General features: G+C 48.1%; 2 protein-coding genes across 2 annotated transcripts in view; both read left to right on the forward strand.

Moving 5' to 3' along the window:
- The window catches only part of DPM1 (dolichyl-phosphate mannosyltransferase subunit 1, catalytic), a gene marked incomplete at both ends in the record, with an annotated part of 16,413 nt that extends 5,347 nt beyond the window's left edge, over window positions 1-11,066 (forward strand). The window contains 6 exons of the mRNA XM_084248223.1: window positions 991-1,067; window positions 1,151-1,176; window positions 3,268-3,363; window positions 6,792-6,860; window positions 9,692-9,806; window positions 10,962-11,066. Of these exons, the coding sequence (XP_084104349.1) occupies window positions 991-1,067; window positions 1,151-1,176; window positions 3,268-3,363; window positions 6,792-6,860; window positions 9,692-9,806; window positions 10,962-11,066 (488 nt within the window). The remainder of the gene's footprint in view (window positions 1-990; window positions 1,068-1,150; window positions 1,177-3,267; window positions 3,364-6,791; window positions 6,861-9,691; window positions 9,807-10,961) is intronic.
- Window positions 11,067-16,661: 5,595 nt separating this feature from the next.
- Window positions 16,662-42,471, forward strand: ADNP (activity dependent neuroprotector homeobox; the record flags this gene model as incomplete). Its single annotated transcript, XM_084247132.1, has 5 exons — window positions 16,662-16,828; window positions 17,719-17,801; window positions 35,083-35,195; window positions 36,923-37,015; window positions 39,364-42,471. 5 exons carry the CDS (start codon window positions 16,662-16,664, stop codon window positions 42,469-42,471), a joined length of 3,564 nt encoding a protein of 1,187 aa, XP_084103258.1.
- Window positions 42,472-71,181: the final 28,710 nt, after the last annotated feature.

Consider the following 71,181-nt stretch of genomic DNA (forward strand, 5'->3'; position numbering starts at 1 on the left):
TGGAAGGCAGAGCGAAGACACTTAGACTTTCCCCTTCTTATAATCTTCCCATGCCTCCCAAAGCTGTTCAGAAGCCAGTTGAGAACTTAAGAAATGCAGTTCCCTGCAACTGAGAACAGAGGAGAGAAAGGTCAGAGAAAGGATCTGAGGTCACATGTCTTGGAAAGCTTTTCCAGTTTAAACATAGGGCGTTATAGAAAACCTCAGATGAGTATAGTTGTTCTGAGACGAAAGTCTGAGTCCCTTTATTTCTGTCATTGGTCACGGTTGCTCATGTTGAGAAGTGGTATAATTGGGGGGCATGGAATAAGCAATTTCAAAAAATTGACTGTTGTCCTGAAAGACCATTAGTTCCCTGGCAACAAATGTTCTGATTACCTGAATCCAGAAGTTTCGTAGGCATTGAAATAATCTCGAAATAGCTGTGAAAGCATCCCTGAATATTGACTGGGCATTGTTATATCTGAAAGGCTGAGAATACTTACCCTTAGAAGAAGAATTTCAGAAAGTCGGGAGAATTGGAGCTTTGCTAATAAGCGCGCTGTGGTTGTTTGGGCTAGAAAATGGAGGACTCCCCAGATCTTGCCCCTGACCAGTTACCCTTACCTTTCAAGTCCCTGCAGAGCTTTCAGGCTGGAAGATGGCTAAATAATTGGTAGCTGCACCTTTGTCCCCAAATACCAGAGCCTGCTGTAGCATACCAGCTTTCAGGGTGGCACTCATTCTCTGAGTTGCTTCTGTGGAATCGGGCCATGAGTGCGAGAAGAGTAGAAACAGGGAAGAAACTAGCCAAGTAGAAACAAACACCAGAAGCTGGAGGTTGGAGATGAAAAAATGGAATTGAGAGATGTTTTTGTTTGAATCAATAGAATTTAATTGTAATCATCTTTAGAAACTAATGTATGTTTTTTAGTGCTTAACAATTTCCCATTCAAATGTGTATTTGCTATTTCTGAGGATTTTCTTTAATAACTTTATTTTCATTTTTAGGAACTGCCTATATTCATGGAATGAAACATGCCACAGGAAACTACATAATTATTATGGATGCTGATCTCTCACACCATGTAAGTGGTGTATTTCTTTGTTGGCTGTTTATGATAAATCTTAACTCTTTACTGACGCATTGTTTATTCTTTCTAAATTTCAGCCAAAATTTATTCCTGAATTCATTAGGTAGGTATTTCTAATACTTGAAAGAATTATGATTCAAATAATTTATTTTACATTGATTTTGAACTTATTTTTACTTTTCATTCTACATTAATTAAAAACATAAGTGTTATTTTCAATGTGCTATGAAAAATAAAAGCAATAACAATATAAATAGGGTACTAAGTGGTGGTGTATTTTAAGACAGAGTAATCAAGAGAGAATTTCTGCATATCTGAATTCTTGCAGACCAAAGAAAAAGATGGAAGGCAACTGCCCTGTAAATGACTAAGCCAAGTGTCAGAAGAGTGAAGTGCCGTGAACAAAGAGAGTGCATTTCAGAAATGCCAGTGATTCATCATTAGGAAATGTCAGCATAACCCATTTCTCACATTAACAAAGAAAGCAGCACAATTAAGTTTATAGATACTAAAAGGTATTTGATGAGATTCACTGGCCATTTCTAATAAGAACTTTAAAGTAGAAATAATAATTAGCCACTCACGCGATAGAGCTGATCCAGTGCTATTAGAGCATCTTACTAATGTTAAAGTGATAAATCCAATAAACTCAAGGTAGACATGCCAGCTACCGTTAAACAGATTTAAAGTAATACAGTAAGAAAAGAATTTAGTTGAAATACTGGGGAGGAATATAAAATGTATTTATTTGCAGGTTGTGTAATAATTACCCTAGAAAACTGAAGTGACCCATGAAGTTACTCTCGTAATTTCAGTTAGGAAGTAGTTTGTTCTGAACATAAGCTTATACACAAAAACAAAATTAGATGATGTCACTTCCCCGTTTAGAACACTTCAGGGAGTTCCCATTTACACGTGGAGAAAAATCCTTTGCCACTCAAAGCACTGTGATCTGACTCCTCCCTCTCTTTGTGACCTCATCTTGTGCCTGTCCCCTTTCCTCTCAGTGCCACAAGCATACTCCTTTCGTTTCTGTCTCCATGTGGAGCACTCTGTTCCCTTTTGCCTGAGATATTCTTTCCCGCTTCCTTAATAACCAGCTGCTTCTCATCCTTTGATCTCTGCATAAAGATACCTCAGAACTACCTACTCTGCTTATATGTGCAGTTCAAAAAAGCTCCTTTAACTGGATAAGGAAATGGAGTCAGTGGAGTAGGAAATGGTGAAAGATTCAAACGGGGCAGATGTAGAAGAAATTCAAATTGGCTAATAAGCCTAAAAGAAGGCATTTGTCCTGGGAGGTAGTCAGGGAAAGGCAAATTAAAAATAACTGCTGCTGTTTTTGTTACCCATTAGTTTGTCAGATTTTAAAAATTACTCAGCACTATAACCAGCACTAATAACTTGTAGAAAATGGATACACTCAAGTATTGCTAGAGGACATGTGAGTTGTCTCACCTTTTTGGAAAGTAGTTTCTGGAGATACCTGTTAGAATTAAAAATACTCATAAATGTGTTAGCAGTTCCATTATATTTCACTTTGGAGAGTCTAAGGACCTGGATGTACATTTATTTTTAAGAATGTGTATGCAGCACAATTCATTGTACTGATGTTGCGGGCTAGGTGTGGGGGCCACCATAGAAACAGCCATAGGAGTATCAGGGTTTAAAATTCTATGTAATTTTTTTTGTAAATATTTTTAAAAATGGGGAAATTCTCTGTTGACCTATAGGATGTCCGAGATTCCATGATGTATATTGTTGACAGACAGAAAACAAGGCGCAAAATGTTTTGTTTTGTTTTGTTTGCTTCCAGTTTGGTAAAGTGGCCAGGAAAGCTTGGGAGGGGGTACTTTGAGTTATCCCTTTTGTAAACAGAGGGAAAGGTCTGAAGGGCTCCCTGGTGGTTTAGCAACATTTATTAGGGGGCAAGCACGGAATGGAGGGGGCAAATTAGAAAAGTTTATAGTCTTACTAAACCAATTTTAGTGTGATTTCACATGGTCCAATTAGCTAGTTTAATTTGAAGTTTTAAAAATGAAGAAAAAATAATCACATGAAAAAAGTTCATCTGTTTCCTTGGCATGCTTTTTCTTTGTGAGTCTTGAAAGTTTTATTTGAGTAGCTCATGAAAGTGACTATGGAAAACTTTGATAGCTTTTTGTAATTGACAGTTAATTTGTTTTTTCTATAGGAAGCAAAAGGAGGGTAATTTTGACATTGTCTCTGGAACTCGATACAAAGGAAATGGAGGTGTATATGGCTGGGATTTGAAAAGAAAAATAATCAGGTACACACATGATGTGTGAGTTCTCTGTCTTAGTATAACTGCTAATAACAGGTGTTTGGATTAAATTACCATGCTGCCTTGGGATTTGTGGAGTCAGTTTGTAGCTTTTGAAAAGTATTCCAGGTAACTTCTCACCTATATTTTTTTCCTATGGTGAAAGTATTTATTTGGGATGTTTTTCATTAAGGAAAATTCATCATAAATGTTTGAACCTTTGGTCGAAAAGGTACTAGTTCAGCAAAACTTACTCTTTCATATTATTCTAGCATACCTTCAATTTTAATTTGTGTACTATTTTATACTTTTGAAGTAAATAGTTTTTTCTCCCTTTTTTTCATTGTATGTAAATAAGGTGCTTCATGATTTCAACTGGACTAAGTAGCATAAAGTAGTGAGTCAGATCTGGATTAAAATCTGATTGTCATTTAGTCACTTGTGACATAGTGCCGTTTAACTTTTCCTAACCTTTCTTCATCATGAAATGGAAATAAAGCCTAATATTTTATGGCTTAAAATGATTTTTACTTTTCATGAGTCTTGGATTGCCTGGTGGTTCCTGTGCTGGTTTCCCCTGGGCTCAGCCATGCAGCTTCCTTTAACTGAAGGATCGGCTGTGCTGGGAGCTACAAAGTGTCCTCATTCATCTGTCCTGCAGTTGGTGCTGGTATTGACCTGGGCATTTCAGTTCTCCTGCCTGTGGCCTCTCACCCTCTGGAAAGCTAGTTCCCCCCACCTTCTTTATCTGGCATCCTGCGGGCAGCAGCTGAGTGTACCAAGGCTGCAGCGGCCAGGCCTCCTGAATCGTAGGCTCTGGGACTAACAGCATCAGGACTTTGGTCAGAATAAGCCCACAATCTAGGTGGGTGGGGAAATAGAAACCACCTCTTGATGGGGAAACTCTCAAAGAATTTTCTATTATGTTTAGTCTATGTTACCTATTTTTCAGGGTTGTTGGAAAGATCGATTTCTATCTGTAAAGAATCTATACAGCTTATTGCTTTTTATGGAACAACTATGTAAATTACTAATTCTGATATCTTTGATCACTCCATTTCTGTTGATTAAGTTCATCATAGTTTTACCTCTTAGCTGCGGAGCCTTAGGCAAAGGAAGGGGTTGGACAAAACTGGTTTTCGATCCCGCTGAACAATGGACGGTGCAGGGAGAAAAGATGTTCCCAATTCGTCTGCACACACCATTGCAGCCCTCCGGCTGCATCCCCAGAGGGGCAAAGGCATCAGCATTTTCCCCCGGATCATTGTATCGTGCTGCCAGGGTTAAGTCTAACAAAAGAGTGACCACTCAGGCCTTGCTGAGTTTGGTCATTGCAGCTATTATTCGAAATTAGGAAGCTCCAGAGACAGCTGGCAAACTTTTAGTCATTTGGTTGTGCCAGCACACTTCATGTTGTCACGCTTCGCAGATGCTGCTTTTTTAAGCAGACGTTTATGGCTGCCTTCTGTGAAGTGTCTCAAGGCCGTTTTTCCAACAGCAAGTGCTCACTTGTCGGCTACTCAGATTTAATGACGGCACATACGTCATATTTAGGCATGATGCTATTATTGCACATTTAATAGGCCACAGTTTAGCGTAAACACAACTTTCATGTGTACTAGCATGCGTGTGGTGATTGCCTCATTGTGGTGGTCTGAAACAGAAGCAGCAGTAGTCCCGGGGTGCACCTGTACCTGTCATTAGTGGTTAATGTCTGCACCGCCTTAGGTTATAAGCTCCTAAGAGCGTATAAGCACTTGCTTATGGTCTCATTAGTATGCTCCAGAAGAACTGGGATCCAAGTCTGTCTGACTCCTGCTGCATTTTAATTAAAAGACCCCAATCAAAAACATATTACCTTGAATAGTTGCACTACAGATATGTATGTGGACACACACATATACATTGTTTTCAAAAATTCAAATAAATTTAAAATCTAATTGGCGTTATTAAAGGCTTCATGAAGGCATCCTTTATAGACCAAGTAGAAAGGAGTACTTACAAGCTGTACAAAGTGGAAGTCTTTTCTAGACTGGCGGGGTCAAGATAAGGAAGAGAGTAGATTATTACAGGCCAGATCACCTTTTGAGGGGTCTGTCAGGTACTTAACTGACCCCCCAAATTCCAAACTGACTAGTTAAGATAATATTTCCGGAAAGAGTTGAAGCTGCAGTTAAGTTAGGTACCAAGTCTGTTTGCTTATATGTGGGGGCATTGTACAATTTACTCCGTTTTGCACTTGGTATCTCTTAACAGCCTATATATACATATATGCTCAAATTTCTCTAATTAAATTCATTTTGGGGTATAAACTATATCTGGGAATTTTTTGTAGCTAATCAGAAGCAAAGTGAAAGGAGAGCTGTTTTTGGTGAGCCATTATCCCGGTGCTATCCCTAGCCATGTTATTCGTATAAAAATAGTCTTTCTAGGGAGTGCCTTTGTGATTACCTTGACTTTCGCGAGAAACTATTCTTTCCAGGCTGCCCCAGAAAACTTTTTTCTGAATCTGAGCACAGTAAAGTAGCTACAAGGCAAAGGTCTTTTTTCCAAGGCTACTTCATACCTTTTTATTTTTTTTATTTTTTATATCATTGTTCATTTTTAAACAGTATTTGCTTCCCCACACACACCCAGTTTATATCTTTTTGAAATGTTACTAGCTGTCACTAATAGTTTTGTAATTCTTAGTTGTATTTGAAGTACAACCCGAAGTCATGAATATTTGTGGAAATTCATGTGTTGATGTCCTTTCATGTGTTGATGTCCAACCCTAAAACTGTTGGTATTTGGAGAGGCTTTGGGGGGTAATTAGGTTTAGATGAGGAACCTGAGTGTGGGGCATTCCTGGGATTAGTGCCTCTATAAAAAGAGACCAACAAAGTTAGTTGCTCCCTGGCTCACCTCCACCCTTGCACACTCACAGCCTGAAGGCAACCATCTGTAAGGCAACCCAAGTGGTCGATGGCGTTTTGTTACAACATCTAGAAACTAAGACAGTGGAGGAATGAACCTTTGGTCATTTTCCAGAGATTACCAAAAAGCAAAACCCCCACTCCCTTTTGCAAGACCTTTTCTTTTTTTGTGGCAAAATTGCCCTCCTATTGTGCTTATTAGAATCCAAAGAGGAAACTCCATATCCCTGACCTGTTGTTATGACTGTGGCAAATGTGCAAATTAAATCTATTACTCCTCTCACATGAAGTTTAGGATTGCTGCTTTATAGGTTCCTCTTGAATGTTACAGTGAGTAAAAATTGCAATTTTCTGAAAACTAAGAAGTAACAGATTTCCTTTTACTGGCTAAAAATTTCTTTTGTTCTGTAGAATTAACATTTTTGTGAATAGTGTATTGCACTTATGAAACCAGAGTAGAGTTTTTAGCATTCTGTTTTGGGTATGTTTCTCTTGTTCAGAATCTGTTTTATTTGACAGCCGTGGGGCCAATTTTATAACTCAGATTTTGCTGAGACCAGGAGCATCTGATTTAACAGGAAGTTTCAGGTACAGTAAAAACTGGTGATGTTCTCTTTTTTACTATTAACAACTTCTTGCTTACTTGCCTACATTTCTTAATTTATAGTGACTTATTTTAAAGAAATGACTTTATTTCTACCCCATTTTTGTTCTCAAACACTGATAAAGATAGAGTGAAGTTCCTTAGAAGCTGCTAATAAAGCCTAAATAGCTTCTGAAAGAGGAATGTTGTACTTTTTTAAGATCTTGAAGGCAGCAGTTAGGTCAGTGCACTCTCTGCCCCTTGAGGACCCCTGTACCCCACGGTGAATGCAGCTCACTCAGGATTTTGTTGTCCTTGGCCTTTTGCTCCAGAGACCAGCACCTCTTCCCAGTAATTTTCTGCAGCTTATAGGACTATGGCATCGTCTGCAGGAAAGTTTAAAATCTTTTTTCATCTTTAATATTTTCGTAGAACTTTTTCAATTACCTTGTTCTCCATAAGTTTAAAGAAAAATTCTTGTGTAATTGGAAGAGTTCTTCCACCTGGGCCCTTAGGGTGGTTGGGGGTTTGGTTTTGCGTTGTATGCGCATCATTTGAAGGTTGTTTTGCATGACAAGCCACGTGACTGACTGACGAGTACTTGATATTTGCTTTTCCCATTAGGTAATGCTAACTCTTAAGATTCTTCCTTTAATGCAGGAAGATCCTTGACACCAGATGCCTGAATGTCAGAAGTGACAAACTTGTAAATTAAGAGCTGACTATTAAAACTTCATGCCTGTAATGCTTCTGCAAGTCTGCTGAGAAGCAGTTCAGAGCTAGCAGAGGCAGCAGGGAAGAGAGGAGCCATTACTCATGAGAGGGCACATAAAGATGAAAATGAAAATTGAAGTTGATTAGAAAGCAGAGTTTGGTGTACACTGGGTAGGAACCACAAGGCAAAGGAGGAAAGTGTTACCTGATGGAGGTTTTCAGTCACCACCTAGCAACAATGTCAAGAACAGTGGCACAGAGTCTCTATAGAGGGAAGGGTGACACTTCCTGGCCACAGGGCTGGGGACTTTGAATGACGACAGAGTAGCTCCATGGGATGTGGAGATAGGGGCTTTGATTTTCTGCCTGGTTCCCCTAGTCATGTCCTGATTGGGCCCTTTAACCCTTTGAAAGGTGTGTGGCCTATGAGAACCTGTGGTGAGTGAGCAAGGAGATTCACTTTAGATTAGTAAATAGTAGGCACTATTTACTATTTCCAAGCACTGAACAAGAACCTAACTCCCCATCCTCATGGGGGATAAATTGTGATGACATGAGGCCTCCAACTGCATAAAATTGATGCGGCATCACACAGGGATTTGTGCTGTTTAGAAAAACCCAGCAGGGAGAAGAGGGGCTAGGGTGGCTCCTTGCCACCAGAACTACGTAGGGATTAGAGGAGGAAATGAGGAAGATTAAAGTTCAGCTCCTCTCTAGGCAAAGTACATTAGTCGTCATTAGATCCCATGAAATTTAAAGGGCTGCTCCATTTTCAAAACAAGAATCCCAGAAAGACTAGTGTGACATAAGATCATTTAATAACAAAGACCATTGGGATCCTAACTATTCTACTTATTGGCTGATACGGTTTTCATGATGTAATTTTTTTACTATTAGCCATAGTTTCAAAGATACTGTGGTGGGACAAATGAGGAGGGTAGTGAGAAGAGAAATAGCTTACAAAATGACTTTTGGGGAAGTAAAGCTTATCTCTTAAAGGACATGCCCTTTCCCAGTGTTCAGAGAACTGCCCGAACCATAGCCCTAACCCTGTCATAGTCCTTCCTGCCCCCTAATTCCAATCTTCCCTCCCCTACTTAACATCATTTCACAGATATGTTTAGTTTCTAGCTTAAAGCAGAAACAAAAAAGGTGCCTGGAACACAACAAATTGCTTGATAAATGTTATTGAAAAAAATATGATTACAACAGGTTCCTCTCACTTTGCATTTACTCCAGACATTGGTTTAGATTCTTATGGAAGCTCTCTAAGTGGCCATCGCCACTCTAAGCCCTCCAGGGTTCCTCTAGGGGCTTCCTGTGTCTTCTACCCACTTACAAGCTTAAAAAGCCAAAAGATAGGGTAAGCCTTAGAGGAAATCTTTAAGATGTGGGTTTCAGGTAAAAAACCCCAGGTGTTGTAGATTTAAGGTGGGGGGAGGTTGTGGGTGTGATGGTGATGAAGTTGTGCCAAACAGCCTCTCCTAGCTTTTGCCCTGTGTTGGCCTGCAGTGCATCTCCATTTAACACAATGGCCCGTTACAAGTGTGCCCTCAGTTGGGGGTAGCTGAATCCCACCAGGATGCCTCAGTCCTGATGCCTACTTTCTATCTTAACATAGCTTAACCAGGCTCATGCTGGAGAGACTTAGTTTATCCCAGGGAATTTATGGCGTAGATCTCAGGGAAACAAACTCGGTCATTGACATTTATGAAAAAACACATGTCAGTTTCAGGGTTCTTTCTTGTCATCTAGTTTATATTGTTGCTTCATATGTCAGCTATTATTACAGTATTTGGGAGAGTTTCTCCTCGTTCAATGCAAAAAATTAAAATTTAAATACTAAAAAAATTAATGATTTACTTTGTATTTTTATAATTTCTGGTAGTATTACAGAACAATTTTCTAAAAGATAGTAAGAATTCTTTTTCAATATTAACTCAGATTCCTTGCCAAGTATTTCATGACCTTTCCAGTTCAGGACAGATGTATCATAATCGCCAGCTGTGGAAAACTTTTTTATATACAAGTAGCTAATGAAAAAAGTGAAATTCTTGACGGGTGAAGATACATGTAGGCAAATGTATTTATCCAGGTGTTGATATATATTTATTTCTTACAGATTGTACCGAAAAGAAGTTCTACAGAAATTAATAGAAAAATGTGTTTCTAAAGGCTACGTCTTCCAAATGGAGATGATTGTTCGAGCGAGACAGTTGAATTATACTATTGGCGAGGTATGTGCAACCAGTGGTAAAGAGTGCGCTGTATTCTTCATAAGGAAATATAGACTATAATAAGTTTATTAGACTTTACTAAATAAATGTGGAAGGAAGACTTCCAGTTCTTTGAATGTTCATGAAAATTCACATCCCTTTCAAATGAATACATTTAACCATGTGTTTAGAGCAAAGAAGGCAGCATTTTAAAAGTTACTAATACCTTCATCCTTGCCCTTTCTACACTGCATTATTGGATGAATCTATCTGCTGCTTTTTCTCTCACCATCTCCAATAACCCCTCTCCATTAATGATGACTCCCATTTGCTCACTGCCTTCAAAAAAAAAGTCAGGATTTATTGTAGATACTGTAATATCTACAGCTAGTGAGTTCTTAGGAAGATTCCTCATTTAACACTAATCCTATTCAGAGTAAGAAAAAAGCTAACCTAGAATGCCACTTCTCTCCTGGAAGTTATACTTAATACTTTCTTAATACTTCAGTATTAAGTTTAACTTAATATTAAGACATAGTGACAGGAAAATTTGATGATCACTGAAAAAATTAACTGTAAGGCCTTTTACTTTTGGAGTATGTTTTCCTTAAAATGCAGTCTGAAGCTTGAGTTAAACAACTTACTAGTCAGTGCTTTTCAAACAGTTGTAGATAGGATTCATTTGACCTATTATTTATTTATTTATTTTTAAGATTTGTTTGTTTATACAAGCACTGGGTACAGTCAGAAGCGCGGGAGGGTGAGAGAATTCACCAGAGCCAGAGAGGAGAGTAGAACAGGCCGAGTGACGAAGTACACTGCTGAGGGGAGCAGTGGGTGGCAGGCGGGGTCTGCGCACCATGTGGAACCCTCGCCCAGTGGCCGGGGATTGAACCGGGGCTGCAGAGGCTACGGGCAGCTTCGCAGCCCAGCGCTTAACCACTGTGCCACTGGGGAGGCCCTGACCTATTTTTTAAATTATAAAATGCATGTTTGATTTTAAGCTTGGATCTGCATGGTTGCTGTAAGAATTCCCTGATTCTGAACTTAATTTGGAGGACTTGCTATCATAGAACTAAGCCCATCTCTATGGTGGTAGTAATTTGTTGTGTGCCTGCTATGCTTGCTTTCTGATTTTTTTGTTGGAGAACTGACGACCTATATCTTTCCAACTAGGTTCCAATATCATTTGTGGACCGGGTTTATGGTGAATCCAAGTTGGGAGGAAATGAAATAGTCTCTTTCTTGAAAGGATTACTGACTCTTTTTGCTACGACATAAAAGAAAATTACTCATTTATACTTATGTTCATTTCAATTTAAAAATAAAAGAAGCCTGATTGCTGACTTTTGTAAAATGTACTCTTAGAGCATAAATAATAAGGTAAGGTAAATTTCATGCAAATCTTTTTTCTGAAGAAACTCCAATTTATATTTCAAATTAAATTAGGAAAAAGAGCAGTTTTCTCAATTTTTGTTTACATTTTGCTGTATTAAGACAAATAAATGTATATGGTTTTTGCATAAAAATACCGCTGCTTACATTAAAGTATGTGAATGCAGAATTTCTTAACATAGGGAAGATTTTGAAATATTTATAAAACTGAAGTCATAGCTCTTTGTACCTAGTAGATGTCAGAAGAGGAAAATTAATTTTCATGAAATGTATGTTGCTATGTAAGAACTGAAAAGAAAAAACACATCTTTGCCCTTTAAAAATGTACCTGAAAGATTGTAAAACAGATAAATACATTCAGAGCACAATTTTAGAGTTTGGGTCTTGGCAACTGTTGAATTGATAAAGCATTTCATCTGTCAAAACAAGTCTGAAATGAATTGTATTAGAAACAGCTTGCCAGGTGTTGATTGCATAGAGGGTTTTTCCCTCTTCTGAGCAGTGGCTTCTATCAGTGATCAAAAAAATACTGAAGGTTGCTCTCAAAACATTTTTGTAATATTTAATGCCCCCAGCAAAGCATAAGTAATTGCTGACATGACAGATCCTTTCCCTGTAGCTCTGCTCTCCATTGAGAAGAGTTCTCCAGTTTAAAGTTGTTTAAAAAGACAGCACAAGTATTCTGTTTACCTGTCTCCCCTTTAAGTAGGTTATTTCAAAAAACAATTTTTAATTGTAGTAGCTTTTGGCGTGCAGTATATTTTAGGATTTTAGTTAAGATATACTTTGAGCAAAACAAGTTGACATTCCCTTGCAAGTAAAAGGAAGATGTGTCTTATTTAATAAGCATCTTTAGTGAACATGATTCCTAATTGCATTGGTCTGGCTTAATTTGGCAGCAAAGGAAACTTCAATTCTCTCCATTCGTGTTTCTCTAACAGAATTTCATACTGAAATTGCTACCCCAGCGTCCAAAACCATAGGTTTCGTTTTATACATTAACGTTCTCATAGTTGAATCCATAGGGCACGTTCTAATAAGGGCCAGCTATTCTGTCTCCCTGTTACCCAGAGCTGTGCATCTAGCCCATCAGGGATGTTGCTTCCCTTGGGGAAGTGACTTCTTGATTTAGTAACTTAAAAGTATATTGTTCTGATGTAAACTTAGTTTTAAGCTAACATAACAGATGCAATATTTCTTTAAGTGTTTAAAATCTATCCTTTGCCATCTAAACCCAAAGTTAGGTTTTTGTTGTCCAGTTTGTGGAGCAGAGTCACTACCTCCCTGAGAAACCCACTATATAAAGTATTGCTTTCTCAGACCTTACTTCAGTAGATAAACCTTTAACTTTTTAATCTTTCCAGTTCTTTTTCCCACAAGCATTACAGCACTGTCACTGTTGGAATGTACAGTAAAGTATTTGAGTATGAGGACATTCACCATTTGGAAGTTATTTAGAAAGGAATCTGGAGTATTTGGATGCATTTTTGTAGTAAATCTGGTGATTCAAAACACTGTTAAAACTTCCTAAACATTTACATGTGAATCCAGCATCCTTTTTGCTGGGTAAATGAGACCAAAGATGAAATCCAGATGTTCTTCCTTTGTATTATCACTGTATGAAATCGAAGCCTATCTAAGGAAAAGCAAACTTGTAGTTATTTTGCTTATTTCATACCAGCTACGTGCCTGTCTTGTGGGACATGTAGTTGGAGTCTTCATCTGTGCCTCTAAATGAAAGCCCTTTATTTCTCTTCCTTTTTACACTTTTCTTGAAATAATGATTTGGCTTTTAAAGATTTTATCTATTTTCCTATATTATATTATTTGTTTCAAAGATTTTATCACAATTTCAGAAGTTAATGGAGTGTAGTGTTTTGGATAAAACAGCTTGTCAGACTCACTGAAGTGTTGGCCCTTGAGTCATAGATACCGCAGTTTGCACTCTCTGAATGGTAGATTCTGTTGGGATGTGACGTCCGGTTTGAAACTATTTCAACTTGAAATAACAGAAATTGCAAAAGATGGTATCTGGAGCACAGCCTCCTGCAGCCGCGGTGGCTCCCTCCGTTGGCGTCAGTCCTTGCGCGGCGCTCGGCGGGGGCGCGGGGCCCGCGGCGGACGCGTGGTTTCGGCGGGCCTGGTGGTTGTCCGTGGGCAACAGCCTCTCTCGTCCTCGGGGCTCGCCGGCGCGGTGTCCTCAGGACGTTGGTGTCGTGCCCGCCTCAGCCCCGAGGCGGGAGTCCGGCCGGCCGGGAAGAATGGCCGCGCGGCCCCTGAGCCCCCGCCGCGCCGGGGGGAGGGGGAGGCAGTCGTGGCGCCTCCTCTCAAGTCGGTGTGTGAGGCACGAGGCCCTCACACCTCACTCGGGGCCGGAGGCCGCAGGCGCGCCCGGCGGCCCTGCCCTGCCCTGCCCGGCCGCGGCCCCGAGCGCGCCCGCCGCCCGGCACGTGGAGCCGCCCTCACGCCCCCTCCCGCCAGATGTAGTCCGGGCCAGCTGGGCGCGCGCAGGGATCCCCGGCGCGGCCACCTGACTGAGTGCTGGGCGTGCTGCGGCCCGCGCTGGTGCCTCCGCCGCCGGCGCTGCGGCCGGAGGACGGCGCCCGCCGCGCACACGGACCCCGGGCGCGCACTGCAGCCATTATCCGCGGCGCCTCCTAGCGGGCCCTGCAGGCCCGGCTCTCGCGAGAGCTCCCCTCGGCGGGGGTTATGTAATTCCCCGCGGGCGCGGGCGCGGGCGCCGGTGCCGCCCTTCCTCGGGAGAAGTTCGGGGCCCGCGCCGGCGGCGTCGGAGCGGTCCCCGGGGCCCCGGGAGAGGGGGCCTGCCCCCCGCCGCCCCCCCCATGGACAATGAGTCCTCTTATGCTAATGAGCCCTTACGTCACTTCCGCTCTTTCTCGGCCGCCATTTTGGCTAGGGCAGGTTCGGGGACTCGCTCCGAGGCGCTTGTATTGTCTGCTGAGGGGAGACGCGGGATCAGCCCCCTCCCCCGCCCGTGGCCGCCGCCGCCGCCGCCGGCCCGGTCTCCCCTCCGCCGCCCGCCGGGATCCATGAGCTGAACTCCCGCCCCCCCGGCCGCCGCCATCTTGTGCCCCCTCCCCCTCCCGCCGGCCGCGCTCAGGGGGATTTTCGCGTCTCCTCAGACACAGCTCCCTCTCTCGGTCCCCGCCGCGGAGGAGCCACAGGAGCGCGGCCGCCGCGCCCGCCTGCCCGCGCCGGTGAAGCCGCCGCTCCCACACCCGCGTCTCCTCCCTCCGCCCCTCCTTTGTCTGCACCGCTCGACGCCGCCGCCGCCGCCCGCGCGGGCACTGGAGGGAGCCGCTCGCGCCGCCGCCGCCGCCCGCCGCTCTGCTGCGCCCGCCGCGCCCCCCGGCAGCAGCCGCGGCCGCGGCGCGAGCCGGAGCCCGCCCAGGCCGCCGAGCCCGAGCGCGACGAGGCCCCGGGCGCGCCCTCGCCGCCACCGCCGTGCCGCCCGCCGCCCGCCGCCGCCGCCGCCGCCCGGCCCCCGAGCACGCCGGCCCCGCGCGCGCCTCGAGGCCGAGTCAAGGTAAGCCCGGCGCCGGCCCGCGCCCGCCCCCGGCCCGCGCGGGGCGCTTTGTTGTGCAGACGGCCGGCCCTCCCACCGCACACGCTCCTTTGCATACTCGGGGCGCCGGCCCGCCCGCCCGCCCGCCGGCCCGCTACCCGGCCGGGGCGCGGGGCGCGGGCGCGCCTCCTGCAGCCCGACCCCCGCCTCCGCGCGAGGCCCGCGCCGCCGACCCCCCGAGCGGCGGCCGCTGACGGCCTCTCCCTCCACCCCGCCCCCAGCCCGGCGCTCCCAGCCCGGGAACTAATCCCTTCCTCCCGCCCCCCTAAAACGAGCCCCCCACGCACACCCCCCGGGCCCGGGGCCAGCCTTCTGCCGGGTCTACCCACCCTGGGCTGGGGGAGGGGGCGGGGGGGCGGGGAGCAGACACGGCCCGGAGCGAAAAGTCTCTGCCTCCCCGGTGCCAGCCTCCCTCCTGCGCGCCAGCTCCCCTCCTGCCCCGACCGCGGGGCCCACCGCCACCCCCTTTCCTCACTCTCCGCTGCCTGGGCGGCACGACCTCTTACCAGCGGTCTGAGCCCCAACTTTGCTGTACAGATGGTAGAAAATGGCAATCCGGAGAGCCGCGAGAAGATTGCTTCCTAACGCAGTGAATAGCGAGTAGTACTTTGGGCCCCCTTTTATTCACCTCTTCGTTCTCCTGGGCTGCTTCCCCTCCCCCCCACCTGGGTGTCTGTCTGCCTGGAAAAGGCGCGATTGCTTCTCTTCCTCTCTTGCCCAACACCAGGAGCTAAGGTCTGGTATTCTCTCCTAGCCACATCCATGCGCACACCGAGTCTTCCTGAGCTTGCATCCACGGGCTCCTCTGCACAGTCTTGCCATCACCCATTTCTCAGACAAAGGCCCAGGAGGGAAAAGGACCAAACTGTTTCCTGTGTTTGCCATTTCAGTGCTGTCCATCCCCACATGCCCAGTTCCTGTCCCTGGTGCTGCTCGTGCCAGTGTCTTGAACCTTCAAAATAGAAAACCAAACAAACTCCTGGGTAGCTTGATACAGTTTCTTTATAAACCTGCATTGTTGCTTCTGGTTTATGGCCATGAAGAAAATACCAGCCCCCACCCAAAATGCACCGCAGCCAAGTCGGCTAAAGGCGATGAGTGTTGGAGTCAGTAGGGGGCGCATTCCCCGCACCGGGTAAGGCTGCAGAGGGGGGAAGGGCCCCAGAGCTGGAACAGGATGTGCTTCACAGCGCCTTCTACAGACCATGGGAAAATGGACCCAGCAAGACACTCGCACTCTTAGTTGGTGAGCTGACAGCAACATGGCGAAGGAGTGAGTGAGTCAAGAGCAGTGATTTTCTTTCTTTCAAAGAATCCACCCTGCAGTTTAGAAGTTCTCTCTTTTCACTTTCTCAAAACTGTTGCCCCTGAGACAATCCATATCCGTTCTTGATGTATCACCTTGGCACATCTTTGATACACAGATTTCCCCTTCTGGAATTCTTCCACCTTAAGCTTTGAATCTGTCACCGCCTTCCAAGGTCAGATGGTAAAGGGGGAAGTTTAAAACTTGAGAGTAACGGGTTTGAGGGATGGCTGATAACTTCCCTTCTTTGTGGCCCAGTCTTTCCAACTCTTTGAAAGTTGAAATCATCCTTGAGGGGTGTTAGATTTGGTGGGGTAGAGATATTTGGAAGCCTGTAGATGGGTGTCACGATTTGCAAATCCTTGTTGGTAAATATCAAGCCCATGTTGAGTTCTTCGTTGTCTAACTCAACAAAGTTGATTGTAAAATTTGTTTCCTTCCAACCTGGGACTTGTAATTGCCATTCATTATCTCAGTAGCCAACCACGTTTGCGTAAGTGTTTACAGCAGTCTTCTCTGAGCACCCACCTTCTTAGGGTGAGTTGATTTCTGTAGATTTTACTCCTCTTGTTATTTCCATAGGTGTGAGATGCACAATGCGAAACCTAGGCCCCAGCTTTTGCACCATGATGCACAGGGTTGTACTTTTTGTACTGAACTGATAGGTGGCCTAGTGGTTATGCCCTGTACTACCATTTTGAGGATCTGGACTCCGTTCCTGCCTTGCTCTTTGGACCACATTGTCAAATCACACCGGTGGGTATATTTATTTTGGAGGGTGGGAACTGCAGCAACAGGGAAGTCAGAGACTTCTTCCTCCTTGGTCACCACCAAAGCCACCATTTCCAAAGTTTCAGCCTAGCCGCATTCCTCAAGGAACTGGTTAGAGCTGGTTGCAGTTGTGGGTTCTGAACAGAGAACTGAGTTACAGCTTCTTTAAGAGAAAAATTTTAAAGTTGCTAATATTGTTTTAATCATTTGCATCCTGCACTCTTGTGTATAAAGTATATTATGGTTTCCATTACTCTTGGGTGACCCAAAGTCAAGAGTTGCTAAGCTGCCAAAACCCTTAAAAGATTCTCTGATCAGAACAGGCTTTTCCATGAATATGTGCTTGCTAACCAAAGATTAACAGTGGTTGTTGATAACTTTTGGGTAGTTTCAAGACAAGTATTTTATTTAGATACACCAAGATAAATTTATGGGAAACTAAATGGGTATATTCTTTGATACATAGTTAACCAGTTGGTACTTAAGGGAGAATTTTCATTAGACATTTGCTACCAAGTAATATTTTGGTGAGTGAAAAGGAGGCAGTTTGGTTCAGGTATTCCGAAATTCGAGACTAAATTGTGTTGCTTTTACGATTTTTTAGTAATTGCAAGCACCAGATATTTAATCTCAATTGTATTATTTGTAATTTTAAGTACTGTTTAATATTTGTTAAACATGTAATTTTGACCTGTACTTGGTTTTTGATACAGTTAGTTACACAAGTGTTTAAAATCAGTAATTCGAAGTCAACTTCGCATTTGAGGTGTTTGAGGTGAAATTTGTGAAGGTGCTTTTGTTTGACATAACAAATTATACATAAGATACAGTGTTAACTGATGTCCTTAGTGGTAATAGCCATTTTCCCCCCACAGGAAAACTTGCTGTGAGCTCTTAGAAAGCATGTATTCTGCAGAGTTTCAAAGATTGCCTGGTTTTGACACTCAAAAAAAAAAAGGTGAAACAATTGGGCTTGAAGGCTGGACCTTGGGTTAACTGTGAGGGTACGTTAAAGTACAGTGACACGCCTCAGCACGAGGGTGGGGCATGGGTCTCCTGTTGATTGAACTTCAAGTAGAAATCCCTTCTTTATCTTGACCCTTGTTGAAAAATTTTCTAAGACTACCTTACAGAGAGGCTGCTATACCTTGAACTATAACTAAATCTTTGGTTCTTACAATCTTCATATAGGGACTATGGGAGATTGGGCTGTGAATCTCGAGAGACCCCCCTCAGCTCTGCCTGTCCTGGAGGTCATTGCTTTTAAACATACCTACTGTACATTTGGGGGTTTTTTTGCTTAAATTTCGCTTTTTTTCCCTTAAACCAGAGTGCAGGAAAAGTTCTAATACTATTTATATTAAAAATAAAACACCGCCATGTTGAACAGATTGTTTCAAGTAAGTTCTTAATTACTGTTATTTTGATGACCCAATCTCAAGAGTTGCTAAACTTCTAAAAATTTTAAGGTTCTTTGATCAGAACAGATCTTTTCATGCACATGTACTTACTGTCAAAAACTAACCAAATAGACTTTTAGCAAGGAAAAAGGACTTTGATTTTCCTTAAAACGTACGTGCATGTATCTATTATTTTTATGTGATTACTAAAAGCATAATTAAATAAGGTGTGCTTATATGTTAAATTGTGGCTTTCTTTGTAACTAAGAAAATTAGAAAAGAGCAAAAAGAGACTGTGGCAGATTAATTCCATTAATTGGGGTGGGGGGTTGTACACAAAGTAGTCTGCTTTTTAACAGCTGGATATTGCTGCCAATATTAAATGCAAATGAATCGGAATATTAGAGATTAGGAGCAATACATTTTAGTACAAGAATGGCAGAATTAGATATTGTAGATATTTTTAACAGCCTGTTTAAATCTTAATGAAATAAACTTTTAAAGTAAAATACGAAAGTAAGAAAAATATTTGAAATTTTCATTTAATGAGATTAGAACGTAATTTATAGTTTGCAACAAGATACCCATGACTGTTTTGTAATAAGCTACCTGTTCAACCTGGGTTTCCAAAGAAATTAGACTTAAAAAGAATGTCATCGTTTGTTGTATCTTTCGGACGGTAAAATACTTTCCATGAGATCTCAACTTTCAGTTACTTGCCTAAGAGTTTCGAACTTTAAGAGAAATGTTGTCATTCTCTCCCCTCCCCACCCATGTAAATAGTTCCATTATAGTTAAATTTACCGAACTTGGCCTGTATTAGCATCACATATACTTAAATGTTTTTCCTCCCTGCGTTTTGTAAGAGATTGTGGTTTAGATCTGGAGCAAATGCTGCATTTTACTGATGTGCATCACTGTTGTTTATACATTTCATGTTTGGAAACTTGATGTCGCCCCATATTGGAATGGAGAACCTGCTTCTTGCCTGCATGCTGGCATTTTCCACCTGGATGACGGTTTTGATAAGAGAAGCCCATCCATGTTGTGCCTAGCATCAGCCATGGTTTCATTGCTACTTCATGGTGGTTTTTCATTGATTGACCTGATACCATTAAATAGAAAGGGAGGGGAAGGATGGTTGTGCTCCCTCAGTCTTTCAGTGTCTTAATACTTCCCATACCTGCATTTTGGTCATGACCCACCTTTGACATCTACCAGTTCAGGGGTTAGCTTATGTGAGAATCCATGTTTTGCTTCAGTAGAAGAGGAAGGCTCTTTTCATGTTAGGTTCTCAAATTGGTTTATGCACGTCAACCTTATTACTTGGGGACAGGCATGGATATGCAGGAAGTTAGAGATAAAAATGTGAGCAACTGTGGATGTTTTTATTGATGTAAAATGCAAAAGTGTATTGCACCATTTTACTTCTATGTTCCCTCATCTCCATGTATGCATTCAGTATCCTCTGCCTTTAGTTTTCTGAGATACACTCGCGAGTTTCTGTAGTTTCCTTGATCTTTATCTTAGTTCCAAGATGGCAACTAGAGATATTCTGAAATCTCTGTAAACTATCAAAAGTGTTGCAGAAATAAAAGTTTGGAAATGAAGAGGAGCACATGAAAGAATTTTGGTTAAGTTTACTAAGAAGACTGCCCTGAAAATTGGCAGCAGTTTTAAGGTTTAACTCAAAAACATGCACCTAATCTATGAGGCTCGTGCTGTTTGATTAGCCCTTAGAATTAAAAATAAATTCTTGTACACCCTGATTCGCTCCAGTAAGGGTATGTACACGTGTGTTTTCTGTATCACTTGTAACCTGGTTGATGCCTTTTGTAAAGATGAGCCATAAATATAAAGACATCCCCCTCCCTTGCTGGCTTTTGTAGTATTATAGAATGATATCGATGACTTGCCCATTTTATTTTCCAAGTGCTTTATACACATTCAAGAATGTCTTAGTTTCCAAGTAGGGAAATCAAGGCACTCTATCGTATGCAGCGTGCCACAGTGTATGTCTGGCTAGTTCCCAGGCCTGTGGTTGGAACACAGGTTTTTATAACACTCCTGTGTGTTGTTTGGCTAGTACGAGCTCAGATGAATGCTTCATAACTTCATGGTAATGTTTTGTGCTTGTATGCCAGCTAACTCCCAAGGATCCCAAATGGCCTCCACAGTTAAAGAAGCTAGCCACACCCCAGCAGAAGTAATTGTGGGTGGAAATTGTGCTGGCGGGGGCTAGTTGAAGTAGTACAAGTCTGGTTTGAAGTTGCCTGTATCAGTTTAAAAAGGAAAGTTTATGAACCCGTTGCTTTTCCCAGTGTTCTGGTTTAGAGCAGTCTTGTTACTTCTTTCCTCTGAGGTTATTTTTGCTTAGACAGATAATTGTTGGCTTTTGCCCTGCTGCCTATTCTTTTGCTCTTCCTTTTACTGAATCCTCTATGTTCCATTTAAGAGCTTGCGAGAACCTGTACGCTTGAAAATCTATGAAGCGTTCCCTTTTTGGTGGGATTTGGTGACAATTGAGAGTCTATATGAGCAGTCTCTTGAAATCTGGTGTATCTGAAGCAAATTATCCCTCATGGAATTATGCCAGAATTTATTGGAATTTTAAGTTTAAGTCAACAATTAGAATTCTTGTTCTTGTAGAAAAGGTCAGCTGAGACTGAGCTTCTTAATGTAGGGAGGGCTCAGAATACTGGTACAAGCTCAGTTGTATCTAATGACAAGGAAAATACTTGTAAAACTTTTTGAGAAGCTGTAAGGATTGAGCCATCAAGTGGTAAAACCTGCTGTAAGAATACTGTAGCCGAATAATAAAAAAAATGTCTTGGCTGAATCTTGACTCAAAGAGATGGCTTAGAATAGGCCATCTTTTGAGAAGATGGTTCAGATAAATTACTCTGTTATTCAAGAATGGTAAGAAGGTGATTCTCCATTACTGTGGGGAAATTATTTGAGTAACTTTGATGGAGCTTGAAAAGTTTATTATTAAGGAATTGAAAATAATCTACTTTTTGTCTTATGCCATTTGTGCAAAGACCAGTGGCATGTTTCTGGAATGATTATGAATGGACATATCTGGTGTTCTCTTAGGCTTGCTTATGAATTCAGTGATTTCCCTTTTTCAGATTTCTCTTAAACTAGGTTGTCTACCTGAACTGACAGCAAGTAATTCTAAGTCTGGAGTTTTTGCAAAGGCAACAGAATGCTAGTCACTCCCACCAGTGTGTCCCTACCTTGCTGTTAATGCCTATTTAAAACAGAGTATATGTTCCCCATTTCACTGTCTCCCTCTGCTAGATTGTGATGTTAGAGTTCTAAGTCTTTTTTCTTTTTTGATCAGTGAGAAATACTCCCCCTTTCAAATAAAATTGTATGTGAAATACTAGTATGTAAAATTGATAAAGTCTAGGGGGCCACACCTCCAGGCATTCCGCATTCACCTTTTCCCTCAGGCATCTTCTGTGCACATACCTTACAGTCTTTCAGGAGCATACTCGCAGATGCACAGCCTGAAAACCTCGAGGCCCATCAGTGCTCTAGAAATTCTAATGGTCACAGCTAGGATTTTTGTCTGAAATCTGAATAGTTAAAGTGCAGGATAAGCAGCAACATAGAAGTAGCGTCCAGTGTGGGTGCTAGTCTTGTAGTCTACAAATCTTAAGAGTGCCCCACATTTTTTTAAAATATTGCAAAATCTAGTTCATACCTTTGTGTTTAATTCTACATTAACTGTAAGTATCCTAGATTTATTTTGGTTACTTTAAGTGCCACCATGCTTGTAAAGTTAAGAATATACTAAATCTAACATGAATGGCTCACACAGATGTATTTACAATGTTGCATAAAACACTACTCTGTCTACAGGTGTAAGTATGGATGCACATTTTAATGTCTACAGGAACAGCTATGTGGCAACCACATCTTATTCTCAAGAATAGTAATAGTCCATGCTTTTTAAAGCCTGGGTGTGAGCTCATAATTTTCAGTGATTATTCGAGTATCTGACCTAGTTTAAGGTAAAAAAAATGATAATTCGTTTTAAAAGTTTCTTGGTTATCATCTCATTTAATCCTTTGACATTGAACAATGGAATGGTGTCCTAGTTATACCATAAGAAAGCACACCCCTGGAGATTGTTATATTTTTAGGGTCAAAAATCTTAAGAGTGGCCAAGCAAGGATTTAAACAATCTGTTCAACTCTGGGTCACTATTCTTAATTACTATATTGTACCCTCTTTCTTTCCTAGGAGAGGACAGCTTCACTGTGCTGTCATTCTCCTCCTCCTTATGGAAGTTTGAAATTACAAGTAAAATAATTTTACATGTGACATAGGTCAGCCATATTTTTGTCCCTGAAAACAATATAATTTTCTTGAAAAAACACAAGTTCTGATATAAGCTGTAGCTTTATCCTTGAACAACTTTTACCTTCCTTTTGCTATCATTCTAGTATCTTTCTACCTTATACCTGAGGTTCTGATGATTTTTGCAGTCCTTTCAGATTGAGTCGGTCTGGAATGGTTGGAAGCACTGTAGATGATTCTGACAGTCAGCTAAGTCTGGTGTCTAGTCTTCTGCTTAAAGAACTTCCTCCTTTTTTAATGGGACCTGCTGAACATAACAGTCCTCTTCAAGTGCCATCAAAATTATATCATTTCTCTACTCAATATCTGCAGCATTTCCTCTGCGACTACTGGACAGGACAACGGGCTCAAGACCGCCTTTCAGTTTTCAACCTATCTTTCCAACCTTGTCATTCATTATTTCTCAGAAGCTTGACATAACAGCCATTTTGACTCTTTGCCGTAGTTCCTAGAACTCCTTCCTTTCCTACTCCTGGAACTGTGCCAGCAAGTTTGTGTTGTTTTGTTGTGGGTTTCTTGAGGTTTTTGTTTGCTTTGCAGTGATTGCAGATTCTCAACCTAACCTAGTGACTCTCCCTCGCTTAGCAGCTACTTAACAGCCTCTGCTGACTTCCCCATCTGAGAATGAACTCTCTTTATGAGGCCTCAGAGTATTTACTTTGTGTACATTGCTTTTTCTGTAGATGTTTATGGAGTATCGTCTCTGTAAACCTCTTCTAAGCAGGGACTTGTTCATTTACTATACATTTATGGAGCTTTGGTGTGTGCCAGCCACTGATGGAGATGTTAGCGATATAACGGGGAGAAAAAACCATAGGCGATATCATTTTAAGGGACCTTCTTTGCCTTGAACAGTGAGAACAGTGAAATATCCTCTTGCATATTTTAAGGGTTCTGTATAGTGCATGAGATCAGGAAAATTAATCTCTGCCCCCAAAATTGATGATGAGATTGTAGCCTATAGACACAGCTATCTTTTTGTCATTTGTATTAGTTTCATGTCATGTTTTAGTAAAGCTCTGAGTCACTTGTGATGGGTGTGTAAAATAAAACTTTTGAGCTACATTGTGACTGTAATTTTTGGTCATTGATAATATGGTGAACCAGGCTGTCTGGGTTCCCATTAGATTCCTGGTTTGATTCTGATGAGTCAAACCAAAATGAAAGAAAACAAAACTTGCCTAAAATGATTAACTTTGATACCTATGAAAAAGTTTCCTATTTTATTTTTTCTAGTTTCCTAGAAACATTAAATGATTGGACAGTTTAACACATGAAAATCTTTTCTACATTGCCACATCCTCTAGAATCATTCCGGTTTTGCAATATTTTAAAAAGTTAAACTTCTCATTCCCAGCTGGATTAAAGTTAGTAAGAGAACATGAATTAGGGTCTTTGATATTGACAAAAGTGCTATATTGGACTGTTTTCTGATCTCTTGGAATGGGGATTTGGTGGTAAAGTGAACTCTACCAATTTTTTTTTTTTTCCCTCAAATCTTCAACAGTTTGGGATTGGGGGGGGGGGCATTCACTTAATTTTGCCGGAAATGGTCTAGAAACTACAAAAGGCCTGCATGTTTCTGGTATTACATCTAGGACTTGCTCTAGAGTCTATTTTGTTTAAAGGAATTTTAAATTAAGCTTAATATTTATAGTTTTGACAGAGACCCACCAGTGATAAATGCCACTAATTTTAAACCCAGATTACCATACTGATAAATTTACAAACAAACCTTGTCTAGCTCCACACTTGATCGTAAGGCCAAGCAGCAGTTTCATTTATAGTCACTGCTGCTGCCTTTAATATTTCAGTAGCCACATTTTTTAAATGAATTTATTTTTAATTGTGGTAAAAAGTATATTAATATATTAACCACTTTTCAGTGTCCAGTTCTGGGGTATTAAGTACACTGACATTGTTGTGCAGCCATTACTGCCACCATCTCTGAAACTTTTCCCGTCTTGTAAAACTAGAACTTACACCCATTAAACCATAAATCCCCATTCTTTCCCTACCCCTTGACAGCCCTCTTCCACTGTCTCTCAGAATTTGACTGCTTTTACTACCTTGTATGAGCAGAGTCATGTGCTGTCATCCTTTTGTGACTGAATTCATTTACCATCTTCAGGTTCATGTTCCAGCAGTCATTTTGAAAAATAAAAAGTGAAGTTGATTTTCATACTTTAACCCAGTATTTGCAAAGGTTTGTTATTTTGGCACATCAGTGTTTTTTAAAAGGTGTTTGACATCTCTTGCATGTTTATATACAAAAGGTTTAAGTATTTTATACTTAGAACGTGTATCAAATGGCCAAAGGACTTTTAGACATTTCTTGGACGAATAGTCGGCGCGTGAAAACATGCTCAGCGTCACTAACCATTAGGGAAATGCAAATCCAGACCACCATGTGACGGCGCCTCACACCCATTTAAATGGCTGCTGTGAAAAAGAAAAATAACTTGAGGTGCATGTGGAGAAATCTGAGTCCTTGTACACTGTTGGTAGGAATGGAAAATGGTACAGGCACTATGGGAAAGAGTCTGAGGGTTCCTCAAAAAAAAAAAAAAAAAAAAAAAAAGCTACCTAATCTGGCGATTGCACTTGTGGGTGTATGTCCCAGAGAATTGAAAACAGGGTCTTAAGAGATACCTGTACAATGTTCATTGCAGTTTTTTCACAGTAGAAAAGGTGGAAGCAATCCAAGTGTCCATTAACAGATTAATGGATTAGTAAATGTGTATACATATAGTGGGAGCTTATTCAGCTTTATTTAACAAGGAAGGAAATTCTCACATAGACTACAGCCTGCGTAAACCTTGAAGACGTTATGCTGAGTGAAATAAGCCGGTCACAAAAAAAGACAAAATACATTGAGTCCACTCAGATGAAGTATCTGGTCAAAATCATAGAGCAACTGGTACAGAGGGAAAGAGAGAAATGGTTTATTCTTAAGTGGTATAGAGATTTGGTTTTACAAGATGTAACCTGCTCTGGCAATGGAAGATGATGATGGCAGCACAGTATGACTGATACTAGACTGTACACTTAGAAGTGGTTAAGGTGGTAGAATTTATTTTTCTCAATATAAACAAATTTAAAAAAACATAAAATGAAAATGTATAAGCCAGAAAATATAAAATGTATGTTTCAGTGCAGGCTAGCCACATTTTAAGTGTGTAATAGACATTTGTGGCTAGTTATCTACCTTGTCAGAAAGCACAGCTTTAAAGTAAAAATTAATTTATAAAAATTTCAAGCAACCCTGCTTTTCTTGCTACTTGAATAAATACTGAAATACATAGTTTCTTTTAAAAGAACAATTATGTGTGCATAAAGATCTGAAAGTATGCCCTAGTGTTAAGTGATTTTGTATGGAGACAAAATTATTTATGCTTTGCCTTATGTGTCTTATAACCTTATACTCAGTTAAATGCTGGGGGGGGGGGACGTGCAACAGCTTTAATGAGATGCACTACATAAACCCATTTAAAGTGCATGATTCAGTGTTCAGTACAGTTGCACAGCTATCACTAGAACCAATCTGGTGACTCTGATACCCTTTCAAGGTGGGTGACACTTTTCCCCCTAACTGCCCCAGTCCTAGACAATTTGAAATCTGTCTCTATAGATAATGCCTTTTCTGGACATAGCCTGGATATGTATCATGTTTTATTTATCTAGTCGTTGGTTGGTGGAGATTTGGGTTCTCTTTTAGGGATATTAAGGTTAGTTACTGCTGAGAGTATTTGCGTACAAGTTTTTGTGCATATGTTTTTAAGTTGCTTATCTAACAAAAAAATGTATTTGGGAAAAGGAGCCTAAGAGTGAGTTGAGAGCAAACTAGCCTCCTGCTGCCATGCCAATAAAATGTAAGAGGTCACCAGAGCCTCTGCTTTCCCAAGAAGTCTTCAGAGGAACATGGTTTGAGTATTGACAATAGGAAGATGATAAAGGAGAGGATAGGATACACCATGTTTTTTGAAAAGCAGTTGTATTACTTAACTATACCAAGATTGTGGTTTTTATTTTGCAAGATAGTGCATTACAGTTTGGATAAAAAGATAACCCGCAGATGTGACTGCCTAGTGACTGCTGGTGCTGAGTTCTCTTTGCCCTTCTCTAAAATAATGGAACTGTCTGACCTGAGGTGAAGTGTGCGTGTATTCTTAACCTCTGTATCACCACTTGAGCTGGTTTAGCTTGAACTTAAGGTCATTTCAACCTTGGATATTGAAGTTCTTGCATTTTCAGATGTATATAACATGCTGCTGTTTGCCTTTAATTAATATCAGAGCTTAAGTTGTACAGGTAATAGGAGCACTACATCCTAGATCTGGGGATGACCTTGAGACCCAGCTCTGTAGCTGACGAGCTAGCCCGCCCTTAGGCTGATCACTCCACCTTAGTTGGCCGTCTATAACATGAGAAGAGTTTCGATGAAACAACACATGGATTCTTCAGTGATTCAGTGCTGCTTTTTTATAACATGCTTTGAGTTTGATGTTGGTGATTTGGAATATGAATCTTAATGTTTATCTTCAGGCTCATACTGGACTTTTTTTAATATTTGAGTCAGTGCTCGTACTCTTCCAGTTGAGGAGATACTTAAAGACTGTTAATGGTTACATCCCTTCTGACCAGACAAAGATTCCATGCAAAATATCTTTTCTCACCAGCTGATCCCGAAAAGGCTAGTACAAATGCAAAAAAAAAAAAAATTCTGTTTGGTCATGTGTGTGCAGTGGCTGTCATCAGAGCAAATGCACCTTTCAGGACCATTAGTTTAAAAATAATACTCAGAATTAGAGATGTGTTACCCACTTGACCTTTTGATTATATCACATCTGGAACAACAGTTATTCAGGACGCCAGAGGTTGACACAGTGGCGTCCATCCATTGGGAGATTGGCTTACTTAGTAATGAAATGATGAAAAGACCCAAGCATGGTTCACTTGGAGAAGGGGGGCACCTTAGAAGGGAAAGTGGACATGTCTTCAGAACTTCAGAGGCTATCACATGGTTATGTAATTAGATTTCTATGGCTGAGAGCTGTGGGCAGAGGACAAAACATGAAGCGCACACTTGTGACCAGAGCTGTCCATTGTGGAGTGAGCTGCCTGATAGGGTTTGTGCTCCCCTTGCTTGAGATGATCAGAGAGACTGACTCTTAGAGAAGAGTTGTTTGTGAAAGGAATTCACATATTGTTTATAGAAAAGTGGCTGAAAGTATTCCTGTGACCAAAAGTTTTTCTTCAGGATGCTGTGTTTAGATAGATACACTCATTTTGCCTTGCATAACTATAGTCTACCTATCAAAGAAATAGGTGATGGAGTTTAATTGATTTGGCTGAGAACTTCAAAATCAAGTTTTTAATCGGATGTGGAAGCAGTTTAATTTGATACTTTACTCAATTAATAAGGTTCCTTTTATTATCAAACTACCAGAACAGTAGCAGTCCAGTGCATTTAGTAACTAAGAATCAAAGAAAACAGATTTATTACATTTCCTGCCTGTTGCTTGTCGTTGTTAACAGTGTTGGAATATGAATGTCCTAAGCAATATTACAGACGTTCACTATTCAAATGTAATTTATAGTCCAAATGTGTCTTCATTTGAAAAGTGGTTTTTCTGATATTTTCCAAATACCCCCTTTTTAACCTTAACACCTTTGCCCATTTTTTGGTCCATTTAAGAGAGAGACTAAACTTTTCTTAATCTGTCATGCTGCATGGTTACAACTGCTAGTACAGAAGCGCTTCTGCCCTTGGATAGTGAGACAGTTACATTTTCTGTGGTATTTGAGACTGTGGAAAGTTGAAGGAATAGGAGGGTACAGAGCTGCCTTTTTCTATGAAGTGCTTCTGGCATCTTGAATTTTTTTTTTGCCCAAATATACCCAAAAAAAAGAAAGAAAGAAAGAAAGAAAGATAAGCTGCTTCTGTTAGAAAAAGATTAGGTAGAGTGATTGCTCGCAAACTGACGGTAGACTCTGGGCTCGTCACTGGGATGAGACTAGCACGTCTTTACAAGGGTTCATTTTTAAAAATGCAGATATATGAATCTTACAAATGGTTTAATTTAAACGTAGGACTTAGTGACACCCTTAAAAGTATATATGGTGTCTGTGTTTTTCACACTTAGGGATGGAGTGCCAGGAAAGACAAGCACTTACTGGTTATTGAGAGAATGTTTTATGATGACCACAGTTTTACTCGGTGATACTGACAGGTATTAAATATGTTGCTGAGGCAGGGGTAGGAGTAAAAGAAAGTGGTGTTTGCTTTCTGCCTTAATAGTTTTTATCTTAACACATGTCCTAAATGTTTCCAGAGATATCTCAAAATTCATTTAAAAAAAAAAAAAAAAAAAAAAAAACAGGGCTTCCCGGGTGGTGCAAGGGCTTAAGCACTGCACTATGAAGCAGTCCGCAGCCTCTGCAGCACGAGTTCGATCCCCGGCCGGCCAGGGAGGAACCCACATGGCGCAGCAGACCTCTCCTGTTTCACCCGCTGCTCCCCTCAGCAGTGTACTTCAGTCAGTCTGCCTGTTCTGTTCCCCACTCTGTCTCTGGTGCGTCCTCTCACCCCCTCCCCCGCATCTCTGGCCTGTACCCCAGTTCTCGTATGCATAAATAAATAAATCTTTTAAAAAAAAATCTTGGGTACCACTAAAGTAAAATAATACTCTAAAATGACACTCTAAAATGACACTCTAGAAATGCCTGTACCTGTCGAAAGCTCAGCATAATATTTGTTTTTAGATTGGTGATTTAAAAAAACTTCAAAACTCTAACCCTTACACTTTTAATTAATGCTTGCATGGCACTAATTAGGGTACTTTAAGTATAGGTTTGAATTTCTTACATATTTACTTGGGTTGATAAAAGTTACCAAAGTGGAGTTTTATTGTAGTGGCTTAACATTTCTAATTTTTATTAACTTGAAAAATATAGCTGCCAGTTCTTCTTCCCTGATTAATGGCATTGTTTCCAGGCTTTAATTCCCCCCCCCACCCCCTTCAGGAAAAGATATGCCCAGAGGCACTGTTTTTCTGTACAGCTTTAATGTAGAAATGTTTGTAAGACAAAGTTTTAAGTGCCGTATTTAAAAGATAAAAATCAAAGTATAATCTTCATGTTCTAACTGTACACTTACTTTGGGCTTCCTTGTAACTATATTCTGATCAGAATATAATTTTATTCAGGAGAGATTTTCAGTAATTGGAATTCTGCTGTAGCCATCAAAATTCCTGTGTTGGTCGATGGCTCACCAGATCCAGAATCTACATTTCAGTAGACCGCCACCTTGGCACAAGCTTGTATTGAGCTTAGTCTAGACTAGTAACTATTTCCAGGAGATTCTTGAAAACAAAGAACTTTTCCTTTTTCCCTTCTCCCTTTCCACCTGAGTCACTTCTTCATCTTTTTTGTTTTGCTATTGCTGTTTCTGTTGTTTTGTGTTTCACCTAAGGTGAGGGTTGTTTTTGTTTGGTTTTTGGTTTATTTTTTTTAAGAGGCCAGGGTAAGATTAAAGGGTAAGATTGCAAACCACTGATTTAAACCAGGCAGCTTATGTTCAGGTACTACCAGGAGAAAGTAACTCTCCTTGTCCAGCTCTCAGTACAGTGATAGAAGAATTTTTCTTAGGGAAACTGTAGATTTACATTCACTGGTAAACTGACACGTTACTTGTCACGCTGGTATATGTTATTATCAGTTCCCAAATATTAGAAAGTAACAGAGTAATACCTGCAAGTGATTGAAACTAGGACCCATTATCTTATTTTATATATTTTCTGGCATTAGGAATTTGGGGGTGGGGGACAAAACTAGGGTTAATTTTATATTCTGGAAAATGCCACACTTGCAGTAGATTAATGTAGTATAATGTGAGGTAATTTATTCTGGAAGTTTTTCTTATCTGTGCCTGATCAAAGGTTTATGGTTGGGTTTTATGTGTCTTTCTATTTGTTTTGTTTTTCATTCTGATAGCACAGTAGTAAATGCTTTTCTGCTTTCGACTATCCCTAAAACAGAGACTAAGTGATGCTCCCTTTGATCTGGCGGCTTTGCAGAGGGATTACTATACATAGACAAGCCCTGGTAGTTAATTCATGTCCTGCAAAACCTTGCCTTGCGCCTGCTACATGAGCACAATCGTCTGTTAGGCTCTCCTCCACCTTCCTGGCCCAGAGGAGCCTGAATACATCCTCTGTCTAGATCTAAGCCTTTTGGCAAAGCTGTTGTTTCATAAATGATTATAGTTGTATTTCTCAGTTAATGACCTCTGCTTAAGTTCACAGTTGTTAATGTTCTATCATCCTTCCCCTGTACAAATTCTGCCTGGATATGTTTACCGTGTGAAACAAGGTCACTCTGCCTTTATTTACTCTCTTGGTACTTGGAGCAAAGGAGTATTTTCACTTTTGGCATTTGGAAGGGGGAGTGATGCATGTGTTCAATCCCAGGATTTTTTTGGTTTTAATTCATGTATAAAACCTGGGGCTAAGGATCTCAGGTTTTCATTTCAGCCATCTGACTCTTGCTTTCTAAGAAAGCACTTGAGTAGGAGTTTGGCCAAGATTGGTAAAACGTTCATGTTTGGGCCCCAGTCAGTAGGTGTGGATATAATTTACAAAGATCAATAGGAAGGTGTGTAGCTGAATCACTCAACAATGAATTTAAATCATCCTCAAAAGAAGAAAGTCTAGTTCATCAGGTAGCATATGCTTGCAAATGTGATGCTATTATTAATAGTCATTGAGCTTTCCCCAGTTTCTCCTAGAATTTAGATAGTGTTTCTTTCCATACAGCGTTTGGAACTGGTTTTTGATTTTGATTAATGAAGCCAGAGCCCAAAGTATCTTTCAGGATAACTGTATCTTCCTGGCAAAACTATTCTTCCCACTAGATCCAATTTACAAGTATAATTATTCTGTATAAGAGTCCTCATTTTCCCTTTTACCTACCTTCTACGACTTCGTTGCAAGTGACAAACCTAAGCTTAGTGGAATAAGAGCAAATGATTGTTTGCTCTTCTGAAAAGTTAGGGTGGGGTGAGAGAATGGCTTGTTTTGGGGCACACCTGGATTGAGCACCTTAAGCATTTTCAACAGGAGTCTTTCCCTGTCTGTGCTTCCTCCAGAGAGTGCATCCAGACTTCCCTTTCCACATCCTCCTCAGCCTTGTTTGGGCGCGCATGTCCGCTCATCAGTGTCTGCAGAGATGGAATACCCTAGTTGACTGACCTGAATGTTGACTTGAATTACGTGCACTTGGCTCCAGTGAAGAAAGGGCCTCCTCAGCGAGCACACCAGTTGAGTCAGGGCACAGTTCCAAGAGGAAGATGAGTGGGCAAAAAAAAAAAACTGTTATTCCAGTCCCCTGGTACCTGCCATGTGTTCTAGGTCTCTTGGAAGCAGTAGGCCAGAACAGGGAAGAACTGTTCCTGTTCCTCTCTTGTGTTCCTAGCACATTAACTGGCAAAATGTGGGTGCCCTGAAAGTGACCAGCAAGTACATTATTCGATTACTTTTGACATTTTCCCTTATTATGCCATGGTATGGCCAAAGGGGTCTCCTTGTGTTGGGATAATGGTGCTGACCTGGTACAGATGGCCATCCTGACAGCCACCGAGGCGTCCCTAGAGGAAGGGTTAGCAACATAAGAACAAATCTGGAAAGAAAAGCTTTCTTTCCCCATTCTTTTCAATCTCTAGATTGCTTTTTGACATTATTATAAGGCATCCTAATAAATGCCAGGATTTGAGGTTGGGCTCTTTTTCTAGTGACAAGTGAGTAAGAGCCCTGAATCTCAGTCAGGTTATGTTTTTTTAACAAGCAGCAGGTTAAAAAAAAAAATAAACACGGGGCCCTTATCACCCATGATAATTGTTAACATTGTTTATTGAAGACTTTTTCAGAGAACCTTTGACTTGTTAGAGTCATAGAAAAGCTCAAGTATACCCAAGAAATGATACGGTGGCCCCTTCTGGGTAGGGGGCTGCAGGGCTGGAGGGTAAGAGCCTCTTTGCTTTATATTACTCTTACTGGGTGCCTGTTTAACGCAGAAGACCAGAAAAATCTTTGTTCGTGCTTTTAAGGATGCTAGCACATTTGAATGTTTTTTTAGGTCCAAATGGACCAAACTTGGAAGTGACCTCTGTAAATATAAATACATGGAAGTCACCTCCGTCTTGGGGAAGGGGCAGATGATAGAACTCCCAAGATCATTACAAATATCAAATATGTTTGTGAGGGCAATTACAATTTTAACTCAATAATTCTACATTTTTTTCAGTGTAAATGTTAACTTGGGCCAAGATCCTCCAAGCTGCTCAAGCATAAAAGAGCCATTTTTTGTACATTTTCCAATAAGCATTGTCACTATTTTTTTATGAATCTGTTTAATTCAGCCTAAATAAGTAAATTCCAGATTCACTCTGACAGAAGTGTCACTTGTTAAAAAACAAAAGTTTCTTGTAACTAAGCTCCTTCATGAACATTCTTTTGTGGAACCTGGAGGTCAATAAATTGGATACCAGGCAGTGAGGTGTACTTCATGTATTAAAGATCTTAAAATGACTATTAGCTGTGGGTGGGCACTTGCAGTTCCTGGTGTTTTCTACAGGAGAACAGGTTCTCCTTTTATCCTGAATTACAGTTTGACTCCCTTGGATGTTTTCTGTGTAGTCGGGCGGCTTCGGTGCTGGTAACATTTCCAAATCGGTGTGCATTTGTTTTGCTGAGATATTCAGCTGCTTGTCTCAGGGGCAGGAAAAACAGTAATGGCTGCCTCCTTGGCACAGCGCTCCTTTGAAGCGAAGCAGGATTAGCGAGGGAAGTTCCAAAAGAATTGGATTTGGGCCCACAGAGTTTATGAAATGACTAGAAAAACAAGATGTCTTCTTCAGACTTGGGTATCTGTGACCATCCATTTGATGTCTAGTCTGTTCAGAATTAGTCTGTAACACTTTCTGTGTTGCCGAGACATTTTTCTATGAGGTGATTTCTCTCTAAATGACCTGGTTTGTGGGAATTGTTCTATTGATAAAAATTTTCTGGTTTTAAAAGGTTCAAAAAGGTGGTTTTAAATAAGTTAGCAATAAAATTTCCACAAGGAATAACGGGTTTCCCCTTGAAATGTCAATTTGTGTCAGAAGTGATCTCTAAGTCTGCCATCAGCTAAGTAACACTCAGATTCCTGGGTGACAGAGCGCACGTTGGGAGGAGTTCTGTCCTGAGCACCAGAAGCCTGATAGTGTTTTTCAGCAAAATGCATTTCTCAATTATACTTTGATACGTCATATAGGATACTTGGAGATGCCTAAGTTCTGGTAACATCCAACTTCAGAATTTCTAGGAGTTACTTATTTTGGTAGGCTTCACCTTTTTTCTCTGCTTTCCATTTTCCATAGTTAATTTTTGAATTAGAATAACAAATGTGGTAACTTGTGATACTATACTGGGTTTAGTTGACTTGCTTTGGTTTACAAGTGGTATTGGTCTTAGGGTGTAACCACCTTTATTAGAAAACAGATGTGCATATATAAAGGTTTAATTCCTGGTGCTTTGGCTTTTGTTTCAGCCTCTGTTTTTGGTTTTTACAACTACTTTATATTCTGCGAGATGGATTTGGATTCTTAAATTGATAAATTCCTACTGTATTTTATAGGAAACATTTTAAATGGACACATTGGAACCCATCCAAATTCTCAGTTGTGCCCCAGTTTCACAAATTTTATTTTCTTAATCTTTGTTTTTAAGGAACTTGGGGAAGTGAACCTAAATTTCTACCTTTGATGTAGTAGGTCATTTTAAATAATTTTTCAATTCCCTTACATACATAAAGGCTTTCCATTTTTTCAAAAGGATCCCTTACAGTCTAGAATAATTATCCTCTCCTCTTCTACTGAGTGCTAGCTTCCCCATCTCAGCATTCATTCCATGACCGTAAGTGGATGCCCTTGTCCAGGTATAATGCTAGCTGGGGGGCTAAGTTACATAATCATTAGTGTCTTAATTTGAGTAGTTTATAGAAGTTTTTCATTAAGAATAACAGTGTGGGGGACAGTTCCCAAACCAAAACTTGTTTTCCCTGACACTCAAAATTATGTGGTAATGATGCTGAAATGGTGAACATTTTCTTGTTTTCAGAGACTCAACATCACAAGAAGAAAAGCATTCACGCTTGATTTTTTAAATGGTTGGTAACACTGCATCTAATCAGAATTATGTCAGATTAGACTCATAGTCAATCTGTATAATACAGTGTCCAGTTAAAAATATAAAAGATCACAGCACATATTTTGCTTCCGTTTTAAGTATTCAGAACATACTAGCTAAGGCTATCTACTCAACTTTTTTGTCAGAATGGGCCAGGGTTTGTGATCCTACCATCAGTGGAATTAGTAAATACTACCAGTTGTACATGTTTTGACTTGACTTAAATTTTTTTTTCCAATAGAAACTATGTTCCAACTTCCTGTCAACAATCTTGGCAGTTTAAGAAAAGCCCGGAAAACTGTGAAAAAAATACTTAGTGACATTGGGTTGGAATACTGTAAAGAACACATAGAAGTAAGTAGCATGTCATTTTTTAATTTTAACATGACTCAGCTTCTGATCACTACTCTATATCAACAACCAGAATGGTTGATTGCTAGGTGTAATTCTGGATTTTAACCTCAGCATTAGCTTTGCCAGAGCTTTCTCAAGTAGCCTAATTTGTTCAACCTTGTCCCTAAAATGGGCTTTTTCATCTTTGCATCCTGACGCAAAAGCAGCTAGCATTGAGGAAATACACAGTTTAGATCTTTTTACTTGGTGCTTCCAAACTATCTTTAAATTCCAAATCCTTAAAACAACCCCGAGGGGGGTGGGGGTGGTGTGTGGGTGTGGGTGGGTGTGGGTGTGTATAGGAACTCTTACCTCCAGTTTACAGATGAAGAGTCAGTAAAGAAATAGATGCACCTCACGGCTAAGCAGGTGGCAGGGTCTGTCCATGGAACTTCAGAGCCTGTTTTCATTCTGATACACCTGAATATTCTGGTTGACCTGATTGTGGAGGCATGGTGGTTTGGGTGCTTGTTGTCTTTCCTTAGGATTTGAGCATTTGTAGGCCCTTTTGACCCACCATAGACTATTTTATCGTCCCCTTGTATAACAGTTTGAACTTTACGAACTATTTTTCTAGCCTTTTTATTCTATGAACTTCGTAGCAGCCCTGTTGAGTAGCCTGTGCAGTGGTCTACTTGTCCAGATCTCATTGCTGCAGGTCTTAATGGTTAGTTGGTCAAAGCCTCTGAAAAGCAATGTTTATAGATGTTTTCCCCCGCTAGCCTTTAAATTCCAGCTTGCAGGTGCTACAACTACTTGTCCATCTGCATACCCTTAGCACCTGGCACAGTGCTGGGCACATGGTAGGCACTCAGTGAATGTTTGGGTGAAGTTGAAAGTTAAAAAAGCAAATTCCTTCATACAGCAGGTTCTTTTCCCGAGCCCCCTAGTAGTGCTCTAGGGGCATGTCCTGAAGAGCAAAGGCGTCTCTAGTTACACTGCGCCCGGTGTGGGCGTTCTCTGACTCCTCCAGTTCAGGTAGGTCTGCCCTAGTAAGACTCTCTGTTCACCTTGCACTGATGGGGATAATCTTCACAAGATTTAATGGTGCAGATATTAAGGTACCTTTTCTACCCTGCATTTGCTTTGTTCCGCCCATTACATACTCTGGAATTTACATGTACTTGAGCTTTCCACATTGAACTGTGAATCTTTTAGGACCAAGGAGAGATTTATGCTAAGACTTTCTATCATCCAGTCTGAGAGGAAACAGGCCTTTCAGATTTTTACATAAGAGTGTAAATTTAACCTGTTACCGCTTACTTTCTTTGAATAGCTTTCTTCCTTTTTGGGTTCAGAAATCCTAGATGTTTTCTTCCCAGCCTACTACCACCCCCACCCCCACTCTTTTAGGGAACCAGAAATCACATCTATAAGCAAACATTGCTATCTTGCACTCCATTCTGATACTTCACTGCAACTGATGAGTTACAATGCTGTAATGAAAGGTACTTTGGTTAATATGTGGCTGAATTGTTTTTTAATTAGAACTTCCAGCAGTTTCCTTGGAAACCTAGCTGACCGCTAGAGAAATGTTTGGTTAGTGTCAAATGTTCAGTGCATTTTGTTCCTAATTTAGTTGTTGGTGAGTTTGGTTTTAGTGTGCATCTCCCCTAGTTAAGAGATAGTAAGGTTGGACTGAAGTTGATACCGCTATGTTTTTGTAAACTTCTGTCATTGTTTTTTAGGATTTTAAACAGTTTGAACCTAATGACTTTTATTTGAAAAACACTACATGGGAGGATGTAGGACTATGGGACCCTTCACTTACAAAAAACCAGGTAAGTGGCCCAGGCAACATCTTGAAATGGTATCATCCTTAACACCCTCCTTTTACCACTGTAGGCCTTCCTGAGTGATACATTCATCGCCTGTAGGTGACAACCGGACACATGGGAAAATGTCAAAATTGTTTTTTCCATATTTTCTTCAGTGATTGGGAAAACTAAGGCTGACTCTTTCGTCTTTGTCATTGGACAGTGTTACTGAAAAATCTGAAACCCAGTGTATACCAGCATCCCCCCAAAAGTACTTTGACTCATCCCTTTGTAAAATGTTCCCTCCAACATTCTGTTCATCTAGGCTGTCTTACCATTTTTATGTTGCCATCCTTTTTTTCTGGAGTGGGGAGGGCCTGGCTAATTTATATTTATATTTATCTTATTTGTCTATATTGATGTCACCCAAACTCTGTAAGGAACCTAAGCCAGCACATGGGGCAAGGTCCTCTGTAGGACGGTGGTGACCAAAAGATAAACTTGGAATAAAAACTGTTAGAGGTACCAGTGATGCCAACAAGTACAATAGTGAAGATGTCACAAAAAGAGGGAGTGGTGGGTGATGTGTCTTTTCCCATAGGGAAGAATGATAGTCCTTTCACATTTTACCATCCCTGTTTGCAGTGGTTACAGATCTGGATTATTAATCTGTTTCTCTGTTAGACACACTTGACAGGGAAGTTCATTTTTAAGCTCCGCATCTGGAATGTGATGGTATAGTTCTCTGGTTCTTATTAATAAATATCCCTCACAGGGCCTCCCTGGTGGCACAAGGGTTAAAGTCTCAGCACTATCGAGCTATCACCAGCCACAGCCACTGTGGCATGAGTTCGATCCCTGGCCAGGGAGCTGACCCACTTAGCGCAGCAGGCCTCTCCTGTCTCCCCACTGCTCCCCACTCTGCCTCTGGTCAGTCCTCCTCCCCGCACCTCTGTCCTACCCCAGTTCTTGTATGCGTAAATCAATATTTAAATAACTACATACATACCCCCAGGAAAAGGTATTAGCCACAAGCCTCCGAATTCAAAAACTTTACAACAGAATCCATCATTTAGTTAATTCAATTTTTTTAATTCCAAAGCCTCATATTCTAATGCTAAAGAGGGTTGAGCTTAAGGAAAAGCGGAATATTTCCTTTTGGCTCAAACCAGTGTCTGCAACAAAGTAGATTTTAAGGAGAAAGGTTTCTCTTCCAAAGCCTGTGTTTCACCTGCCTTCATCAAAGGACGGCTGTGTAGGTGTTAATGAGCATAATTTGGGACCTTGCTCTTTGATGCCAAATTACTCTGCAATCTTTATTGAGTCTTTAACACCACATGTTCCTCACAACTCGTAGGAAATTTTTGTTTAACTTCCCTTTTTTTTTAAAAAAAAATTGATTTATTTATGCATAAAAGAACTGGGTCTAGGCCAGAGGTACAGGGGTAAGAGGATTCACCAGAGACAGAGTGGGGAGCAGAACAGGCACATCTACTGAAATCCACTGCTGAGGGGAGCAGCAGAAGAGGCAGGAGAGGTCTGCTGCACCATGTGGGCCAGCTCCCTGGCCGGGGGTCAAACTCATGCTGCAGTAACTGGCGATAGCTTGATAACACTGAGGCTTTAACCCCTGCACCACCAGAAAGGTCCCTAACTTGTTAATTTACATCAAAGATGATGTCACTTCATTATTTCTTTAGAAACTGATCTTGCTTGAAAAGCATGGTTTATAGAAGAAAGCCCACTTTACAAATCATCTTTGATCAGCAGTAAAATCTCAATACTACACTGTAGTTCAATCAAAGGGAAAAAAGGTCCGAAATTTTGGAACATGAGCTTTTTTAATATGAAAATGTTTCCATAGTGGTAAGGATAGAAGATGTATCTTTATATCTTACTGCTTAATTGTATTATAACACTCTGGGCCCTGAATTTTACATGTAGTAAATCTGAAGCCCTTAGCAGCTACCTAGTTCACTAAGTGAAATAGCTTAGTTTAGTCTTGTCATTCTTTACTGTGTAAAGCATTTATCTTGAAGCTGGTTGTTTTTGCTTTGTCTAAAATCAGTTGTTAGATACAACTCTGGTCTTTTATAAACATTAAGGAAGAACTTAGAATTGTTTTTTATTCAGCTCATGGGACCCAGATAAAATTACTTAATTTAAAACAGCTTTCTCTCAGCTGAGTGTATATTTCATAAATTTATTTTGCAAAAGGAAAAAACATGTATTCAGATAAATGCATTGGTGTTTCAGTTCTAAAAATAGCATTGTGTCTCTATTGAAAATAGAGAATATCCAGGAAGAAAACCTAAAATACATTGCCTGTACAAAGTGGCATTTCTGATTCCAGTTTTTGTCTTGTCTTTTAGGACTATCGGACAAAACCGTTTTGCTGCAGTGCTTGTCCATTTTCTTCAAAATTCTTCTCTGCCTACAAAAGTCATTTCCGGAATGTCCATAGTGAAGACTTTGAAAATAGGATACTCCTTAATTGCCCCTACTGTACCTTCAATGCAGACAAAAAGACTTTGGAAACACACATTAAAATATTTCATGCTCCAAACGCCAGCGCACCAAGTAGCAGCCTCAGCACTTTCAAAGAGAAAAGCAAAAATGATGGCCTTAAACCTAAGCAGGCTGACAGTGTAGAACAAGCTGTTTATTACTGTAAGAAGTGCACTTACCGAGATCCTCTGTATGAAATAGTTAGGAAGCACATTTACAGGGAACATTTTCAGCATGTGGCAGCACCTTACATAGCAAAGGCAGGTGAAAAATCACTTAACGGTGCAGTCCCCTTAGGTTCAAATGCCCGGGAAGAGAGTAGTATTCACTGCAAGCGATGCCTTTTCATGCCAAAGTCCTACGAAGCTTTGGTTCAACATGTCATCGAAGACCACGAACGCATAGGCTATCAGGTCACTGCCATGATTGGGCACACAAATGTGGTGGTTCCCCGATCCAAACCTTTAATGCTTATTGCTCCCAAACCTCAAGAGAAGAAGGGTATGGGACTCCAATCAAGAATTGGTTCCCTTGCTTCTGGAAATGTCCGGTCTTTGCCATCACAGCAGATGGTGAATCGACTCTCCATACCAAAGCCTAACTTAAATTCTACGGGAGTCAACATGGTGTCCAATGTCCACCTGCAGCAGAACAACTATGGTGTCAAATCAGTAGGCCAGGGCTATGGCGTTGGCCAGTCAATGAGATTGGGTCTAGGTGGCAATGCACCGGTTTCCATCCCTCAGCAGTCCCAGTCTGTGAAGCAGTTACTTCCAAGTGGAAACGGAAGATCTTATGGGCTTGGGTCAGAGCAGCGGTCCCAGGCACCAGCCAGATACTCCCTACAGTCTGCTAACACCTCTTCTCTCTCATCCAGCCAGCTGAAGTCTCCTTCCCTCTCCCAGTCGCCAGCGTCCAGAGTATTAGGCCAGTCCAGTTCTAAACCAACCGCAGCTGCCACCGGCCCTCCCCCAGCCAATACGTCCTCAACGCAGAAGTGGAAAATATGTACAATCTGCAACGAACTTTTTCCCGAAAACGTCTATAGCGTGCACTTCGAAAAGGAGCATAAGGCTGAGAAGGTCCCAGCAGTCGCCAACTACATTATGAAAATACACAATTTCACTAGCAAATGCCTCTACTGTAATCGCTACTTGCCCACAGATACCTTGCTCAACCACATGTTAATTCACGGTCTATCTTGTCCATATTGCCGGTCAACCTTTAATGACGTGGAAAAGATGGCCGCGCACATGCGGATGGTGCACATTGATGAAGAGATGGGCCCCAAAACAGATTCCACTTTGAGTTTTGACTTGACATTGCAGCAGGGCAGTCACACTAACATCCATCTCCTTGTAACCACATACAACCTGAGGGACGCCCCAGCCGAATCCGTTGCTTACCACGCCCAAAACAACCCTCCAGTCCCTCCAAAGCCACAGCCCAAAGTTCAGGAAAAGGCAGATATCCCTGTTAAAAGTTCACCTCAAGCTGCAGTGCCCTATAAAAAAGATGTCGGGAAAACCCTATGCCCACTTTGCTTTTCCATCTTAAAAGGACCCATCTCTGATGCACTTGCACATCACTTACGGGAGCGGCACCAGGTTATTCAGACGGTTCATCCGGTGGAGAAAAAGCTCACCTACAAATGCATCCATTGCCTCGGCGTGTATACCAGCAACATGACCGCCTCGACGATCACCCTTCATCTGGTTCACTGCAGGGGCGTGGGGAAGACCCAGAACGGCCAGGACAAGACCAATGCACCCTCTCGGCTTAATCAGTCCCCGGGCCTGGCACCTGTGAAGCGCACTTACGAGCAGATGGAGTTTCCCTTGCTGAAAAAGCGGAAGTTAGATGATGATAGCGATTCGCCTAGCTTCTTCGAAGAGAAGCCTGAGGAGCCTGTTGTTTTAGCTTTAGACCCCAAGGGTCATGAAGATGATTCCTACGAAGCCAGGAAAAGCTTCCTGACAAAGTATTTCAACAAACAGCCCTACCCCACCAGGAGAGAAATTGAGAAGCTCGCTGCCAGTTTATGGTTGTGGAAGAGCGACATTGCTTCCCACTTCAGCAACAAGAGGAAGAAATGTGTCCGAGACTGTGAGAAGTACAAGCCTGGCGTGTTGCTGGGCTTCAACATGAAAGAATTAAACAAAGTTAAGCACGAGATGGATTTTGATGCTGAGTGGCTCTTTGAAAATCATGATGAGAAGGATTCCAGAGTCAATGCTAGTAAAACTGCTGACAAAAAGCTCAACCTTGGGAAAGAAGATGACAGTTCCTCAGACAGTTTTGAAAATTTGGAAGAAGACTCCAATGGAAGCGGTAGCCCGTTTGACCCCGTCTTTGAAGTTGAGCCTAAAACCCCTACTAACCCAGAGGAGCACGTCCCGAAAGTAATTTCTGAGGAGGCTTTAGAACCCGGGGAGAAGCTAGACCAAAAAGAGGAGGAGGGTTCAAAATACGAGACTGTTCATTTGACGGAGGAACCAACCAAACTAATGCGTGATGCTTCGGATAGTGAGGTGGACCAGGATGAGGTGGTTGAGTGGAAAGACGGTGCTTCTCCATCCGAGAGCGGGCCGGGTTCCCAGCAAATGTCGGACTTTGAGGACAACACGTGCGAAATGAAACCAGGAACCTGGTCCGATGAGTCTTCCCAGAGTGAAGATGCAAGGAGCAGTAAGCCAGCTGCCAAAAAAAAGGCGACGGTGCAAGGCGATGGCGAGCAGTTGAAATGGAAGAATAGTTCCTATGGAAAAGTCGAAGGGTTTTGGTCCAAGGACCAGTCACAGTGGAAGAATGCGTCTGAAAATGACGAGCGCTTATCCAACCCACAGATTGAGTGGCAGAACAGCACAATTGACAGTGAGGACGGGGAGCAGTTTGACAACATGACTGACGGGGTAGCTGAGCCGATGCACGGCAGCTTAACCGGGGTGAAACTGAGCAGCCAGCAGGCGTGAGCGCCAGGCTCCCTGGCACTGATGACCTGCTGCAACCTGGAGCGCTGCTCCTTTCAGTGTGACTGCAAAGCCCTCTTAACTGGTAACTGCCTTCGAGTGCCGGCTCATCCGGCGGTGGGGACGCGTGCCCGCTGCAGTCCCAGTGGGTGTTGTGTTTCTGACGGACACGATTGGCTGAGCTTGCTTCAGAAATTGCTGTGACCGACACAGTAACTAAATGTGAAAAACCATTAAGCTGGTGGCTCACCAACGCACACGAGGAGAAGCAGAGGTTTATTTTATCTGCCTTTTCAACATTTCTCTCCCTCTGTAAAGATGCTTGGAGGGATGTCCTGGAGAAGCGTTATCCTCATTCACGTGGTAGTGTAGGGCCAACATACAAGCTACCAGTCCAATGTGTATAGTAGACTTTGGGAAAACCAATTTTTTTTCATGTATTCATTCTGAATAGTTGAAATGTATATTTGTACAGTCTTTTAGACCTATTCAAGTGATGCTTATGATACTGTTATTGTGTACCCATCTTAGGTTGTTTTTATTTTTTAGTGTTGCCCTTGCTGTGTAATAAACGCTATATCTAGTTTACCTAGCAAAAGCTTGAATCTGCGCTAGTACGGACTTTTGAACAGACTTAGTTTTTGCACATAACCTTGTACAATCTTGCAACAGAGGCCAGCCACATTAAGATATATATCTGGACTCTCTTGTATTATAGAATTTTTCTTGTTCTGAATATCCTTGACATTACAGCTGAGAAAAACAAAAACTGGTGTTTCAGAGCTGTTTTCTGAAATCTTTTAAGCTTAAAATCACATTGCAAGAATTGACTTTCCAGCTACTAATTTTGACACCTTTTAGATCTGTATGAAAGTGTGTTGTGTTGAAGCAGCAAACCAATGACGGCTGCATTTTTGGATATTTAGTTTTATCTTTAGTTAAACACCACCAGGTGTATTCATTTATACCATCTAATATATGACACACTGTTGTAGTATGTATAATTTTGTGATCTTTATTTCCCTTTGTATTCATTTTAAGCATCTAAATAAATTGCTGTATTGTGCTTAATGTAAATATTTGCTTTATTACACATTACAGTCCTGTGTGTCCATATGTCTCACGCCAGTTGATGCCCTGGCGCTCTGTCATCAGCTGGAAGCCACAGCCCTTGAGAAAACTTGTGGATGACCAAGAGCTGCCATCGGCATGAGCGCTTTTTCTCAAGGCACCTGTTAAAGATTCCTTTGGTTTTATTTGCCTTTTTAGTTGCAAAAATAAACATCCTTGAGTTTCTCAGTTCCCTTTTTGTTAAGGAGCAGAACCTGCTTATATGTGTAAATGTCTCAATGATAAAAGGATGTAAACATAAATTGGCATTAATTTGCAAGCAAATCTTAATGCCTGGTGTTTTCTCTAAAATAAGTAAATGTTAGTTTTCACCTTATAATGGGAACAATTGTACTAAACGGGCAACTACTCTGCTTTTGTTTGAACTCTTGACCATCTTGCTGTTAAGAGAGAGGCTTTGGCGATCACACATCTGGAGGGCTGGCCAGGCAAGGTGAAAGGGGCTGGTGTATTACTGTGCATAGATCCCCAGAAGCAGCTTGTGCTATAGAATGGGAGGTTACAAGGAGGCAGGTTTAGGGCGCCATTTTTGGCAGTTACAATGGGGGGTGCTCCAGTTGCGGAGAGGGCAGTCCGGTCAGTCAGCTCTCAGGGATACTGACTCAAAGAGTTTCGAAGGGGCTGATTTCCATAATTTGGAAAAACTTCCCAGAGACTTGTCTTGGTAATGCTTTTGTTAGCTGAGGGTAGTAATTTGACCAACCTTCCCTTAAGATGGCATGCTACTCAAAAGGAATACCAGAGAAAGGGCTAGACTAAAAAATACAGGATATTTGGAACTGGCATGGAGCTATTTTAAGTCTCTGATGCAGGTAGACTAAATTCCATCGGCACCAGCTAATATTTAGGACAGGGTGTCTCCAAATTAAGAGGATACCGGTTACCAAGCCGAAAAACTGCCCTTGAGGGAATCACTCCCCCTTGCTTGAGTCATGCCAGCTCAACTGAACCATCTCTTGTTGGTTTGGAAGTTAATTAGTGGGTGGGGAGAAGTCAGCCTGGGGGCATATTCAGGGTTGGCCATTGGATCAGACAGATGTTTCCTGATTAGGTGGTGGGAGTGGGCTGCTTACTGGCATTCTGGAAAGAGTTTAGCCACCTAAGAATTAGAAGTAAGGAAGATTCCCAACTGGAAATGTTGCAGAAGCCCTAACAGTGTCTCAATAAAAGCCATTTTTAAAGAATGTTGTTGCTGTTGTTTGCTTTTGGAATAATGTAGAAGTAAAAGCTGTGGCTATCTGCCACCTTCTAATTAGGAAGCCACCAGACTGAACAGTCCTATAGACTTGAACAAGGAAAAATATTCCACAGAACTCGTTTCGGCCTCCGTGTCTTCATGTGGCGGTGAGCTCCAGTCAGCTGGCTAGCTCTGGTTTTATGGGGGTATTTTATTGTCCACCTTTGTTCATGTCACTGAGTAGGACTCGCCCCCTCTTACCATCCAGACCAAATAATCTGCCCCTTTTTCTGTCCTATAACCATGTCTCATGCCCCATTTGTAAACAAGCCATTAAAGAATGTCATCGAAAGTTAACTGGAAGAGCAAAAAGTGCCAGGTAGAAGAGCGATCAGAGATTGGGGACTGTCCCTCAGATGCGGGTTCTCTAAGCGTCAGGTCAGCCTCCTGCCCCTCCCTCAGGCAATGGCTTTTTCCACCCATGTGGTCTCCTTTCTGTCACGCCTGCTGTCCGCTGGGTTGGCGCCCATGGGTGGGCATGTTTCACTAGACGTGTCAAATGGGACCATCGCAAACTTGCCAGCCCCCAGAAGACTGAAAATAGGAAGACTGCTCCCACCACTCTGACAGGGCAGTCCAGCGCAGCAGGCGCTGGCCACACGAGGTGACCTAAAAAGGCAGACACTTGTGATCGTCAAATTAGAAAACAACTGGCATTTTCTGCTGGCGGGGTAGCTTGAAGATGGGTCACTCTTCGTTCGTTCTTTGCTGCGTCCTGTCAGGTTAGCCGACTTGAAACGACCAATTGAGCTTCCACATAACAGCTATCGCGGAGCTGCCCCTCAGCTTGTGTGCAGAAGTCAGCATAGAAGTGGCAAATCCCGAAAATCCTTAGGGCACGACTCAGTGCTCCAACTAAGGAGGAAGGGCCACTCATCTCAAGACAGTGGAATAAAGGACAGGTTTGCACTCCTTGGCATTGTCAAAGGGCTGTTCGCAGCCTCCCTGCTTCTGCCATGCCGGCCACCCCCACCCTTCCCCCATTCTTAGAAAGGTACAAGCCATTCAGCCTGAACTGGTTTGGGCGATCAAAATCTTGCTGTGCCTTTTTGAAGCAAAATGATCTCCTAATGGTTTTTTTAAAGGGAGAACTATTTTTCGGGGCCTCCCCGGTGGCGCAGCGGTTGAGTGCTAGGCTGCAAAGCTGCCCGCAGCCTCTGCGGCGCCGGTTCGATCCCCGGCTGCTCCCCGGCCACCGGAGGAGGGTCCCGCATGGCGCGCAGACATCTCCTGCCGCCCGCTGCTCCCCTCAGCAGTGTCCTTCGGTCCTTCTGCCTGCTCTGCTCCCCGCTCTGGCTCTGGTGAATCCTCTCACCCTCCCGCGCTTCTGACTGTACCCAGTGCTTGTATAAATAAATAAATCTTTTAAAAAAAAACTTTTTGATAGAAGCAAGAGTAGAAATAAAAGGCCTTTTTCCTCTGTACTTGACGTACATTTGTGTGCTTGCTCCTGGCTGCCATCTAGACGCGCAGACACAGACGGACAGCTGTGTATGTGAAGCAGCCATCTGGGAGTCCAGGAATTCCAGTAAAGACCCTGCCTCCGGCCGAAGACGAAAAAACAGCTGCATGACTTGCCAGCGGTGGATCTGCCAGCACAGCTACCCGGGTGTTGTAGGGAAGAGGGAGCCTGGAGAGGTTCCAGCACATTCCCGTCCTCTAAGGACGGGGGCTGCGGGCCAGGACTGGAGCACACGTGTCCCAGGAGTTTGACACCTTTCCTGAAAGCACCCGGAGCTCGTCCTGAGCACACGTCACCGAGCATCTCGGCAGTGTGGCTCCTGGGACTGCTGGACGTTCCATGAATTTCAGCCCTTACAACAGTCCTGCCCTCCACTCCCCCGCGATAACAAGTTCTCTAAGGGATGAATTAGCTCTGGGTTTTGGATCATGAAGGTTCCCAGAAGCAAAGGCCCTAAGATCCCAGCGGGCAGAGGGGTGATGCCCCCGCCGACACAGGACGGCCGAGTCCACCGGGGTCCCAACCACACCGGGCGGCCTTGACCTTGGCAACACACCAGCCTGGGCAGGAGCCTTTCCCTGCACCAACGCAAAGACGCGCGCCCCGGTCTCCGACGCACACCCCGCGCTCCCTGTGGCCCAACTGCACCCAAGGGCACGCCTTCACCCTGCCAGCACCACCCTCGCCGCGCCCGCCTGGCACCTGCCTGACGTACTCGGCGCGTCTCAACGTCCCTTTTGAAAAAGGAAAACCAGCCTCATCCGCACCCACGAAGGGACCCATGGCGGCAAATCCAAGACCACCAAACCGCGGCGCTGCTCGCCGCCTCTCGCTGCCGGCTGCGCGTCTCGCCCTGGCTGCCCGTTTCAAGGGCAAACTGGAGCGACTCAGAGCACGTGGCCCCCGCGGGGAGAATGTCTCCGTGGCCCAGCACGGCTGAGAGAATCGCGTGACTCTCGGGCGACTAAGTTACCCAGCTCAGGGTCCGAGGCGGGACTGCGCACCCTGCCCGGGCTGGGCCTCCCAGCGCTTCCCTCCGGGGAGCCCTGGCCCTGGCTCCGGACCTGGCCCGGGCTAGCCTGTCACGCAGCAGGCCTCGGTGGGCAGGCCGCAGCCCCGACGCGCTCGGCTAAGGGGACGCGCAGGCCGCACACGCAGGTTGCCAGCCTGGCTGGCGTCCCCAGGCGCCCGGCAACACCCTCCTGCCCAGGGCGACCTCCAGCACGGCCCCCTGGTGTGCACGGGCGCTTCCCTTCACCTCCTTTGAGCAAGGCTTCTCCCTCCCTCTGCTGAGCAAGGGCGCTGAACGCAGGGCCCACCGCACCGTTCCAGAGCCATGGGCTCAGGCCATGGGCTCAGGCCATGGGCTCATGGCTCAGGCCATGGGCTCAGGCAGCGCGTCCTGGGTGAGCCGCCGCGAGCTACGATGCCCGTGGTGCTCAGGTCAGCACCCACCTCGGCAGCTGGGCGAGGCCCGTTCAGCCCCGCCAGAAACCATCAGGCCCCCTTCCACACCGCACTCGGGAAGGCGGAGGCCGGGCCCCCGTGGAAGGAGCCCTGGCGCAGGGCGGGAGACGCCACCACCGCGGCTGGCCCAGGGACACGGGGTCGCAGGGCCTCCTGGGGGTCTCCACGGCCGTGCCCTGAGAGGGTGGACTCCCGGGCGGCTGAATCACCCAGCAGCTGAGGCCTGGCCCGGGGAGCCCACGGTGTGGGTGGGGTGCGGCCCGACTGCCCCCCATATGCAGCCAAGACTGAGAACATGTTTTCACTGAAGAGACGCACAGGTGCGTGGCCACGGCGCGGCCTCTGCGGGCGAGCACGGTCGCTACCCCGGAGAGTAAATAGTTGCCTCCATTGGACACACCTGCCCCCGTCTCTGTGATTAGAGATGCAGCGTGGAAGACACGCGCGCGTGCAAGCTCGCTCACTGGAAAAATGGGGGAGTGGGGGCCCCTGGGCCTTAAAGGATAAGCCTCACTCCCTCCAGGACCGCACTCGGGTCTTGGTGACCAAAGAAAGAAAGGCACAAACCTTGTTCCCTGGGGCTCCTCCAGGTCTCCTGTGACTCCGACCTGGCTCCTCCAGAAGAGTGGTGCTGGGGCTCGGAGTGTGGCCCCGGGAGACCCGGCGAGGTCTGCCTGGCAGGGGCCCACCTCCAGCGGGGGGCTTGGCTGGTGTGGCTCCTCAGCGGACCCACGCCCGCCCGCCCGCGCCTGCAGGGCGCTCCTTCACCCATCCCAGGCGGCACCCTGGTAGCCAGCGGCCAAGCAGGCCCCGCCCCGCCCCCTGCGAGCAGGCCTAAGTGCACCCAGCTGGCGCTGGTGCTGCAGAACCCGCAGTGAGTCCTCGGAACTTGGGATTCTGGGAGAGCGGCCTGGGTCAGCACGGCTTCCAGCAGTTCCAGGCCCACATTGGCTGTGCTCTTGGGCACAGGACAACTGGAGTTTCACTTTAAGATGGGGAGGAAGAGGCCTCGATGCTGCCTTGATGCTGCCTGCTGCCGTGTCAACAGGCCACCGCCCAGGGCTGGGTCCTGTGAGGAGGTGCTTTCTGCAGGGTCTGCCCAGCTTCCGATCTTCCCACCCAAGGAGGCACGCGGCTTTGCCCAGGGCCTTTTCTGCGTCTATGGAGATGGCCGTGTGGGTTCTGTCCTTTATTACTCGTGTGTTACATGTCAATTCCGCCACAATCAAACAAAGAAAAAAATGTTTTAAAATAATATTACATTGATTTCCAGATAAACCAGCTTGCACGCCTAGGAGACATCCCACTTGGCGCGGCGGAAGCCTCTCTGCAGGCCGCAGGCTTCAGTCGGGTATATTTGGGCTCGTGGGCGTCTATGTTCAGGACAGACATTGGTCTGTAACTCCCTTGGGGGTTTTTTCTGACTCAGTATCAGGCACCTGCAAAACAGTTGTGGGAATCACAACTTGGGCCATGAGCCCCCAGCCCTGCCCGCAGGGGACCCGGAGCCAGTGCGTGGGGCGCAGAGATGTTCCCTGATCGTGATCTCCTCCTCGACCAGCCGTTCCCCTCATACACCCCGAGTCTCCACGATCAGCCCTCCATGGCCTAAGAGCCTCCAATGCAGACACCCACGGGCGCCCCACAGCGAGGAGGAATCAGTGAAATAAGAGAAACCTGAAGCCCGGGCCTTCTGCGGCCGCGCGGCTTGAGCGCCTCGTCAGCTCGCCAGAGCACGAGCCCAGTATTGCCAGCTGCTCCCATTTTTAAATAGGAAACTGGAAATCCAGTCCTTCGTGTGGACTGCCCTCATTTTTAATTGCTGGTGACTGATTTTAATTGAATTTTTGGAACAATCACCAAAAGATCAAGGTCTAAACAAGCAAGCAGTAAAAAGTCCGCCTCCTCCTCCCAGCAGGTTTCCCGTCCTCAGAAGCTGGTTCTTCCTTCCAGAGACTCGTGACGTCTCTTTTGCACGGACGGGAGCCCCTCGGGTACGTTTTTCTGTACCTTGGCTTTCATGTCATCTTTCCATGCCAGTTCGCTAAGAGCCCCGTCCTCACAGCTGCAGAGGTTTCCAGCATAGGGATCCCCGGGGATGGAACCAAGCCCCTACCTGCTGGACAATGCTTCTTTGTCTTTTGCTACTTCAGTGGGCAGTGAACAGCCTTTTGCATTTCTCACCTCTTGTGTGTGTGTAGCCAGGATCCAGGTTAGGGGCCTGGGGTGCAGGTACTGGTCCAAGGATGTAAACATGTTGATTTCCAACCATGCACGCTGGCCCTCCGTCAGAGCAGGAGCATGCGCGTCTCTTCAAAGTTTCAAAGATTTTCACTTTTCCCAGCCAGATAATAGAAAACAGAATCATTTCACTGTGGAGGTTTACAGTATCAGTGAGGTTGAGAATTTTTTCCCTATGTTTAAAGTCCCTTTGGTTTTCTTTTCTGTGAAGTGCATGTTCACATCCTTTGTATAGACCTTTCTTATTTATTGGTGAGTGCTGTTTATATATTAAGAAGATTATGTCTTTGTAACAAAAAGCTACCAATAGATTTTGCCCTTTGTCTTTTGAATTTGCTTAGGAATTCTGTTGTTTGATTTGGGGATGTTGTAGGTTAAGTCTCCCGTTTGTTTTTGCCATGCAGAGGATTAAAATAAAAACTATCTATAATCAAGTGTATTATGTACCTTCACGGCTCCTGGATCCCTTGTGGTTAATCCAATGTGTTTGCCTCCTCCTATAAATTCATTTTATACATTCAAGTCCTAATCCGTCTGGAATTTTGGAACGGCTCCTGGGCTGCAGAGTGAGGTATGGAACTCCCTTTATTTTTTCCAGATGCTCACCCAGTTGTCTCAACGTGAAAACCTTTTCTAACAGTTCAGGGCAAACCATACATTTCCGCCAACCGGATAAAGGGTCGGGTCACCCACTCGGCTCCTGCTCTCTGGGTCTCTTCAGCCGCGCATGAAGCTCAACCCCCACGTGGTGGGAGGTGGTGAGCAAGGAGCCTTCTCCTAGGAAAACTTGCAAATGACCTTGCCAAAACCGGAGGCACGAAAGAAAGAGGAGGCCACCCCCCTCCCCCGCCCCGGCTGCACGTGACCCCAGATACAGACAGTGGAGCCGGAAGCCAGCACCTTCTGGTACTTGGCAGGAGGCAGCCGGGTGCCTGCCGAGAAGGGGACACCCATGGAGTCACCGTGGACAATGACAGCACCTCCCAGAGACCAGTCACCAAAGGGGAAGTCGAGTCCGCCAGTGTCCAGGCCTGACCTTCACTCAGAGGTGCTTCCAAGTGTCCCTAAAAGAACCCAAGGGCAGGGAAACCCTGAGGGGCAGGTAGACTTTGGGGCGCTCTCACAGGCGGTCTCTGGGTCCCTCACTGTTGAGACTTCTGGACGCCCCCGGTCAGTCGAGAAGCACAGAACGTAGGTCTCCCTCACGGCCCAGTCACCACAAGACCACATGCTCGCCCAGACCACACGCTCGTCCTCACAACAACCCAACAGGTGGGCGCCGCCAGCCTCTGTATCTTATTGCAGAGGGAGCCGGGCTCCGAGATGGCTAGCAGCTAGCCCGGGATCGCACAGCAGAGGGGTGCCCGGGCAGGCTGCCCACGCAGCCATGGTCCTCGGGTCTCGTTCTCAGGGTTCTTAAGTTGTGGCTTGATATCACATGGCGTCCCTGTCCCCTCTCCCCGGCCCGGGGGCCACACTGGAAGGAGAAAGGCCTGGGAGGCTCCAGCCCCTGACACACACACTCTCATCCTTCCAGAAATGGACGATCTCACCGCGTATCTGAGGGATTAACAGTGAGCAGCGAAGCTTCCCTCGCCAGGAACTGTCCTGACCCATTGGACACAACCACGAGGATGAACAATCTGCAGCTCCACGCGGCCAGGGGACACTGCCGGGTCACACGGGCAGCCGGGAGGCCAGACGCCAAGGGCAACTCACCGTGTGCACCCACCGGCCCCGGACACGAGGCAAGGAGCCAGCAAGGCCCTGAGAGCCTGTCAGCGTCAGGCAGGTGTTGGGGGGCAGTGGGTGGGGTGGGGGTGCCGGACACTGGCTGGACAGGACTTCTGGGTGCTGCTGTTGCTTGCTCCCCAATCTGGGTCAGGGCCAAACATATTTGTGAAAATTCAGTGACCTGTTGTGCTCAGGTGTCTTTCCCTGAGTAAGTTACGGTGCAATAAATTTACAAAAATTATCTCCCCAGCGAAGTGCCAGCCCCTGGCGAAACAGGAGTCCGCCTGCATCTTTCAATCCCAAACATTACTCTAAGATGGACAAGACTTGGGCCTCCCCGGTGGCGCAGCGGTTGAGCGCTGGGTTGCGAAGCTGCCGGCAGCCTCTGCGGCGCCGGTTCGATCCCCGGCTGCTCCCTGGCCACTGGAGGAGGGTCCCGCATGGCGCACAGACCTCTCCTGCCGCCCGCTGCTCCCCTCAGCAGTGTGCTTCGGTCCTTCTGCCTGCTCTGCTCCCCGCTCTGGCTCTGGTGAATTCTCTCACCTTCCCGCGCTTCTGACTGTACCCAGTGCTTATATAAATAAAAATCTTTAAAAATAAATAAATAAGTAAAAAAATAAAATGGACAAGACTTGATTTCCCCCGATTTTCTCTGCTACCTCCCCCAAATCATTGTGGGAGGTTCAGCTGTGTGTGCATGTTCTTGGCTCTGTGAGGAATTCTAGAAAAATCAGAAGTAACCATCACCAAAGTGAGGGGTCTGGAGGGACCAGGCAGTAGCAGGAGAGTCACGTGCCTGAGAAGAGACAAGGCCAACGCACCGTCGACGGTCCTGGAAACTCTTGTGACCTTTGCCTTCTCGCTGGGAGTCTAAAGGCCAGAGCTGGGCCCCCCCACCCTGCCGGTGGGGGCTCTAACAAGAGCAGATTCTGAGGCTCTGGTGCCAAGCAGGGCAGCACCCTCCCTTGCCGAGACCCAGAGTCAGGAGAAACCGACCGGCCCACTGTTCTCACATGCAGACAACGGGCCGCCTCTCGACACCTTTATTAGGGGGGCTGGCAGGGCAGCAGGCCCTGGGGTCCACAGCCCAATCAATGCCAAGGGGCCTGGGCCCTGCCACTGGGTGGCACTAAGTGACCCCCAGGACTCCAGCAAAGCCCCTCACAGAGAGCAAGGGCGATCTGAGGCCCCAGACCACCTGACCCCAGACACAGCGGAGAGCCGCGCAGGAGTCCCCTCCAGTTCCCACGTGTGGGTTCAACTGCTCCATCCCCGTGGTCTCATGCAAAGCCCAAAAAAATGGAAAAGCCCAAGCTGCCTTGTCCACGGAGTTCTGCTTTCCAGGCCCCCTGCAGCAGCCCGGAGCTCACAGGCCAGAGCCTTGGCGGGCAGGCGTTCGGGGCGCGGCCTCGCCGGCATCCACGGGGAAGTAGTCCTCGGTCCTGTACAAGGTGGGCAGCTCGAATGTGGGGCGTGCTGGTGTGGACGGTTTCTGCAATGACAACAAGATGAGGGGCTCTATCAGGGGGTGTATATCCCACAGGGAGAGTCTCAGTGGGGGGCGAGGGCGCGAGGCTCTCTGGTGGCGCTGCCTGGCACAGCCAAAGTAGCCCCATGGGTAGAGTCAGACCAGAGCCGGGTTCCCATGGAGAATGATGGAGAAGCCTGGGCGAGGGGAGCGTGCGCCTCCTGCTACCTAGGGGAGCAGCGTCTGGCCCGAGGCAAGCCCCCCGCGTGGCTCAGCAGCACCCCGAGGGCCAGGGCGTGGCGTGCGCTGGGAGGAGCAGTGGCCACCAGATGGCCTCCCGCTGTGCCCCCCTGCATTGCCGGGGCGTGCGCGACCGCCTGTGTTACTTTTTCAAACATCAAACCATTTTAAGCAGCGTTTACTTATTTCCGGCCGTGTTGCTGCAGGGAGATCCGCAAGGGAAGAGTCTGTCACTGCGCAGCGCTCTCCAGGCTCCCTTTCGGGGGCTCTGCGCGCCACAGACAGTCCCACAGCAGGCTGCCTGCACCGGCGCTTCCCAAGCCTGGCTGCACGTGGACCCTCCGGGGACGCCCAAGAGTCTAATACTTCGGGGTTAGGGTGTGGCCTGGCCAGGGGGTGTCCCCAAGCGTTCAGGTGATTCCCAATGGCTGTGACTGAGAAGGGAGGGGGAGCCTTAAGGACCTGGGGTCCCTCTCACCACCGTCCCTCAAGTTCCCTGGACTGCCCCATCTCATGGCCCCCCATTTTCCCATCTGGCTGAGACCCAGCTCTGGCCCGGCCTGCTGTCTCAGTAAGAACATGGAACTCCATGGTTCCAGCAGCTTCCCCAAAGCCCAGCACCTCCACCTGCCCCTCGCCACGCTGCGGGCATCCTTACCCCACAGGGACACTGTGACCATCACCCCACAGCAAAGGGGGGAGGCCAAGGCTCGGGGCGAGCTTCCGTCTGTCTCCCACGTCCCACGCTGTGCGCCGAGGGCCTGGTTGTGAGCGAGACCGCGGGGTTGCCATCGCGGGGCCCGTGTGCTGAGGAGCCCCGGGAGCCAAGAGAGCCCCTGCCGGGCCCAGGCGGGGCCGGCACCCTGGGCGGTCAGCACGGCCTCAGGATCCGAGCTGTCCTCATTCTCAACGGGGAGTCGCCCCGGGTCGCACAGAGTGAACGGGCAGAACCAGGACCCACTGAGCCCAGGTTGTTCAGGTACTGCCAGGGAACCGCCCTCCACAAAGCAGAGGCTGCCGCCCTGAGGGCCACGGCGCGGAGAGGCGCCAATCCTGAAATAATTCTGAAAGGTCCACAAGGATTCCGAGCAAGCCGTGTCCGCGCGGCCCCCTCCAGGGCTGAGCTGCCCGCCCCTTGCGCGGGGGCTGCGCCTGGTGACTTGCTGCCGAGAGCCGAGGGCAGAAAGGAGGGGAAGGTTAGCGCCCGCGGACAAACCTGGCAAACATGACCTCGACTGCGCGGTGAAGGTCGACACCCCCGGGGACACGCCCGCTGACAGCAGGTCCCTGGGCCGGGCGTGGGGAGGGCGCCTCCTGCCCAGCCTCTGTGCCCGGGCCAGCCACCAGGAAAGCGCCACATCAGCCCTAACTGTGGGTTCTACACGCAGCGCCCCCCCAGTTCCCGCCAAGGTCATCAAACCCCAGCAAAAGCCGAGAAGCCGTCTGAGATGCAGGCGCTGGGGAGGCCGGCATGCCACCCGAGCAGGGAAGGACGCAGCGGACAGCGAGTGCGTCTGGTGCCCCCTGGACACTGCTAAGAGCAGCCCCGGGCGGCCACGCGCCTCCACGGTCAGACAAGGCACAGGAGCTGCTGTCACAGCAACGTGGGGCTAATTCTACAATTTAAAAAACATATTTGGGGGCCTCCCTGATGGCGCAAGGGGTGAAGCACCGCACTATGAAGCAACCCGCAGCCTCTGCAGCAGGAGTTCAATCCCCTGCCAGCCACGGAGCTACCCCGACGGCACGGCAGACCTCTCCTGCCTCGCCCGCTGCTCCCCTCTGCAGTGTATTTCAGCCAGTCTGCCTGTTCTGTTCCCCGCTCTGTCTCTGGTGAGTCCTCTCACCCCCCACACCTCTGGCCAGTGCCCCAGCTCTTGTATGCATAAATAAATAAATCTTTTAAAAAAATTAAATAAAAAACATATTTGGAAAGAAAAGAAAACAGAAGAGACAGCCGTCTGCAGCCTCTTGGGCTGGCCACACAACCGGGGACCCGGGTCCCCCGAACCACGTCGTTTCATTACGTCCATAAGGAAAACAATCCCAGCCAGCGCGGAGCAAAACGCCATCCCTCCAGGGCCGCCCTCGCTCTCCGCTGTCTCGTTTCAAGTTTCCAAGAACTCGTGACGACGCGAAGGCGCACGGCGCACTCGACCCCGCAGCCGCGGTGTCCTTCACCTCCCTGGCAGGAGAGGAAACTTGAGGTTCTCGTCCAAGATCACCCAGCTGGGCACTGGCAGGGCTGGGTCGGAACCAGGCCGCGCGGCCTCCGCACCCAGTCGGGATGCAGGAAGCCTGGGGCCGGGCGGGGCGGCCCCCCTGCAGACCCCGGGTGTCCCTCAGTACCTGCCTTCCCTCGGGGGGCCCTGGGGTGTCTGTCTTGCAGCCCACCCTGGTTCCCCTCTGGAGCACACACAACTGGCTTGGCGCGGGGCATGTCAAGGTGGGCCTCTGCAACCCGGGCGGCCCGGGACGGCTCACGCTGACACCGACGTCCTGTTTCTCTGAGACGGCAGAGCTGTGTGGCCACGCAGCCGCACGGCCCTGCGGGTACCAAGAGCTGGCCTGAGACAGGACGAGTGCTGCCCAGTCGGCCTCCATCCCGCCCGGCCTGACTCACTCTTCTGCCGACCTGCCAAGTCCTGCGGCGAGTGAGCCTGCAGGGCTCCAGGCTCACGTCACCCCCACGGGGCTGTCGAGGATCTGGGTGCAGGAGGCTCCAGCCCCAAGACACCAGATCCCCCAAAAGGCAGGAACTGCTGGCCTGAGGCCACGGTCTTCTCAGGGGCCTGCCACCCTGTGAGCACAGCCCTCGCATGGCGCCGCTCTGTGGGGCGGGAGGGGAGGCGGGCCGTGGGTCGTCCGTGCCTGGTGAGGCTGAGCTGGGCGGGGGGCAAGCTCAGCCACGTCTGGCTCAGAACCTCCTCCTCCAGGGTCCTGGCTCAGGGCTTTCTGCACTTCAGGCCATGCCTGGCTCTCTGGCCTGCACTGTCTGTGTCTGCTCCAAGGGGCCCCAAGTCTTCCAGAATGTTCTGACAGCCTCAACACAGCCCCTCCCAGTTCTCAGTAAGCAGCCCCTGCGTGCCCAGTCCTGCCCACAGCCTTGCCGTGCCTGCCACAAGGCACAGTCCCCCTTCCCAGCAGGATTCCTGCCAGCCCAGTGACCAGAGCAGCTGGTGGCAAGAGGCTGCTGAGGCCCCAGGGATAGGGGGGCAGGACTGGGGTGCCCAGAAAAGCAGTCCTGCCCAGAGGACCTAGCCCCAGGGGATATGCTGGTGTGATCTCCAAATAGGAGATGCTGACCCTGGGCAGCATCTCTAGAAGGTTCCTGGATCTCCATGGATTCTGCTTTTAGCTGGAGGAAGAGCGTTAACATGGAAACAGCAGAGGAGGAGCTCCCAGAAAGTCTGCCAAGACACTGGCTACTAAACCAGACTCACACCTGTTTGGGGGAAAGGCAGGACAGCCCTCTGGGGGAGTCGCGTGACAGCAGTGTGGGGGGAGAGGGCCTCTCGCCACCGTGGCACACCCGGACCGGTCTGCACTGGGCCAGCCTGCCTGCAGGGCCATGTGGCCCCGACAGCAATCCCGGACATGCTCATGCATCTTTTTAACTGAGCATGTGCTATAACGTCCAAGCCACGCAGTGCACCCCAGGCGGGTGGGCTGCTGCAGGACGATGCGGGCGGGTCCTGCTGTGAACAACTCTATGGGCAGCAGGGCCAGCGCTCCTGGCTGAGAAAGTGTCCTGGAATAGAGGGCAGGGACAGGAACACGGTGGAATCTGGGGGACCCCCAAGGAGGGATTTGGCTGGAGGAGGGTGACCCACGCTTGGCAAAGAGCCGCTGTAGGAAGAGTCGACCCCGGCGAGCGAGGCAGGTGCCCGCGCCCAGGGGCCGGCTCGCAGCTCAGCGGTCTCGGGTCAAACCACTTCGCCCCCACCCCTCGGCCGCTTAGTGGTGCCCAGGTGTTCAGCACTAGCACCCCATCTCCAGGTTAGTGGCCGGGGTTCCACACCAACAGCGGGTGACGGCGCAGCCACTCTGGCCCTGTGCCCTGAGAGCTGGACATTCCTGCTCCTGAGGCGACCTAGGAGGTTTCGCTGGCCTGGGTTGGCACCACAAGAGAATGTTAACAATGGCACCAACCAGCTCTGGCACACAGCAGCAAGCACAGACGCAGTCGACCAGTGTGTGGGGATCCTTAACGTGGGTTGTTGTTAGCCATTAAGTAACCAGCCACTGGGCCCCACACAGGCGTCCCCACAGGCAGCAGCTGCTCGGAGGACACGTGCCCGCCTGGAGAAAGGCCTCCCGGGCCTGCAGCCACCGCCTGTTGGGGTGGAGGGGGGAGGCCCGACTGTGCCCTGTGCCCCGGCTTCCCCATCCCAGGCCTCCAGACGGCCTCGGGAGCCTCTTTTCAATTCTCCCTGCCCTTGGACACGGGTCTGTGGCCCAAATCTGGGCCCAGGCCTGCCCATCCCCCGGGTGGCCCAGGCTGTACCTGCTCACTGGCCTGGGGGCCTGAGTCCGTGCCACCCCTCAGCCTCAGCCTTCCCGTCGCCCTGGGCCTGCCCCAAAGAGCCTGCCGTCCTCTGTGCGTGCCCGTGTCTGATTTGGACATTTTACCCATTAAGGCCCTCTGGGGCGAAAAGGGATGGATTTCCAAGGTCTGGGAAGTCACATCTGAGAAGGGGGAACAGGAACGGGGAGATGAGGCCGGCACGGCGGGCAGTGGGATGAGAGGAGCTCGAAGGGGGTGGACACCAAGGGAGAGAGAAAACAGCCGCCCTCCACCCCCGGTCCGGGCCTCTCCCCCTGCCCGCAGGGACCTTCGCTGCTCCTGCCCCCCCACCCCGCCCCACGAGCCCCCCACCCCCCAGGACTTGGCACAGCACCTGGTCCACCAGAGGCTTCATCAACACAGGCGCGGCCTGGACCCGGATGCCTCCGTCCCCCGCTGCCCGTGCAGCCCCCGGACTGAAGCCACCGGCTCCTCGCTGGGCACCCCCGGCCCCGGGGCCCACGCGCGTCTCCAGCTGTGGCTCCACCTGCATCCAGATGGACTCCGGATTCACACGGCAACCTGGCTGACTCTCCGGGGAACTGCGCTGAGCGAGAAAAGCCAATCCCCGAAGCTCACATGCCGCGTGATTCCATTTATAGAACATTTTTGAAATAGCAAAATTTGAGAAATGGAGGGCAGATGAGTGGTTGCCGGGGGGGGGTGGGGGGGTGGGAGGTGGTGAGAGGTGATGGCAGAGAGGAACCTAAGAAGAGACAGTTGGACAGACTCCCCAACCCCCCCCCACACCCCCCAGGGAGATCTGAGGAGATCTGTGGATCGGATCAGTGTCAGCTTCCTGCGGCTGGGATCGCAGTTCTGCAAAATGCTGCGCCTGGGGAAAACCGGGCCCAGCATACAGGGAACTCCGGATTATTTCTCGTCACTACAGCGCATCTGCAATCATCTCGTACGGAATTCCAGTAAACACATCCACACGCGCCCCGGAATCGACGCCTCCCCATCCAGGCCACCAGCTTTTCTCTCGGGACAGTCTACGCTGATCTCTCCCGGCTCCCCTGCACATCAGCACCTTCCTCTGCCCAGGGCAAAGGAGATGCCAACCCACCCGCTGGGTCTTTGCACCCACCCCTCCCCGGGTGCCCCACTTTCACCTGCGGCTCCACACACTGCCCCTCAGGCCTCTCCTCCAGAACCTTCTTCCCAGACAGCCTCGCCTGCCCTTCCTGGCCTGCTCCAGGCACAGCCACCCCCTCACCCTGCCCCTGACAAGAGTCTCTGCCCTCTCCCCTATGCTCTCTCCCCGAGGAGCCACTGGCAGAGGAGAGCAAGTTCCCTGTTGCCTGGTTCCAGGACTCTGTCCGAGCTCCTGGGGCCCACAGGGGAGTGGATGATCCAGAATTGTTGAATGAGTGAGCGAATGAGTGAAAAGAGGGTCTGTGAGCAGAGATTTGGCACGGGAGGAGTTAAACCCGGCCTGGGGTGGCTGGGGACGGAGGGGTGAGGTAAAGGGGTTGGGCCGGAGTCTCCAGGCACCAGAGCCCACGGAGGGAAGGGACAGCAGCCTGGACAGTGCCCAGCAGTCAGGCCACACTGCCCACCCCCACTGCCACCAGAAACAGAGATTAAGGAGTGGGGGGTGGTTTGGGGTGGGGGCTAAACTTACTTTCCGAGGGCTCTGGGGGCCTTAGGGGCACCCACATCTGGAATGAGGGTAAAGTGGAGGCAGAGACCACAGGGACCCCCTATCAGCCCACGGCCCGGGGTGGCATTTCCAAACCCCTCACACCGCAGCGATCGCTTTTCCAGCGGTGTGACCTCGGCCAGGTTACTTAGCCTCTCCATGCCTCGGTTTTCCCATCTGGAATCAGGGCCACTTTCAGCCTCGTAGGATGTTATGGAAGTGCTCAGTGAACGCTGCCCAACTGCCTCACTATGACACCCCCGCCTTGAATTCACCTTCCTTTTAAACGCTGTCACTACTTGTGAACTGCCTAAGCGCACGAGCTAGGAACGCTGCGTTTTTACTCTTCAGTGCAGCCAGTCTCGAGCCATGACCATTTAAACTAAATTGTAGGACCTGGTTCTGCTGCTGCTTTGATTTCTAATGCACAGGGAGCCTCAAAAATCTAAGAGCCGGGACACTCTCAACCACTGACGTGGCTCATCTGGCAGTCAAGGGGCCTGGCTCACAGTAGGTGCTCAATAAACGTCTGCTGGCCAGTGACAAGGAGGCCACAGAGGGCACCCAAATGCTGGCCAACCCGGTGAGCAGCCCCAGCCTGTGGCCTCCGATTTCTCACAGCGCTCACCACTGCCCTCTGCGCCCCTCCTGTGCCACCCCAGCACCCCCACATGTGCGCACACATACTCCTGGGACATTGGCCGCAGCCTCTGGCGCCGGATCCAGGCCAGACACGGGAGGGAAGAGGCCACTGCAGCGGCAGCTGAAATCCCAGCCAGGGCGCAGCCATGTCCAGCCTGAAACCGGCCCTCCCTGCTCCCACTCGTCCCTCCACAGAAGAGTCATGTCTCCCCTCTCTCCCTCCGAGGCCCGCGGGTTAATTATTAGGGCTCCCAAGTAGTGGGAACTTTGGCCCCGGCTCCAGGGCTGGCAACATGTCAAGGGTTGCCGCTATCAGCCGGAACAGGCACCTGGATGACTTTACTGCTTAATGAGGCACCGTTTATTCTCCCAGCAGAGCCAAGTTTAGGCGCTTCCAGTCTCCTCGGGCATCAAAGGATCGGGCCTCCTCCAGCTGCCCCGGCCCCGGCCGCAGGCATCCACAAGTACCTGCGCTGCTGAAGGACTCAGCGGCGCCCGCCGGAGCTCCGGACCTCGGAAGGCTGATGGCCACCGCCTGGCCTCCGTCCAGCCCAAGCTGGCTCAGAGCACCCAGCAACCAGCCCTCATCTCTGCCAGCGACTTCCCTGGCCTCTCTTCTCTGCTTGCTGCCACGCAGCCCACCTCCTGGTGGCCTGCTGAATCCCCGCCTGTGAGTTACTCTCGGGGGAGACCCTGTGCTCAGGCGCGGGCCAGCTCCGTCCTTGCTTCGTCCTGGGGTGCTCAGCCCACAGCTGTTCTTTCTCACCGCTCATCGGAGCGGAAGCACAAGCACGACCCCATGGGTGTGGGCGCTGATGTCCCATGAGGACACCAGGGCTCCGGAGGGGCAGTGGGCGTCCACGGTGCCACCCACTCAGTGGGTCAGAACTGGACACAGCCTGGACCTGCCCCCACACCCTACAGGCGGTGACCACCCAGGCCCATGACTTTTCTCTTTCTGTCTGAAGAGTGAGGGGCCCCATTGAGAACTTGGGGGAGTGGGGAGATCCAGAGTGGGGTGGGGGAGAGACAAAAGGGACTGGGAGGCAGAGTGGGGAGTTGTGCTTGTCTGTGTGACAGTGAGACACGGGCAGAGAAGGTGACAGGAGACAGAGACCCAGAAACACAGCATCAGAGAGATGGTCCAGGCACGGACGCCAGGCAGACAAGGCTAGATCTCCACCAGGTGGAGGTCACAGCCTGGGCACAGTCCCCGGGGTGTCTGCTGAGTGCCAACCCAGGAACCCCAAAAGTAGTCTGGAGCAGGACAGCCGGGGGTCTCAGCTGCCGCGGTGGGACCCTGGTGGCAGCCCAGGCGCCCGCCCGCACCCGGGCATGGCACCTTAGGACACGCAGCTCCTCCTCTTCCCATCCAGGGCCATGTCCCAGGAATAGCCCACGCGGGAGCAGGGGCCGGATAGAGAGGGTTCAAGTGTCATCCAAGCTTCGACCTGACCCCCACCCCCGCGCTGGAGAATTGGCCCCCCACCTCAGAGGGGAAGGTGGAGACCTGCCCCCAGGCCATGGAGCTGGCCAGCAGCGCTGCCAAGGCCCAAACCCAGGACCTCCAGGCTCCAGAAGCCATGCCCTTGTCCACTGTTTCACTTCGGATTCTGCAGATTTTCCGTATTTGTAGGAAATGCACAAACGCAAAGAGGGAGCCGTGACGAGCCCCACCCGCCATCACCCAGTTCTGACAATTGTCCATCTGGGCCAGTGGCTCCTAACATGGACAATTCTACCTCCAGGGACACTTGATTTCTGGATACTTTTTTGGATGTGATGACTGTCGGGGGTGGGGAGTGCCGCTGGCCTCTAGAGGGGAGTGGCCCCCGGTGCTGCGCAGCACGCTGCAGCGCTGAGCACAGCCCCCATGACCGAAAGTGGCCTGGTCCCCGGTGTCCATAGTGCCAAGGCTGTAATACCTCCTGAACCCCCCTCCTAACTACCTTTCCCCAAGCACTGGAGTTTGGTCTACACGCGTATGAGAAGCGGGGGAGGGACAAGCTGTGTCATGGGGGGCTGAAAGCTCCCTATAAAGGGTGACCTTGAGGGTGGAGCTCTGGTTAGAAAAGGGGGTGTTGAGGGCTGCAGTTGTCAACATCTCATATGCAACTGAGCATCTGTATCCAGTTCAAAAAGTAGGGGTACCTGATGGTATTTGAGAGGCACACCAATGCCTCCCTGTACCCAGGGGCAACCCCCTTTGAGAAGTGAGTCCATGGCCAGCCCTGGGCCCTGGTCATTCTCACATCCCAGGCGATGGCCCCCACAAGGAGATGCAAATGGCCAGACTGTGCAGGTAAAGGCGGGTCCCCACCCATGGGATGCAAGTCCTGGGCTCTGTGCTGTGCTGTCCAGTTGCCATCACCAGGGACCCAGCTGGCCAGAGCAAGCTGCCCAAGCAGCCTAGGCTCACAGGTCTCACTCCCCAGCCTCTGGGGTCACGGACAGGGCTGGAGCAGACCGGTGTCCCTGGTCAACACGTGCAGCCTCCAGTTCCTATGGCCACTCCCTCCTTCCCCTTCTCAGAAAGCAGGCGTTGCCGGGGCCAGAGGGCCAGGCTCCACAGTAGACACGGCCTCCCCCAGAGCCTGGGCACAGCAGGGCCCTTGAGAAGATTTCTTTGAATCTCTCATATTTGTTCAAAATCAATTGATTTCACATAAAAATTTGTACCCCCGACCTCCCTTTTTTTAGGGCATAGTCAAGCCACTCTGAGTCTTTATTCCTGGCTGGAGCTGAGGGTCCCTGCCTTTTCTGTTGGCCACAGTCCCCACTCAACCCCTTTGCCTCACCCAGGGTCCTACCTAATCCCAGTTGAATTCCAGCCCCTGGGGAGTGAAGAGTGTGGGGCTCTGGCATCCAACAAGCCAAAGCCTGGCTAAGTTAAAATGTTCTAACCTCCCTGAGCCTCAGTTTCTCCATCTGTAAAGGGGGAATGGTAACAGCACCTATGTAACAAATGGACATGCACATGAACCAGGTGGGGGCAGGCAAAGTGCTAGATCGTATTGGTCCAAAGAAGAGCCCAGAAAACTGACTGCTGGTGCCAACATCATCATAACTACTATCACTAAGTCAAAGGTAAGACAGACCATGTGCTTGAGAGGACACAGTGAGGGTGACCTAGAAACCGGGGAGAAATTAGGACACTCTCATGCAGGCCTCAACAGACAGACCTCCCCCCAAATAAAAATCCTTTCTTGCTGAAAAGAGCACTTCCCCCTCAAAAAATCTCAACAAAAGTGCAATGTTTAAAAACAATTTGTTTCCCAAACCAGCCTGCAGCAGCCCTCTGTCCCTCCCCAGCAGGCGCTGCCACCAACTATCCAGAGTCAAATCATTCATGTGTAAGTGCTCAGTCACTCTCTCAACACCAGTTTGGGGGGGCGGGGGCTGGTGAGGTGGGGGCCTGGGGACCCAGCACCACCTGGTCCTCGTCCTCCATTGTTACATTAGTATCTGCCATCTGCTCATGTTGCGTTTTTTACCGCAAAGGAGGATGGGCAGAAGAAGAGCGGCTGGTTCAGGGCCGGGAGGAGGTGCCCTGGAACCTTGCCTCCTCGGTGTTGGTGCCTTTCTCGGCCTCCACCACTGAGATAGAGCCCCAGCCAAGCCAAACCTCCACCCCCGCAGTCACCCCTCCAGGGGGACCCGGTAGAGGAAGGAGGAGGCACCCCTGCAGGCAGAGCTGGGCTGGGCGGGAGTGGGGAGGGAGGGGCGAGAGGCCCAACCGGGCACTGAGGACTCCTACTGGCCGAGCCCCAGCAGCAGCTCCACCCACAGACATCACCTCCAGGAAAGCCCAGAGGCACCCAGCTGCAGAGGGAGGCAGCAGAGACACTGCATCCCGGTTCCTCTGCCTGGAGATGCCCTCCGGAGAAATCCAGCGAGGCCAGCAAGGGCCATGGAAGCCTTCAGCGTGTCCATCGAGTAATATTTATCGAACACCTACTAAGTGCTCAGCCCGTGTTGAAAACTCAAATGGGCACAGGCGGGTAGTGAGAATGGGCAACTTGAGCCAGATGGTGGCTGGGCAGGGGTGGCGCACAGGACCCCAGGCCTCTGTTCCTTCAAGAAGACTCAGATTCTTATGTGAAATTTGCTCTTAATTGCTGGTAATGAATTCAAATGAAATCCAGTAAGTCCTTACTTAACAATGTCCTCAGGTTCTTGGAAACTGACTTGAAGGGAAAAGATATACATCAAAGCAGGTCCTTGAACAACATCCTTTGGCTCAGGGGCAGCCAGGATTACTTTCTCCCATCGATGTTATAACAAAACAAGGTTGAACAAACAGCTGAGCTGGCCAGAGGCACTGGTGGGCAGATTTGGCTGAGGAGCTCCTGTTTGCAGCCTCATCCAGGGAGGCTGCGGTCCCTGCTCTGGGGAAGACCACAGAGGACGGGGAGAGACACACTGAGCAAGTCAACGCTGGATCAAATCCCGGCTCTGCCACTTACGCTGTGTGACCCTGGGCGAGGGAACAGCCCTCTCTGAGCCACAGGTCCCTGCCTCATGAACTGGAATTACAGCATTTATCCCTGGGGTTGTGAAGGGAAGCTGAAGCAAGGCACAGCAGGTGCCTCATGTACGTGCTCAATACAACTACAATAATGGCACAACAGGAGCCGCGCAGTAAAACCTCCAGGGGTCAAATACACTGCTGCTAAAAGCCATGAGACTGGTGCAAAGAAGTGAAGGAGAAGCCTCTCCACCCCGCCCTGGTCTCAGGTCCTCCAAAAGGGAGGCGTCTGTGGGGTACAGGCCTCCCCCTAAAACCCAGAGCTTGAGAGTGTGCGGGTGTGAGCCACTGGGGCAGATTTTTCCCTTAGTGTTTAATAGTCGGACAGTGGAATGGCTGACAGGCAGACACATTAGGAGATCCCATCAAGCTGCAAATGTCCAGCTTTCTCCCCCCAGTAGGGAAATCTGGCCACCCCTGGCCCCTCTTCTGCAAGGCTTCTGGTGGATAATTTGTACCCCTGTAGATAAGGCAACGGCTCTGCAATTTGCCACAGTCCTCACCGCTCCTTACTGTTCACATCCGGCAGATGGACTCATTTCTGTTTCCAGCTGCTCTGTGGGCATCTGGTGGGGTGAATGAGTGAGCCAGGCAGGCCCAGGGCCCAGCCCCAATCCACCCAGCAGCCTCGCTCTGTATGGGCATTAGGACTTGGCCCCACGTGGCTTTGTTATTAGCCAAAGAGCCTTCCTTGGAAAGCAACATATTCTTACCCTTCAGAAAATTAATCAAAATGACACCTCATGAACAAGATGTTTTGGCTCAGCAAAACATAAACAGTGGTTTACAACAAATTAGCGAGGCTGCTCAGCGCCTCAGGGCACATGTGCCGAGGGTGGGCCTGGCATGGTCAGCAGAACACCCACAGCGTCATCGGGCCTGGGCCAAGGGGACACAGCGACACCTGACACGGTCTCCCAAGCCCTTCCCCAGCCCCGGAGGCTCCAGCCCCAGCTGACAGTCTCTCCAGGTGTGGGCCCCCTGCAGGTGCTGGCCCCCCCTCCAGTAGGGACCCGGACACTCGGCCAGGTGGGCCCCCACTCTGAGCCTCTAGTCTTGCTTCTCCAGCTGAACAAGGGCCCTGGGTGAGGCGAGGATGGCTGAGCTCAGGACACTATGAGATGTTTCCAGGTCAAGGAGACTCGCTCCTCAGTGACCCCTGAGGCTTGGAGGGCACCCAGGCGCCCGGCTCAGCTCGCAGGTAGGTTCAAGTCTCGGCAAGACACGGTTCACTGAACACAGCCCACGGCCAGGGTGGGGGAGGAGTCCTGGCAAAGTGGAGCAAGTCCCTCCTGCTAGGAGCCTTCCCGCTCCTCAGGGCCTCGGAAGAGACCACAAGGCCTGGCCTCGGCTCCCTCCATTGCCCCTCACTGCTGGGCACCCCCAGAGTTCCCGAGACTCTCAGGCACCAGCTCGGTCCCACCCCAGGCAGCCTTTGCACTTACTATCCTTCTGCTCCAACTTCAGACTGACTCTAACTCATCCGCCAGGTCTTGCTTATGCGCACTTCCTGGGGGCCATTCCTGACCCCCTCCCAGCAAGCCAGGGGCCCCTTTAGAAGACACGACCTACTGAATTTTCTCAGGATCTGATCGCTGATTCTCCCACAAGACAAAGCGCCTGAAAGTCACAGTTCTCTCCCAAGACACCATGGAGGACAGTCAAGGATGTGGTTCTAGCCCAACGCCAGCTGTGTGACCTTGGGGAGGTTCCTTAACCTCTCTGTGCCGCCCTTTGCAAACCTGTAAAATAGGGGTAAAAAGAGCCCCTCCCCGGTGGGGTGGGGATCAGCTGGGAACAGCGCTGGCGACGCAGGGCTGCCTCGGTGCCACCCCGCCCCAGGCCTGCTCAGGGTTGAGCCAGCCTGTCCTCGAAGGCGCCGCTACTCACAAGCAAAGTGGACTTTTCAGACCTGCTTGGAAACCTCTGGAAAGTCTGCAGCCTTCCTCTTCCTTTTATTCCCACGGCTGCAGCAGAGGCCCTCATCATTTTGCATCAAACCCAGACCAGTTTTCCAGCAGCAAAGCCTCTCCTGGCCGAGCTGGCATCCCTGACCCAGGCTCTCTGCCCGCAGTGGCCCTCGTGCTACAGGGCGCGGGGCGGGGCCGGGCTGGGCCGGGAGGAGCGCTGCCCCGCCTAGTTAGAAGCTTCCAGCGCCACACAAATCAATACAACTGAATCTTGTATGTGGGGCAGCAGGAAAATACCGACTCGGTCCCATGAAAATAGATACATTATCTTATAAAAATGTGCCTATTTTTTATTGGGATGCAGGGAGCCAGCCTGGTGCTGCCTGTGGACACGTTGTCAGGTGCCTCAAGTCAGAGGCAACCAACTGCAGGGAGTGGGGAGAGAGGTACAGCGGTGCCCCCATGCCCCTCCTCCTCCTCTGGCATCCTGAGGCCCCCAGGCCACAGCCAGCACCGGGTCACAGTGTGGCAGAGGCTGGGGGACTCCTGGTGGGGCAGGAGGCCCTGGCCGAGTGCCTCACCCTCACCTGGGCCTCCCCACTGCAAGGTGGGGAAGGGGGGAGGCGGGAAAGCAGGGCCGGCGAAGTGGGAATAAGCCAGACCAATTGACTCCCCGTGCCCGTCCTCCGCAGAACCCCTGCTCCGGCTGATGCAACAGCAGGGAGGGTAGAAACACGCCCCAAAGACCCCTGCCCAGCTCGAGGGGTGAAGGCCATGGGAACGGGGGTCAACAATAGGTGGGCTACAGGATGGGCTTCCGGGGGAGCTGTGTGGCGTGCCAGCGCCAGCGAAGCCCCAGCACCCCTGCCCCACCCACCCACTCGCCCAGCCTTCTCGGTGGGACCCTCGGAGGCTGAGGGCAGCAGGTGGGAAGGAAGAGGGACCCTGGGGTTGAGGGGAGCAGCTTCCCATGGGGGTTGGGGGGTGAAGGGGATTCTCTAAGGGTAACAGCCGCAGTCACTGAGGGAAAGCCCCTCCAGCAGGCACTGGGGAAAACTCACTAGAGACTGAAATCCTGGCTTGGGGGGAAACCCAGAAGGAAGAAGCAGGGAACCATCTGGGGACTCTGAGGGGACCCCTGCCCCAGAACAGTAGCCCCCTGGTCAGAACCTGGCACAGAAAGACCTGGCAGAACAGAGCAGAGCGTTGCCTCTGGGCCCAGGACCCACAGGTTCAAATCCCAGCTCCACCACTTTCTAGGGCGGCAAGTAGCTCAACCCCTCCTCTGCACCTCGGTGGCATCAACACATCTAAGGTCAAAATAACTCAACCCCTATGACCGACCTGCTTTACAGGGTGGGAGGTGAGGTGCCTGCAGAGTCAGGGCCCCAACATAAGATTGCTATTCTGAAGGGCTCTCCCCCACCTCCCGCAGGTGCAGTCCTGGGCACCCTCAGCCTCTGCACACACGCTCACACACACATAGACACACAGCACACATGTACCTGCTCTGCCTGCCCCAGACGAAGCCCTCCTGGGCCCAAGAACAACATACCGGGTGCCCGATGACTCACCGGCCTGGGCTGGGACATACTTCCTGGAACGAGTCACCACAGGTAGGCCCGGGGGCCCTGGGTCTGGGAGAGATGAGGGGTGCAGGTCCCAGCACGCCCAGCCACGCCTGCGGGGATTCTGCAGTGCAGCAGGAGCCCGAGTCCCACCCCCAGCACTGACCTGGGATGTGCAACTCCCCCCTCCAACCTTGCTCTCTGTATTTAAGTGGGGGCCACTTAAGTGCCAACCACTGGGGACAATGTTGCCGATTACAGCAAAGGAGTGTAAAGCACAGGGCCCAGGGGCCCAGCAGGCCATGCTGTTAGGGCTGTTGGGGCACTTGCTGCAGGCCAGGGCAACCAAGGGCCTCTATCTGCCCTCCCCCAGTGCCCTCCTCTGCACATAGGTGGCGTCAGCACATCTTAGGTCAAAATAACTTAGGATCAAGCCCCCCAAGATGCCCCCCAAGAATAATTACCTTTTGATGTCACTCACTGTTTCTATCTAAACTCTAAGTCTGTCAGACTGCTTCCCAGGTTCGAGTCCTCACTTCGATTAAATAATCATCGCTAACGATCATTGAAACTTTTACTCCACTTAGCCCCTGAGTGTGTGGTCATTGTGTAAGGAAGGGACAGGACAGGCCTGTTTCAGCCCCCCGCCATGGTCACCCCAGATGGACCACAGTGCTGGGCAAACAACAGGTGCTCAATAAATGCTAGCTGAGGGGCCTCCCCTGGTGGCGCAGTGGTTGAGCACTGGGCTGCAAAGCTGCCTGCAGCCTCTGCAGCACTGGTTCGATCCCTGGCCGCTGGCGAGGGTCCCACATGGCGCGACAGACCTTTCCTGCCACGCCCGCTGCTCCCCTCAGCAATGCACTTTGTCAGTCTGCCTGCTCTGCTCTCCCCTCTGGCTCTGGTGAATTCTCTCACCCTCCCGCCCTTCTGACTGTGCCCAGTGCTTGTATAAATAAATAAATAAGTCTTAAAAAAAAAACAAAAAAATGCTGGCTGAGTGAATGCATGCAAGCACGAAGCTCAGGACCAGCAGAGGCGCCAGCCAGATGCCACTTCCTGTCTGCAGAAGGGAGCTGTGCCCTTTGAACTCTGGTTTCCTGGTCCCTCTCCCTGCCGGAGGAAGAGGGGTCTGGGAGGAGGTGGAAAGATGGGAGGCTGGAAAGGTGGGAGATACTCACGTTCCTGAGGGAGGGGAGCGCAGAGGAACCCAGCCACCTCCGCAGGGCCTGCGAGAAGGCCCCGTGGTCCCGCTCGGCCTGCAGCACGTGGGCTTCCAGGAAGGAGACGTGGTGCCGGACCATCTCCACAAAGGCCTGCGGGAGGGAGAGCCTGTGCCACTGCCGCCGCCACCACTGAAGCCTGTTCTGGGGGAGTTCCCTGGGCTGGGGGGTGCCAGGGCCTCTAACCTGGGCCCTGAGAGGTCAGGCCCCCGCTTACCTGGAGGCACCTCCCAATCCCTGGGGATAACTGCTCTGTAGGGGGCCTGGCCAGAGGGGGTGGGGGGCTCTCCAGTTCCCCAGTGACCTGAGTTTCCACCTTCGTTTTACAAAGGGGGGAACCAAAGTTCAGAGAGGCTGGGTCACCGGCCCAATGCCAAGCAGCCGGGAGTGGCAGGAGGGAGCGTGCCCGGCCAGCAGGCTGCAAAGCCGTCTTTGTTAAAAACGGATGTTTAGAAATTGCCCAAATCCTCACTACAATGTCCACGGCTGTCAGGGAGTGTCAACTTGGAAGCAGCCGGTGGGCAGGCGGGTGAAGAGGGCTGAGGGGGCCGGATGCTGGCCTGGGCCCACAGGGGCCACTCAGCTCCGCGGCTCTGGGGCAGAACTTGCAATTTCAAAAAGAAAGGCAGGAAAGAGAACCCTGGGGTCAGGCTCTGGGGAGGGCGGGGCCTACCCTCTAGCGGTGCCCCTTGGCTTCAGTTTTCTTACCTGTAAAACGAGAATGACAAAATACCAGCCTTGTGCTAAACAAGTCAAGTGTTTAGCATCTATTAAGAGCACGATGAATGTTAGATAATGTCGTTTTTAAAAAGGACATTCAGATTTTACCCCAAGAGGCCCCAGTTTTTATGAGCACTAGCAAGAAATCCACACTTTAAAAAATGCTGCTCAGTAAAATCTCATCACTCGTGTGAGCCTGAGGTGTGAGTCTTCTCTGGCCTTTCTCTGCACACAGCCCGTGTCACGTGTTCGTGTGTGTGCACTCGTTCATGCACGCATGTGGTCACGAGAGTGCCTGTGTGTTCGTGTTTGCAAGCTCATGCGTGCTCATGCACACACTTGCTTATGCCGTGTTTGTGTGTCCATGTGCTTGTGTGCAAGTACACGTGTGTTTGTGTGGGCACGTGTACACACCATGTATGTGCTTATGTTGTGTTCGTGTGTCATGTGTGTTTCTGTGCATGTGTTCCTGTCCATTTGCATACATGTGCATGTCTGTGTGTGTATTATTCATGTACGTGCATGTGTGTTGTGTGCATACATGACTGAGGTCACCAAAGGTGGCGACTCCTGTACCATCTCAGACAAGCCCCACGGTCTGGGCCTCCCCTCTTCCAGGAGAAAAATGGGAGATTTTCTTGCCTGGGAACAGGAAGGACAACTCAGTTCTGGGCTCTATGAGGGAGCCGCCCTTCATGGATTGGAAAGGCCCCCTCGCGCCCCTTAGGCCTTCTGCTGTGCAGCCTCCGCTCCTGCTCTGTCCTGCACACCAGCCAGCTTCCCCTGCAAGAGTCAGGCCTCACTCTCCGCGGCCCGTGCACCAGCTCTCTCCACGCTCTCTGCTCCTGAGGGGTGAACACTGCTCATCTCTCAGGGCCTGGACTGACTGTCCCCTTCACATACATCTAACAGCTCCAGTCACCGTGGAGT

The sequence above is a fragment of the Talpa europaea genome, assembly GCF_964194135.1.
Source record: "Talpa europaea genome assembly, chromosome: 11".
NCBI lineage: Eukaryota > Metazoa > Chordata > Mammalia > Eulipotyphla > Talpidae > Talpa > Talpa europaea.